A 72,089-nucleotide genomic window follows, 5' to 3' on the forward strand; every position below is an offset into this window, starting at 1 on the left:
AAACGGTGGCACTAGAATTTGCAATACTTAATGTGCTTGTTTAATTTGCAATACTCACTGTGCTTCTTTAATTTGCAATACTCAATGTGCTTCTTTAGGGTTTAGGGCTGGGAAGCTCTAAAACCTACATAGGCATTGGATCGGTCTATTGACCGATCCAGTGATACTTTGGTTTATCTGATCGATCTGGTGACCGATCAGTAACCAAAGCTGCATTGGATCGGTCTGTTGACCGATCCAGTCATACTTTGATTTATCTGATCGGTCTGGTGACCGATCAGTAACCAAACAGAAGCTTTCTGTGGGTTATCTGATCGGTCTGTAGACCGATCAGGAAGCGATGGAATTCAGAGGCGATAGGAGGGGATCGGTCTGTGGACCGATCCACCTATAGTCTGATCGGTCCACAGACCGATCAGGCTTTGGAACCGATGGAATTCAGAGGCGATAGGAGGGGATCGGTCTGTGGACCGATCCACCTATAGTCTGATCGGTCCACAGACCGATCAGGCTTTGGAACCAACTCAGAGTTGGAGATCGGTCTGGAGACCGATCAGCCTTGGGCCTGATCGGTCTATAGACCGATCAGATGTCTTGTGGACCGATCAGGTCAAAGAATAATGTAAATGATACTGTTGTGAAATTTTCTGAAAGTGTATGCTTGATAGCTAAACTTTAGGATGTTATACTGCTAAAAGGTATTTTCGTGGTTGCCTTGCTGGTAATGTTTTTTGATGTATTACAATATAATTAAGTGCACTAACAATCCATTTTCTATCTCCTGTCGTAAAAAGTTAAATGAGGTCTCTAGCTAGGTGGTGAATAGTGAATAAAAAATGAAAACACAAACAAACTAAACACCTGGATTTAACATGATTCGACAGCCTCATCTTCTACACTACTTATCGATTATTCAGTTGGATCACCTCCAAAATAGCTAATCACTTTGGAGTTTACAATGTAGCACAAAGAAAGTTAAAGAAAATTACAATGAAGTTCTGGAATGCTTGAAAAGTTTCTTCTGATTCAATTTTCTAAATTTTGAAAGCTCTTCTGCCAACTCTTTTGTCGTAAGCCTTTCTCTAAGTCCAGCATGCGATCCACTTCCAGTCATTCTTTTGTCGTGAGCTTCCACTAGGGATGAACTCTAAGACCAGCATTGGTGGTCCACTTCCAGACAACAGTCCAAAAGCTTTACTATGATCATAGGTTTCTTTATTTCCACAGTCCAATTATCGTTCAAGATTCCTTTGCATACCGTTCAACGACCACCAGCCTCAATAATTTGATTCTTGTTGAACTTGTTTGTTGCCACCACATATAAAAATGAAATTACTTCTGATGAAATGTAAACGACGATGATGATAAACTTCAGCTGTTCGAGATCAGAAGTGAGAAGATTTGCATTGCTAGAACGGAATAGTCATATATAGATATTAAGGATTAGAGTTGATCTCTATCACAATTGTAACACCAATATTATGCAACAATGTTTAATGTTTCCAACACCAACTAACAAATTAATTTTGGTCCAGAATTACAAACATTTAGCCAGTTACATTACAACATGAACATTACTTAACACTAACTAACAAGATGAACTAACAACACAATCAAGATTATGGCTAAGAGAATCAAGTTGACCATCACTGATATCCAAATGAATTTCGGTACTTGGATTATTCTTGGGTTATGTCCATGAAAAGCATTGTGTTCACTTTCAATATTACTAGATGAACTAGTATCGGGCGTCACCCACTTTTGCCATCCATGTTGCCTACAACTGTAATACTGTCTTCCAGGATTCTTGGTTGATCTAGAAACACACACCAATGTTCTTTGTCCGCAGTCCCTGCATGTTACAGGTTGAAGTCTTGTATTTTCTATGCTGCTAAAACTTGATGATGTCATGAAATAGCAACCTAATAATCAATTTTTCATTACTTAAATTAAAATAAATATTATAACATTATGCAGAAGAAATATTGAAGATAATTTGTTATGGAACTAACACTATAGATTATGTTTAGTTAAAAAGAAGACAAGTTGGAGCCCTGTGCTTAACCATACAGAAAGATGATTAGTGTAAAACAACTTCATGGAAACTTATCATATGAGAAGACATCAAAATCAACCAACCACAAGAGGATTTAGGTTAACTAAAGTAAAACCTTAAACTATTTATCTAGGATTCATGGTAACTTATCTCTTGAAGTAAAACCTTAAACTATTTATCTAGGTTAACTAATAACAATAATAGAAGATGCAGGAGCATAGTGAAAGGATTTCCGAAATAACAATAGGTTGTGATTTTACTAGTAACCTTAAACTATCAATAAGACAGTTACAAATGCAATCAAAATGTTGGAAAAGAAATATGTTGGTGCTTGACACCGTGTTGCTAGAAATATGTTGGTGCTTGACAAATGCGAGCAAAATTTTTAGGGCAAACTCACAGGAGCTTGTCTTGCGTCTCGGTGAAGTTGTTCCTACGGCGGCGAGAGAGGGAGGAGAGACTGCGAAACGGCAAGCTTCAACGATAGAGGGAGGCAGCAAGCTTCTCGGCGAGAGAGGGAGGAGCGACGGTAGAGGGAGGCGGCAAGCTTCTCGACGAGAGAGGGAGGCGGCAAGCTTCTCGGCGAGAGAGGGAGGAGCGATGGTAGAGAAGCTTATCGGCGAGAGAGGGAGGAGCGACGGTAGAGAAGCTTATCGACGAGAGAGGGAGGAGCGACGGTAGAGAAGCTTATCGACGAGAGAGGGAGGAGCGACGGTAGAGAAGCTTCTCGGCGAGAGAGGGAGGAGCGACTTCGCGGTGAGAGATGGGAACGACGCACGAAACCTCCTTCGCGGCGAGAGATGGGAAAAAAAACCCTAGCCTGCGACTTTGATATTTTGCTTTCCTTGTAATTTTTTTAGTTTGGATTTTAACTAAGGTGACGTGGCTTGCCAACTCACTGTTGCCGCACCAAACCGTAGGAGACAAACCGCAGGGGAGCACCGCCGATATATATATATATATATATATATATATATATATATATATATATATATATATATATATATATATATATATATATATACTTGCCACGGCAAAACGGTGTGAACCTGTGTAGTGGTAGATTTTTTTAGCTTGGGGTTATGTCATATAAGATTTTACATTAGAGTTTAGATGTTAAGTTATAGTATTAAGAATAAAAAAATTTCAAATCGAAAAAAAATTTAGATGTGTATGAGGTGTGCGGCGTAAGGTCCACAACATTTCAAACATACACACACAACAACGTTATGTCCCGCACCACACGATGCACAACTGTATGCGACTATGTAATGCACAACTTTTTTTTGTCTATTTTTTTAACTTACGATTAAGTCATTTAGGGTTTAAGAGTAGAATTATAATATTAAGTGCCAAAAAAATTAAAATAAAAAAAATTCGGTGCACATGAGGTGTCCGGTGTAAAATGGGCGGCATATTAAAACTATATATAGATATAAACATGGTGTCCCAGTTTCATTAGTAGTTTAATCGTCATAGGTAAATCTTAAAATTAAACCCGGATTGCTTGAGAAATATATTCGATATCCACACCAAATCCTAACGGGCTAATGTGATGAAATATTGGAGCAAGTTAGGATGGTGATAGAAGAGGTAAATAAATCATGGGTGGGTAGTCTTCTTTGAAAGTGAAGTTTTTTTTGGGGGGTAATCTAATGGAGGATTTAGGGTTTAGAATAAATTTAAAATATAACTTATATGTATTTAAAAATCAATCTTTAAAACATCCATTTTATTTAAAATTTAAACACAATTCTCTTTTATTATTATTATTATTATTATTATTAAAATTTTACCATTATATAAGGACTATTATCTTTTAATGTATGCGAAGGACTATCAAGTTTAGGGCTATAAATGAATCAAGTATTTATGAACAAGTTTGGTGTTCGGTTTGATAAAAGTTTATTTATGTTCATTCAATATACACAAGATTAATTAAATAAATAAATTTGAATAACTCGTTAAACTAAACAATGAAACTTGAACACATATATGTTCAACTCGTTAACGTTCGTGAACCATATTCATTAATAAAACTCTTTTCAATATGCTAAATAAATAATAAAATAAAGTAAATAAATTTAAATTATCAAGCTAAATAATCAATCAAATAACTAAAAGTTTCAAACAATTAAATAAACTTGAATTGAAAGTTTGATAACATCTAAACGAGCCAAGCTCAAACCAAGCTTGAATTAAGAGCTCGATAACATCTAAACAAACCAAACTCAAGTCAAACTTCAAACAAGCTCAAGCTCATAAAAAATAAAGCAAACCAAGTTGAATAATCATTTTAAAAACTTGGTTCATTTTAAGCTCGGCTCGGCTCAACTCGGTTACCTTATCAAATAAGTTTGAACACACCAAAGCTCGGCTCGGCATGACTTGTTTACAACCCTAATCAAGTTAATGTGATGAAGCATTGATGTGAGTGAGAGGGAAATGTTATGCCTTTGGGGCAATGGTGCAATGGCAGAACACCTTCTCAATTTTTCAAACATCCAAGGATCAAGTTCCACTTCCAACGAATTAATGGATAATTTTTTTTTAATAGACAGTTGACCTAAGAACATTGATTGATGAGCCACTCACTACAAACGCTTCCCAATTTATCCTGATAGCCGATGAAAAACTTTGTAGGATCGGACCGATCATTCCAAGATTAGTCAATTTGGATACCTAGCGCCAACTAAAAAACAAAGAAAAATATTACGTGGAGAAATGGGCATGTTTCACAAGAGAGTTAAGGGCTATGGGGGATGGACAAGCAACTACATGTCTACATGCAAGGTCATAGAGGTTTGCAAATGAGATAGAGCTCATGTCATTTTAAAAATAACTAGCATTTCTAAGACGTGTGTATACAATTTAAGCAGATGAATCAATTATCATCTGAGTCAAAGCTCCTTGGTTTCAAAAATGAGACGATAAGTCTGTAGGCGTTGTGTGTCCATGTGCAACCAAGGTGCCATGAAGCTTATTCATACCAGCAACATTATTTAGATTTATCATGTACCTTCTTATAGAGAAGTCCGATTTATTCTCACTGTTTTTGCAGAATGGCCAGTGTAGTGAGAGAGCTATGACCACTGTATTCAGAGTAGCAATTCAGGATTGAACATGAATATCTTATTCAATGAGGAACATAGAAGTTACCGTCGATAACTTACACAAACTGACTTTCTTGATCAAGTTATCTTCTGTTGCCCGGCAACCCTAATTCTTCTATGGTGCTACAGGCACTCTAAAGCAAAAGCATTTGCAGTCATTCACCATAGGCAAGTTTTGGTTTTGTTATTGCAAACTCAGCATACTTGTTGCATAAACTCACTATGGCCTGGTGTAACTCATCGCATTGAGACAATGATTATGAGGCTACTTCCATTATCTGCATCAAATGTCGTGGGTCTATCATGCCAACCTTCTTTTTTTTCCAAAAACAAAAATGTCAAGAATAATCAATAAGGATTCTTTCATTTTTCCTGCACGATTTTAACTTTCATAATGCATGGAAGGATTGCATCTTCATTCTAAATATACTGCTGTCAAAATTTCTAAGTAAAAAAAAAAACAAGAGGCACAGAGAAGTAAGGCGAGTTAGTAAAACTCATGTAGCTCTTGTAAATCAAGAATGACTTCTGTTCATGGACATGAAAGTTTTGTAGCTCTTTTCTATCTGATATTGATGAAGATACCATTAATGAGAAATAATAGACAGTTGAAATGACAGGCAACTCCTGATGTTTTATATGTTTGTTATGTGTCTCTTGGACTAAAGAAAAAGTTTGATACGTTGACTCACCATACTTTATAGATAAGACTATTGAAATGATATATAATAATAAGATAGGTATAGTGAATAATAGGAAAGATCACATAGAAAAAATATTGCTAGCAAGAAGCAATTAAGATAGAATCTGCTTATCAGATGTTTTTTTGCCACTAACTTTTCTCTCCTTATAAGAATTTTGTTTGGAATTCCTTTTGTCCAAAAGTGAAACTCACAGTATGGCTTATCCTGAATGACAAAGTAAACACCAATGAGAGACAAATGCAGAAGAGAATTCTAACTAACTCCTAAGATTGTGCATTATGTGGTAGATTTATGGCCACTAGAGATCATCTATTTAAGCATTGTATTGCAAAAAAAAAGGGTTGGAACTTAATCAGCTATGTATGTCATTGTTTGAGGAAATATTAGTTATGAAGATTAATTTTCAGCAGTCCCCACATAAATAAAAATTACAAGTTTTAAAAAATCGAGTTCCAGCAGAAACTATTGTATCTGGAGAGTTTAGTTGTAGCTTTAAGTCTTTCGTTGTGTAATATGATCAAGTTTATTTAGTTTTGAACTATTGTTGTTAGTATATGACAAGACAATCATACTTGCACTATAGCCCCTAAGCTTTTCTACCTGATCTCCATCGTGTTCGTTTTGGTCCTAGACAATACTTGGAAATTCACAAGTGCTTTTTATTTGAAGCGGCTTTTATTTTGCACTTATTTAGGTTATCTCTTATATAGAATATTCTTCAATACGTAATCTTACCATCAATAATACAATATATGAATCATAGTATTTGCTCAATTCTACCCATTTATAGGTTGCACATTAACTGTCATGGAACGAGTTAAAGTAATACCCATAGATGCCTTCAATCTTCTAATACAGATGTCCCTTTTGAACCATAATCTTGAAATCTCTAGTCAAAATAGTAGATTATCATTACTTAATTCATATATTAGGTTTTAGATCTATTCCCTTAAACATGCAGTATGCCTTTAGTACCTAGATCAATTTTACATAGTCAATGGAAATAACACCACAAAGATAGTTAATAGTATTATGTCTTCAACGAATATGCTGAGAGTTACCATTATATATATATATATGCATTTGGACTCAATAATAGACCAAGCTATACAAGTTTGTTTCGAGGACTTCAAGAGTGTTGCTCCTCATTTGATGGTAAGTGCATAACTAGTTGTGAATTTATACTCTTTTGTATTAAATATTCAATTAACATTATTGTATCCCCCTAGTATAACCGAATATGTAATCATATCCTTAAGATATCTCAGCTCTCTCATTAGTATTTTTTTCAATTATCGCTACTTGGATTCTTGATTGTGTGTGCTATGTTATGGCAAGTGCAATTTATCATATACATGAAACTATTTATCATCCTAAAATATTCTAGTTGTGACATGATTTTCCCCCAAATGTGGATTCAGATCTGTAAGGGATTTTAGTCCAAACAATCAAAAGCATTCTACTTATTTAGCGTAGGTTTAATGTAGTGTGATTATGATAATATTAGTACTTTGATGGCTTAGAAATTTTAATCATTGATAGCACTTCTTTCTTTGGTCATCTTTGTTATATCACCACTTCCGATGATTAGCATGTTATTGGCATACATGCATACTATTATGTGTTAATGCAATCATGCGTTAAGTGGACATGTTGGACTGTATAGTTTGCTGTGTTTAACAAAGGGTATAAGCTAGCCTATGTTTTTAATATGTGCATTGAATTGTGTAGGGGATTCACACAAAGGTTAGATCGATGGCTCAAAGTCCGTTGGAGATTGGAGAAGAATGGAATGCGTCATCCAAGGGATCGCATGATGAGGAGCATCGAGGTTGCAATGTTGACAACAGCTGGAAGGAGACGAACTACGCAAGTGAAGCGTAAAGGATGGCATGAGAGGTAGTGAGCTTGGTGCACCTGTACTTTAGTAAAAGACAGTCCGGTAGTGAAGTCAAACTGCATATGGTAATTCTTAAATGAGTTGTGAAAGTCAAGTGACCTATACTTTAGGGTTCAGGTAGATTCTTATTTAAACGTAAGATTTGACAAAAAAACGTGTTTCGGGGTTGTAGTCAAGATTTAAGTTGATTGATGGGCTGAGTCGACTAAGTTGTTGAATAAGACTTGATTTGATGCTAACAAACTGTTTTTGTTTGTTTTCTAATTGGGATTGGATTGCCAAAGAGCTGACTAGATGAAAAAGCTGGCAATATTAATCCATGATCTCAGTTAGTATTAATGCAAAATATCTATTGAAGCTTAAAACAATACAATAAGGCTATCATTCTCTGAGATTCCACAGCTATGCTACATCAAGTTTTATCAAGCATACGGTGGATTGAATTTGCGCTAGGAAACAAAATATTAGCTGAAAAAGAAAGTTGATTTATTGGCGTATAAATATGGGGCAAAAGAGTAACAAGAAGACAACTGAAAGTGCTCATGTTCTCTCTTTGGGTTAGTAATCTTGTGTTTTATTTTATTCTATCTTGTAATTCACTGTGCTTAAGTTTTATCTTGTAAAGAAGATTGTAAGAGGTTTCTCCACCTCCGAAAGATGTGTGAGAAGGAGAAAGGATAGTGGATTTTGAAGAGTGACTTACCAAAATCGTAGTTGTCGAGTTAGAGACGAAGGTTCTAAACCACATTAAACCTTTGTATTTATATTGTTTATTTGTGTCTTTTCTTTATATATTAATGTTTTTTGTTGTATAATGTCTTGATTGTATACATAAAAGAGTAAAGTAAAAGTGATAGGCTTTCCATTCCCCTTCTAGCCTCAACTCTTGATCCAACACAATGGACTTCAATGGATGCTTATTTGATGTCAAGGAACCGAGAAGTGGGCACATTGGAAGATCCTTTTCAGCAATAGAATTGAATGAAGTCACGTACATAGATGTTGAAAAGCAAGAAAAGTAACCAAAAGAAAGGGGTTGCATTTATAGCTCTAAAAGAAGAAAAACTCAGTCATCATCATCACCACCACCAAAAAGTGATGAGTAATCATAAGTACTCACGTTGTGAAGAAGACATTCAAAAAGAATAAGAACTTGATTAGAAGTGAGATCAAAACGATAAGGGAAAAAGAAAGTAAGAAAAAAGAGGTGCTTAAATGCTTTCAATATGACCAACAAGGGTACAATAAAGGAAATTGCCTAAAATTGAAGAAAGCTAAAGAAAAGAGAGAGAAGAAGTACTATTGGAGAAGAAGAAGAAACACCTTTCTTTGCGACCAATATAGCATCATACATCAACATCTAAAGAAAAACATAAGCAAAAACCAAGAAGCAAATATGTAGGCACTACAGATGATATCTCTTCAAGTGACAAAGGTGGTTCTAGCACAAACTAAGGTGGAGCATCGCACAACACCAATAAAGAGGTTAACTTTCCTCTTGTTGATAAATTATTAAACACAAAACCTTTAGAAAAGGCTAAGTGAAAAATAAGCATTTAAAGAAATTAGTTAAAAATATCCAATCAACTAAATTGGTCCAATCAATTGGGGAGCCGACTGCATCATTCAATTAAGTGTTTGGTCAACTCAACATGAGGCGAATAAACCAAAGTTCCTAATGATATACTTACATAGAAATTTTCTTTTTTTCATGTAATTAATTTTTCGATCATTTGAGGGTCTTCTTCACATGCATTAGAGGCATGTAACTACTCAACAAGGTATAATGTCTTCATGTAGAACATCTTCTGATACCACCACTTGAAGTTAATTACAGAGAATTTCTTTAGTTTCCCTTTAAATAAGAATAGAACCTACAATAGTATCATCTTAAAATTATTAGAGGGAATTTGTAAAAATAGATTGAAGTGGTTTGGGTCCAATCAATCACCTTGTCGAAAAGACGGCAGTTTGAATGGTGGGGCACTGGTATGGATGTGTGAATTGTGTCCCCTTAAAATTCTCAACACATTCCTTCTAATTATCAAGAACGTTGGATTCACTCACCCCTTTTCGATAGTTGTCACCAATTCTATTGTCAATCTTCGAAATACCCCTTTAAGTATGGTAGACTTACATCTTTTGACATCGTCATCAACAACTTAATATTGTAGATCATCGAACCACCCCTTTGGATGACAACACACACATTTCAGGTAGGTTTATGCCTTCTGATAACAGGCTTATGGTTAAGGCAAGGGTTGGACCCTTCTCTTTTTGACGATATTATTTGTCCATGTGCTTAACTATTTCTTGACTAGCATCTCCCAATATATAACGACCTTAGACTCAAAATAGAAGCACTCAATTTTGAGTCCTGAAAAACTTTCAAAGCTTTGAAACTCTTTTGAAGAAAAGACAAGAAAAGCTCAAGAGAAGAGAATCTAACTTCATCTGAAATGATCTAAGGCAAAGGAGTGACGATTTACTTTTAAGGATGAAGAGAGGCCCCATAATGGTGGAAAAGCATTTTTAGTCCTTTTTGTATAAAAAATAAATCGTCATTAATAGGGATGCATAAGACCTAAGGTATTGTTCTACTTTGGTTGACATATACACACAAGTTCAGATTGATAAACACGTGAACAATGTCCATTATTCTAATTCTCTTGTGGAACTGATTTCCATTGGCTCGAGATAACATACCCTGTCTGATGGGGACATGGATCACAAGTGCAAGTGCACAATTCAAGAGGTTGCCTGCATATCATTGCTTTTGAAACACAAGTATAATATGGAGGATGTGGTATGCATGGGGAGCACATAGTTGTCAAGGTTTATGCAATGTCGATTGAGTGTGTGCATGCAATGCTAAAACCAAGGCATGCCTTTATGTGCAGCCTTGACTCGCCTATAGGATGATAAATCCTGTTTGCATCAAATTTCCGCATTTTTGCATTACGTTGGCATGCTAAAAAAGGGTTGAAACGTTAGCTTCAATTAATCATTAATTAAAATTTCAATTGAGATTAAATTTGATCTATTGTTTCATCGCCATTTATCGCCCATTTTTAAGGATTTGGTCTCATGAGAATTAAAACTTACGCATACTCGAGTTAGTATTCATATCTATGGACCACACTTTTCAACCTAATGCTTTTGCCCGATCAAATCGGATCAACCTTTATCACTCGAATAGCCTTAGGCATTAATTTTTCATTCACTAGAAAAATTGATTTACAATAGTGCACTCCCAAAATAGTCTGTCCATGTCCCTATTTGAACAAGTTATTTCTCAATTACTTAACCATCGGACGACTACACAAATGAAGTGTATAATTTGCATGCTTCCTTGTTATTTACATCCTATATTGCTGCAGTTTTGTAATCAGTATGGATTAACTTTCAACCAGTCTGATTCTAGCTATATCTCCTAGATAGTTTCTTCTCAGTTTCTTGGCACTCATGTTCTAGACTCTCTAAGTTATTTACAAAAACCTAAAGTGTCAATCCTCAACCATTTTTGCCAGTCAAGAGAACAATAATGCGTGCACCCACTAATAGTATAGACGCTGCTATACACGATTTCTTCTTGATTCAACATTGACATTGACATTGGGTGCACCCATAAATAGGGCCTTAAGAATTTATGGGAACGGGACAAGACAGCAGACAAAACTTATGCATCCTAACCATTTTTTTCCCATAGAGAGATAGTTGCCATGAAAAGCCAATGTGGCAACGTCCACCTAATTCAGATAGTCCCAAAGCCACAGCCCCAACTTGAATTTGCAAATGTCTAATGCAACACAAAGATAGAGTTGATTGTGTAAATACTAGCCAGGTCAAAATAAAGGAATTTAATAGACGGCAATAGCATTGTGTAACAAGATAGAGAACTGGCATGAAGAAGTTTGATGCCAAGAGACTCAGGATCAGGATTAGAAAACTTCACCAACATACCGTTATTTGTGTTCCTGGATGCTTGAGGAAAATGTTCCATAAAGATTGAACATGTGAAACCATCTTTATTATTAACAAAATACATATTGCCATTTCACACTATTAACTAAGTTTCCCAGGTTAAACTTTCAATGTGCCTACCATACTAAGCTTGGTTTACTCATTAGACCTGAATTTGATGTGTTAGAATGGACCTAATAGGCACAGGGACCATACACAAGAAACAAAAGTGTGGCCATCATTTTGATTCCCAATACAGTCCCCACAAAATTCTTTCAAGTCAACCAATCATAGAGAAAGATAATGAATGAGATCGAAGAATGGAAGAAATGAAAGAGTAATTATTATCAACATTCCAATCAAGCACCTGGCCCTGTTTACCGGCGGAGAAAATTGAATCTAAGAAGAAGCAAAACAATGCTCTGCCGGAGGAGATGAGTTGTCTAGATTGCGCACCTGCTTTGTTCAAAGGAGTTGGTGTTATCCTGTCTGTTCGACTGAAGTCCCCGCCCCCGCCGCGCGCAGCCTCCTCAACCTGTCGACCACAGGGCGAAATCCCGCGCGGAGAGGCGCGACCGACGCCACTCGCAGGTGCTCCGCATTGCCCCTCCTCGACGGGTTCAGCGTCATCCGCAGCATCTCCCCTCGTAGAAGCTCACCGGCCAGCTCCCTCGCTGAAGGTTGCGCCCCCAAGAAGGCAGCCCACTCGTCGGCGGAGCAGCCCATGAGCACCCTAGCGGCCCGGTCGAAGAACACGACCACTAAAACCCTGTCGACAGTGCCGACGGAGACGAGGATACGATACAGGCGCTTGGAACCGGGGTTAGGAGTCCGGCGGCTGCAGAAGCGGCACTCGGTGTCGGAATCGAGGAGGGTTCGCTCGCAGACGGAGCAAACTCGGTAGAAGAAGGAGCAAGTGTCGACGGCCACGACCGAGCAATAGGGAGGAGTCCACGGCTTATCCGCCGCCGGCGCCGCTGCATAAGAGGATGCCATGGGAGCTTCGTGCCTAGTGCCTGTCCGGAATTTGTCGGCTTTTGTCCGATAAAAATAGCAGAAATTTTGAGTCGGCAAGAAGGTCTTTTATACAAATAATGATCAAATAAGTGTCTTTTTCTGGGGCAAAAATAGAAACGGCGTCCAAATTAAAAGAATTATTAAAGGGGTATTTTATTTTAAAATAAAATTAAAAGTCATCTATGAGGATTATTGATTTGGATGGAATCTACTTTTAAGTTGGTAGGGTCCATTCAAATCAAGGGTCTATAATAGTGGACCATCTCTTGATCCGTAAATTACGGACCAAAGGATTTGTCCTCCAGCAAAAGGGTAGAAGTTGTCATCTAGATATTTACAGTTAGATCTCTATTAACAATATATTTATAAGAAAATGGATAATGACATGATAGTCCTCTTTACACGTACATCTTTTGCCCCTCCTTCCCCCAATATAAAATTTATGACTCCGTCCTTGCTGATCAAGGCGAGGTCCGAGTCTAAACTCTCCGAGTTATGTTCAAACTGGGTTAGACTTACGTCCTATACAACTCTTGTACTATTCGGCACCCAATTCTCTACTTCGAGACCAAGGCTACTGGACTCCTAACTCTCGACATCCAACTCTGGGCTCCGGGACCAACGGTACTTGGCATAGAAGACATGGTTAAATAGAAAAATGGAGAATGTGGGGCCATGATTATAGCGTGGTCCCCCTCGACTCCAACATGGGAGGTTGAGAGATGACGTGACCTCTCTCGGCTTGCACGTGGGAAAGTTAAGGGACGTGGCTTCTTCCCCCTCTGTGTCCGGGACCAAGGAATAAAAGAAAGTCTGCTCCTGCGAGTGAGGTATGCACACATATTTCTAACTACTTCTTTTCTACTTCATCACATTGTCTTTTTCATGTCTAGTGATCCTCAAAGTTGACTTGAACGTCGGAGTGATTGCATCAAGATCCGCTTTAGCCCTCATTTTAATTCTCTTTGACTGTTGCATAGTGGAGTCTTGAAGATCTTCCTTCTAATCCATCGCTAGCTTCCTCATTGGTGATTCCCTCCTTATCAAGGATCATATTTAGTAGGTTTCACGGGTTAACACAGTTGGTTCATGTAAAAATATTACTATCAATAGATCTGGATCGATTCTCAATGGGTACGAATACCCCACTGATTATTTCAACCCTTCTTTACATATGTTATTTTTGTTGGATAAAATTCTTCATGATTTATCTTCCTTCCAAATGCTAGAGAATTATCCTGAAGACAATTTCACCTTTTACTATCAAAAGATAGGATTTAATAGCATACGTGGACAACCGAGTGACTTAGTTAAGGAATTATATGTCAAAATGGACAGGGTGTGCTATAAAAGGAAATAATTTGATTATGGAACTTGAAAACCCTTTCTCTTATTGTTTTTCATTTTCTTTAATAATTTAAGTGTCCATCCGACTAATTCAAAAGATAGACGACCTTCTCCTAATTATCTAGAGCATAATTTATGCATATTTAAAAATCAACCCCTAAATATTCATCTTAAAATTTAAAATTTAATTTCTCATATTTTTATTTATTTTTCTAAATATTTTACCACTACATCACAACCCTCACAAAAAAAAAAATATTAGAATAAAAATTTAAATTGCTTTCTAAAAATAAATCGGACTTTGTTGAAATAGTTTAAAATTAGAAGGGGTTATTGAGAAAAAGATCAAAGTCAACTAAAAGAGGGTGAGGGTGAAGGCACGCGTATTAAATAAAGTGCCAAGTTTGGGCCTTTCTCGTGTTGCTTTCGATGAAAGGAAGAAGCTCGGTCGTCGTCGGAATCGGATGGTGGAGAAGAGATGAAGTTCTGCAAGCGATACGAGGAGTACATGCGGGGGAGGGAGGAGGGGCTGCCCTCCGTCGGACTCAAGAAGTTGAAGAAGATCCTCAAGAGATGCAGCATAGAATTCCACTCCCGGCAAGACGGCCAAGGAGGCGCCGCATGCCCTAATAATTGTGCAGGTACTTATCTTCCTCCAATCAATCCCTTTCTAGATAAGATAAACGCCTAGCTTGTTGTTATCTTTTGAAAATTTGATTTTGTGCTATCGTGTTGTAGTTTGTGATGGCTCCTTCTTCTCCTCCCTATTGAATGAGATGTCGGCTGTTGTCGGTTGTTTCAATCAACGAGCACAAAAGTTGCTTGAATTGCGTTTGGCATCAGGCTTCAAGAAGTATATATTGTGGTTTAGAGGTAAGTCTCTTCTGAGCCATGGAGAAATGATGCAAGAAGGGAAGGACCTAGTTGCTTATGGTATCATAAACTCCATTGCCATGAGGAAGATATTAAAAAAGTATGACAAGGTATTTTTTTTGTTTGTCCACAATCTATCTATTAGAGTGCTTCTGACTTTCTCATCTGCAATTGAAATATTCACTTGCAATTTTAGATTCATTTCTCGAGGCAAGGACAGGCATTCAGATCTAAAGCTACAAGTATGCATATTGAAATTCTTCAATCGCCATGGCTCTGTGATCTGATGGCCTTTTACATTAACTTGAGGCGAAGTTCAGATGAGAACAAGTCTACGGTTGAATTATTTGATGACTGCTTTCTTACTTTTGATGATGAGGGTAAACCGACACTGTCTTGTGGTCTCTTCGACTCTTTGAAGATTGAAATTGATTTGACATGCTCAATTTGTTTGGTGAGTTGGTTGCTCTGTATGAGTTAGTGTGTTCATCAGTTCAATTTTAGAAATTGCTCGATTATTATTTCCTGATATAACTTGTCTTTTATAGGAGACTGTCTTTGACCCAGTTTCTCTCACATGTGGTCATCTTCTATGTTACATGTGTTGTTGTTCTGCTGCATCGGTGACAATAGTTGATGGCTTAAAGGCTGCAAGCCATAAAGCAAAATGTCCTCTTTGTAGACAGGTACACATTACTCCCGATTCTTGTCTTGTTTATATGTATAGTAGAAAATCGAATTACTTGATGGATGTTGTTCGACTGATAAATTTCAGGAAGGAGTATATGAAGATGCAATGCACTTAAATGAGTTGAATATCTTGTTGAGCCACAGGTATGTTTCAGAAACATGGCCTGCCTTTCTGCAATTGCTTTGCTGATGGAGATTTTCCCCTAATTTGTATGTCAAACAGTTGCCGTGACTACTGGCAAAAGCGGCTTGTGAGTGAAAGAGTTGAGCGAGTTCGTCTGACGAAGAAACACTGGGAATCAGTGAGACAGGATTTCCTTGGTTTCCGATGATCAAAGCATTGTTTGTCAGTCAGTAATCAAATTGCTTTGGTGGAATTACTCTTGTACAAACCCTTCTTACCTTCTTGTTTACAGTTGTAAGTTTTCGGAACCAGATGATTCGCGTGAAGTCTGTAAATGATGCTGTTGTGAAATTTTCCAAAAGTGTGAGCTTGATAGCTAAACTTTAGGATGCTGTACTGCTGAAAGGTATTCTCGTGATTGCCTTGCTAGTAATGTTTTTTTATGTATTACAATATAGTTAAGTGCACTAACAATCCATTTTCTATCTCCTGTGGCAAAAAGTTAAATGAGGTTTCTAGCTAGGTAGTGAACAGTGAATGTACATGTTTTTTTTATAACTTCACAAACTCGTTCCGAGATGAGTTCAATTGGTTAAAAACAAAATGCAGTGGGAAAAAAAAAATGAAAACACAAACTAAACAGTTGGATTTAACATGATTCGGCAGCTGCATCTTCTTCTACACTACCTATTGATTATTCAGTTGGATCACCTCCAAAATAGCTAATCACTTTGGAGTTTACAATGGAGCACAAAGAAAGTTAAGAAAATTACAATAAAGTACTGGAATGCTTGAAAATTTTCAGATAACATTATCGTTCAATCTCACTTCATCTTCCTCTTTTATAGTTGCTAATCTCGATTTGTTACCATTGTTGCCCGATGCTCGACAATCAACTGCCTAGTTGCCTCCAGTCGACATTGCTGCTCGATTAAATCCTGTAGACGTTCTATTTGAATTCCAGTTACTGCACCAATCAACTCATATTTTCATATCAATTGGCTAGACACATTAAGCCTGATACAAAAACTCTTGGTTCATACAGATGTTCGAATTTTCAATTCTCTTGGTTCATACAAATGTTCTAATTTTGAATCCTCACCTGTCAAAATCTATATTGAATGAATGCTGAAATTGACAAGACAACTAAGATACAGACGTTGAATTTAAAATCTGAAAATTATAGACAAGACTGCCTTCAATATACATCAATAAATAGAAACTTCTCTTCCTAAAGATATCTGGCACTATGTGACACGAGAGAGCATTACTGCAAGATATCAGAAATTTATCCCTCACCAGCCATATGAAGAAAACTCGGAAAGTCTGTCATTACTCTCGTTTTCTATTAGTTGTCCAAGTACAAACACGACTTTACCATGAACCTCCAAAGATCAAATGAACCTGTTGCGTTGGATCACATAGCCAATGTGATCTTTACAAAGACAATCAGGAGAATCATGTCATTCATTGATAGACTGCAAATGTAGAGTCCAACAGTTAGTATCTCATTCAAATAGAAATAAGAAGAAAGAAAACATGTACCCACATCGAAGCTACTTGAAGCAATAACCGGCAGAGCCAACATCATCTGTTTCTTTCAGTCAATATGCTTATGCATACCTATGATTTTCTTGATAAACTGCTTCTCGTGCCTAAAACTGTTCCATCGATAATATTATGTATCATTCAATTAATCAAGTAGCACCACAGAAAGATGTGGTTTCTTTCAAGATCCACAGAAGGCATAAAAGGAGAAGGGGAAAACACATACATGACTATAGATGATATGCAGAAACATGTGAAACCAATGGCTAGGTGTGCAGGAAGAGTCTGCCAAAAGTTCTCCTTATCCAAGAGCACTCTCTCAGATACGAGGGTTATTATGCATGAAAGAAGTAAAATTTCCCATCCAGAAGGCAAGCACCGTAAAAGGGAGAATGAAGGCGAAACCTGTTCAATAAGTTACAAACATGCATTTAATTGACAACAAAAATTCTTACAAAAATAATGTCAGGCCAACATTTTAAAAGATCCCACAAACCTGGAAATAGTTGTTGATAAATATTAAAGAGTATATTATCCTTGAAAACATATCTTAGTGATGATTAAGGAAAAAAAATCAATCCAGTTAATCCAAATGCACAAAGCAGTTCAATATTTTTATAGGACTAATTGGAATTAGTTGGATATTTGCTTAACATTTCATGAGTATAATGACTGAATTCCTGCAGATACTTTGCAAATACAAAAAAATGAAAGATAGCATCTTTTAGATAACATCGCTATAATGCTAGAAGCATCTTGTTGCAGATCAGTCTATCCACATGAATTCACCACACTTAATAAGAAACTTATGGCTTAGGCAATATCTGCCTGGTAAAAAGAACTTGCCAGGGGATTCCTGTAGTAATGTACAAGGTTCTCAATAGCTAGTAAACTACAAAACTGAATTTTATAACTGCTACAGAATTAGAGAGGAACCTTTCTCACGCTAAGGCAATGCTGCATTATCAATCCTCTCACATCCCCCATTGGTCAAGCTCCCTACTAAGTAAAACTGCCTCATTTGAGCAGTAAAAGTCTATATTCTTCTGTGCTGTCATGCAGTGCACCAGATTGCAATTTGAGCAGTATTATCTATATATATTTGAATATATTAGTTACTATATATGTATATAATAATTATCATATTATTGGTACAAATTAGTTAATATATATGTATTAATTAGGTTAATTTGTAAATTAGCCTAATTATAGTTTCCTAATATGGTTCCTAGTTTGTATATAAATGTCTTACTTTTCAATAAGAAATATAATCTTTTATCTCTAATTACAAGCAGAATATCCTTTTTCTAAGTCAGAACAAAAGTTTAAAATATTTTGATCTCAGAGGGTATTCCCTCGCTCTTAAAAAACATCAGCGTGGACTACAATTGAAATTTACATGCATCATCTCCTAAATGAAAGGTGGTATAGTACTGTTCAAAAAGGAACATTAACACATAATAGGTAACACTTTTGTCCATTTTACATTTGAATAAAAAAGTAATGCATCCAAGTGAGCAAACTGTCATTGATGGAGGAAATTCATTATGAAGGATACTTAATGAATTAGCAGCAATTAAGCCAATTGCTCCAGCAGATCGAACCATGATGATGTTTAGTGCTACATAGATACCAGAGAATACAAACATTAGATTGTTTGACTTCTGAATTTGTCTCTCATTAGCAATTGCATGAAGAAAAGCTTCCGATGTTCCTACAATAAGAAAACTACAACCGTCAGCAAAATCAAGACTTAAGATATGAGTCTAACAATATCTAAAATATTCATATACAGGTTACAAAATGTTGAAAGGTAAATAAAACCTTAGGTTGTGATGCTAGTACAAACTTTTAATTAACGGTCAAGAAAAAGCACAGAAAAAAAAACTTCTGAAACTTGAGCTGAGGCATCTCTTAATAAATGCTCAATGAAGCTCACTGATGACAAAATTTAAGCAACCTTGTTGTGTACCACTGGTTTAACAAGAATTTGCATGTTTATAGTGCTTATAATTGACTTTCCAGATGTGATGATTCATGTTGAACAAAAGCAATAGTTGTTGAACAATAATTATGGACTGTCTATCCTTGTATGTTAATAAATATATGCCATGTGCAAATGATCATACTTTGTACTACTGGGTTTTAGAAAAAGACAAAAGAAAAGGAGTGAAAGAAATGCAAAACATTAAAGAAATAAGTGCATAGCCACTTTATAATTAAATTAAATTAAAATTTCTATCGAAATTTGTTTATTTCAATAAGTACAATGAAGTATCAAACTAAATAAAGATGTAAATATATAACAGTCAACTCGACAGTGTTAGGACTGTAATACCCCCCAGTAAGTTTTGCATGTTATTATAGAGTTCCATCCAAGTGTTTAAGTTTAAATCCTTAAATATTTGTAATAGTTTCCTGTATGCAGGAGAGGCCTTCATCTTTTATGCTTTTGAGCTGGCAACATTTTTCTTTTCTGTGAAGTTCAATTAAATTAGCTATCTGAGTTATGAAGGGCTTAAGCGCAAGAAGTCAACGACATATAATATCACAGTTATCAGAATGTAGGAAGTGGAAACAATTTCATTTGTGTAATAAATGAATTACCAACCATTCATAGCTAAGGTAACAACATAAAGGAAATAATAACGGAGAGCAGCTGGTGCTTCTCCATCACTCCATTTGCTCCCATAGAGAAGTCTTATCAGAGTATATGAATAGCTTGGACCAAATGCCATCACCAAAAGGCCTGCAACCATTAATAGAAAAACTAAAATGGCAGACAAGCACTACTAAGATCCAACTTAAGCAGCTAAATTTGTAGTGTGGGAAAATTGAAGCACTTAACATGCAATAGATGCCAAGAGTTCATAAAGTATGAGGATTGAGGAAGATTATATTATTGTCCACTCTACTGTACAACAAGTGTTGTACGAAATAGGCATTCTAATTTTCAAAAAGCTTAACTGTTGTCTTTGGAATCACTTTATGGTAAGCATTCATTTGATATTTAGACATGAAAAATGTGGTCCTTAAGCACATGGTAGAGATAAATTCACTTATTTGGATGGTTCGTTTTTACAATTTCTTCTACAAATAAGGTTTCTGATTTTTTTTCTAAGACATTCAGAAAAGTTCATTCAATATCAACATTTTCAACACTAGTATGGATGATGACATCCATCTTAAGCTTACAAGTTGACAAGATTATATGTTCCTACGGTCTTATATTGAATTCCTAATATTCCTTTATTTTACCTGGAAGATGAAAAAAGAATTTGATGCAAATACTAACATCAATCAGGTTAGCCTCGACTCCAGGAAGTGACAAGTTTTCCTCATTCAAAATAAAAACTGCTTTAATTTGAGTTTCTAAGGGGAAGGAAATTATCAACAAAAATTGGTCACAAACAGCATAGCGTTAAACAATTAAATCCGAATACTAATCAGAGAGACTAGAATTCACAAAAAGTAGCTGCAAATGAACTAGACCATACCAATCAACATAACAAGCTTGAGAGCTTCCATCAGGGAATTCCCTAACCTGACAATCCTTTGAGAAGACTGGCCTGTTAGTAAGGAAAGATATCTTACTTATAAAAAACTATAATCTTCTAATACAAAATTTAAATTCCTAAAAGTGCAAAGAGACAATTAGATGATATGTAAATCAATTCTCAAAAAGTAGCACATTTGTAAATAGTGAAGTATGGATATAATCAATAGCATGGTTTGAGATTCCATATCATGTTAGGAAGGGCAGAATTGACAAATTAACAAATTCAAATACAAATCGGCATGGACAATTGCTTTGTGTTGATCATACCCAATGAGTATCATACCATATCCACATTCGGCATGTTTCAGCATGCATCAAAATGCATTCAAGTAATTTCTAGTATTTTTTTTCAGCATGTTTATTCAAAATTGTTTGCATTAAAAATGAATCGTACTAGTGAAAGATGAGGAAATAAAAAAGCCACAGAAGAGCTATTTTTATTAATTTTTTAATGAACGTTTAGGTGACCAACTTAGCTTAGGTAATTTAAGCAGATAAGAGAAGTATTGAAATTTAAATTTTTATCAAAAAAATTTAAACTTCAAAAGTATTACAATTATTATGAGATGCAGAATGAAAAGATGATTGTACCCATTAAAAGAGAATTATCCAATATGATCGTGTCAAGCTGAATTAATATTAAGACATAGTTATTAGAATAGATTTTATAAAATACTCTGCAATACAAACAACTTCATCCCAAAATTTACGCAAAACTGATGCACGACAGAGAAGAACTAAGGCAGTTTCAACTATATATCTATGTTTTCTCTCAACAAAGAGTGTTGAGATAAGAGACTCGATAAACAATTCCATAAATTTATTATTTTCATCTTTCCCACTTTCTGTCCAATTACTTTTCTAACATGGTATCAGAGTCATAGCTCTTCTTCCTTCACTACACGCAACATCACCAGCAATTAATCTCCTCTCTTATTCTTTTCTCAACATCCATCCCCTTTCCTTGCAGCCCTTCATCTCTGCACGGACATCAATCACTGCTCTCAAACTCGAGTGTGATTGTCTTATCTTGGAAAGGCTCAAATTTCGTTGTTGCAGTTTCCTTCACTTCTGAAAACTAGTGTTTATAGTTCTTCCGCCGTAAGCAATGTTCAACAGGTTGGTGGAGTTGGTGCAGTTTTCCTTTTGACTTTTTCTCGCATTACAATAGCTCTCTCTATTTCCAATTTTTTTCCCCTCTTCTTTTTCTTTCTTTTCCAGCAAGCAAAAAGGAAAAAAAAAACTTTAGCCTTTGTTCTTTTTTGCTCTGCCTGGCTCTTCCTTTCTTCTCTCCTTTTCTTTTTGCTTTTATCTTCTCTCCTTTTCTTTTTCCCTTTTTCTTTCATTTTCGATGTCAGATATTTGAAGATGTCAAATCTATCTCTAAATTATTGGGCATATTGATATTCAATGTCCCAAAAGATTCGACACAACTTTCATCGATGATCCTTCAACTTTAAGGCGATCAACTGTTTCATGTACTTATCCTAAAGTACTGTCGTCTAGACCTATTCTTGGTAAACCACTAGAGTTTTTATCTACTAAATGGTATATTGACACTGAAGCCAACTCATCATGTCATATTAGACTATAATATCCTTACAAAAGTACTGTTGTACTATCGTTCAAATATGGTGCAAGTAGGCGATAACTCAGGTTTACAAATTACTAATCTTGGAGGCACATACATTAATTTATCCGATCATACTTTTCACATGCGCAACATCTTTCATGTTCCATCTATTTCATAAAATTTTCTCTCCACAAGTCAATTTTTGTCTTGATAACAAGGTCTCTTTGAATTTCATAATAGCCATTATCTTATAAAAGATAAAAGAATAAATACAACCGTGTTTCATGATGGAATCAAAAATGTCCTTTACTATCTTCAAAATTCTTCAATTAAAGCTTTTACTGGTGAACACAGAAATAAACCAACTTGGCATGCCCGACTTGGTCATCCTTCCCTTCATATTGTTCAGGCGATCATAAATAAGTACGATTTACCTACTTCCTTTACTTTCTCTACATCTCATTCTAGTAAGGTCTGCATGGAATCTAAAAGTCATAAATTACCTTTCTCTTCATCCGACTGTGTTTCTAATTTTCCACTTGAACTAATTCATTCAAATGTTTAGTGCCCTACACCTAGTCTTACTGAAGTTTCCTATATTATATTATCTTCATTGATCATTTTAGTAAATATACTTAGCTCTATTGTCATTTTCAAAAACAAGTTGAACGATATTTTAATTGCAAAATACTTTCTCTTCATTCTGATTTTGGAGGCGAATATCAAGCACTTCATCGTCATCTTGTCTCTTGTTGAATTGTCCATTGAATCTCTTGCGCTCACACTCTAGAGCAAAATGCCTTAGCTCTTCTCTATCATGCATCAGTTCCGCGTAAATTTTGGGATGAAGCCTACCTCATTACTCAATCACAAATGTCCTTTGGAAAAACTACACTTTTCTTCGATTTTTTAATTGTGAATGTTATCCGCAATTACGCCCCTACTCTAAACGCAAACTTGATTCTCGTTCATCATTATGTATTTTTCTTAGTTATAGTAATATGCATATACCAACTGAACGGTTATATATTTCATGACATGTTACTTTTGATGAGTCTCTACCCCCTTTTTCAGCAGATTTTCAATCCTCTAGCTACAGGTGGCACATTCCAGTTACCACCTAATATTGTACCGGATCTAAGACATCTGATTTGTTCAACTTGAAAAGATATTAATATCAGAAGTGATGACATCTCAAGTCCTGCTCTAGAGCTCTATAATAATTCGCTTATATCATCGGAATCACCTCAAGTGGCTACTTCAACAAGAGCAAGATGCAGAAGGGATAATATTCTGAACCCATTCCATGTCCAATCTCGGAAGCCTAACTAGCCAAAGATAATATGTTTTCTATTTCTAGATCCTAAGATAATGCAAGTCCGTTGATCTACTTCATCATCTCCATTAACAAGTGACTTGGATGATGATGTTCCTTGTCGCATGGTTCCCTTAAGTGACATCTATGTACGATGTCCACCAATGGCAACCCAATATCCTCTTCCACGAGCTCTAGTGGCCTCTTCAAAATATGTTGAACCAACTTATTTTTTACAAGCAAACACGGATCCAAATTAGCATAGTGCAATGACTACAAAATTTGATACACTTCTTCGTAATGGAACATGGAGTCTAATTCCTCACACTCCCTATATGAATGTTGTGGGCTCTAAATAGGTCTTCCGTCTTAAGCATCGAGCTGATGGTTCTCTTGAACGGCACAAAGCTCGACTTGTAACTAAAGGATTTAGCAAACAACTTGGTATTGACTTCAATGACACCTTTAGCTCATCAAAATTACATCTGGCAGATTATTGTTATCGATAGTTTAGTTTTAATTGCCCTATACAACAATTAGATGTTTTTAATGCATTTCTTCATAGTCATATTGACGAAACAGTATTTATTGAGCAACCACCTGGGTTTATCCATCCACAATTTTCATCTCATGTTTATCAACTAAAGAAATCTTATATGGTCTTCAATAAGCTCCTCGTGCATGGTTTTATAGGTTATCTAATTGATTACAAACTTAAGTATTTCTGGATTAAAGACAACTCTTCTCTATTCTACAAATATAATGATAGATCTATGATATTTTTTTTCTTATTTAGGTGGAAGATATTTTAATAACTATCAATGATCACAAGGGCAGCCCAACTGGATTAAGTCTTCTCAATTAAAAATTTCCTATTCAAGATTTAGGAATGCTCGTTTCTTCCTTGGTATTAAACTTATCCCACATGATGAAGGACCCACATGATGAAGGATGTCTCCTCTCTCAAAACAAATATATTACTGGCTTATTCAAGGGGCGAAAATGGATGGAGCACGTTTGGTCTCCACACCAATTGCTCTAAACAATTTCTCTACATCTTCATCCTCTCTTGCTATATCTGATCCCCAAATATATCGAAGCATTATTGAAGCTTTACAATATGCCACTATCACACAACCTGATATTACTTTAAATCGTGCTTGTCAGTTCATGCATACTCCTACTCAATAAAATTAGGAAGGTGTGAAGAATACTTCATTATCTCAAAGGTGGATATGCAATATTTCCGAGACGAAACCTTATATCATGGAATTTGAAAAAGTAACCCACAATATCTCGTTCAAGCACCGAGGCTGAATACAAAGTTATAGCTAATACAACGTCTAAAATTATTTGACTTCAATCACTTCTTTTTGAACTTGCGTCCAAAGTTGTATTAAAAATTTAGTATGGCAATATTGGAGTCATATATTTTACAACAAATTCAATCTTTCATGCAGATACAAAACATAAGGAAATTGATTTTTATTTTGTTCAAAAATGTATGACAACTCAACAATTATCTCTCAAATTTGTGCAGAAGATCAAATTATTGATATCTTCACCAAGTCATAGCTCTTTCTAATAGAAGTATAAAATCGTCTAGAGCACCAAGTTATTGAATGACTTACCAAATTATTAAACTTGATATTAAAAACGAAAAAAATGTCAGATTAGCAAAGGATAAGAACTTTAGTCCCCTATATAAAGACAAAGGAGATTTACAAAATTGTATGAATTATAGGATCATTAAGCTAATGAGTTATAAGATAAAATTTTGGGAAAGAGTGATTGAAAACAAATTAAAGAAGAAGACCAAGGAGACAAACAATCAATTTAGATTCAAGCATGAAAGGCCAACGATAAAAGTTATATATTCCAGGCCACTAATAGAAAAGTATAAAAAAAAAGCAATTGGAAGTATCGAGCAAATAAACAAAACATACATATTATATTTATTGATTTAGAAAAAACTTATGACAGAGTTTCGAGAAAATAATGCAGAGAACTATAAAAAAGAAAGATTTTAGTATAACATATATTGAAAATGAGGATGCAATGACAAAAGTCAAGACTCCAGACACATCAACCGAAGCATTTTTATAAAGATAAGGTTTCACCAAAGATCAACTCTAAATTTATATAGTTTTATAGATTATAAACTCATTAGATTCATCCAAGATAAATTACCAAGGTACATATTGTTTGCGGTTGAAATTGTTTTGTTTGGTGAGCCACGTCAAGTAAATGTTAAGCTTGAATCATAACAAAAAAACACTAGAAGTAAAAGAGGCTTAGTAGAGTAAAGAGTGAATATATAAAATTTAAATTTAATAATATTAGACGTAGCAAGGAAATGGTAGGATAAGAAATGACGAGTTATATAAAATTGAGAACTTTAAGTATCTAGGATTGCTTTACAAAAGGATGGAGTAGTCGACATGAAGTTTAACATTAAATACAAGCAAGATGGTTGAAATGGAGAAGGATGTTAGGTGTTCTTTGTGATCATAAGACACCTCCAAAACTTAATAGTTAAAAAAAACAACGATTATGTAATATGAAGTTTAATGTTATACTATCAAGCGAGCACATTAGCAGATGATGAGAGTCGCAAAAATGAGGATGTTAAAGTGGATGTGCGAATATACGAAATGGATAAAATAAAAAATGAGAACATTAGATGAGAAAATTGTGATATAAACATATACATAGGCAATCAATAAATGCTCAAATTAGGTGATATACGACCATAATAAATACAGACATTAATCAAGAAAGAGAAAAACCATGAAGACTTGCTTAGCAACAATAAAATTGGGTAAAATTCTTTTAAATATAAATGAGGATATAGTAGAGGATAGAATCTAATGGCGTAGGAAGTTTTATATTGCTGACACCAATTAGTGGGATAAAGGTTTAATGGTTGTTATGTATTCAAAATTGTTAAAGGCATATTTGATAGTAAACAAGAATGGATGAGGAATATAGGATTAAAACTTCTTAGAGTTTAGTTTTGGAATCATGCCCAAGTGGTAACACAACACAATATACAAATTATATTATTATAGTCATAAAGTAGCTCCAACACAGTGAGATTTTAAACTTTGGTCAATAGCGACTAAAATACTATAGAAGCAGCAAAAAAAAAACCTTGAGAATTGTCTATGTGACAGGAAGAAACCTATGGAAGCCAAGGTTGGCAACAAGGCCACCTAAAATTTTCTTCATCTTACCGCAAAAAACTAACAAGCTAGCGGGATAGAAACAATTATGGGAGCAAACTAAGTTATTTGTAAAAATCATTAACGTAATAGTGATAAATTATAGTTGTGCAACAAACCAATATGTGCTCCAGACCTTTAGCACATCTTCATTATCAATGATATAAAATTGAAACTGATACTTTTATCAATCGTATGCAGTTCATGCATTTCTGAGTTGTCTTGCTGGCAGAGGCAAGGATAATGGATAATGTCATCAACTCTACTGCCCAATATAAGTGAATGAAAACAAAAAAAGAATGAAAACTTGGAGGTATCAAATTATATGATCTTATACCATCTTTGGTTAGAGTAGCAAATAGTAGTGCTACAGTACTATTAAATTAAATCCAAAGGACTGAACATGCACAATATGGAACTCCCATCAAAATGGGTACTAAGCATCAAATATATGTAATTTCCTAAGGTTATTTCCAGAACACAAGGCCCTAAGAACCAAGGATCCATTCCAGTAGAGAACTCTCAACTGGAAAAATTGATGAGGCACCAAGGAACCAACGGACAGTGAATAATATGATTTTTTGTTATATAAATCTAGATCATAGATAATCGCAATATAATGGGAAAAAATGGTCATTGATGAGGTACTCAAGAAAAAAAATACAGTGACAATTTCAGTTTTGAAAATGCTGACCTGATGCCATCTTGGCAAATGTAGAAAAGGAGCTCTCCTCAAAAGGTAAAAATATCATTCTCACAACTAGACTTCCTGCATTATAGCTATGTTTAAAGGCAGCTTATATACCGATCTCAAATATTCAATAAAACTACAATGGGTACTAGACCTGCTTGTCAAGGAACTTAGTTTTTTTTATCAAGTAGATGAGTACCTAATTTATCAACTAGCCCATAAACAGCTTGGTTATATGGTGTATCCAACCATACTAGTACCATCTTTTCCCCTTCTTGTAGAATCAACTTTTGAAAAGATTGACCAGTGAACAATAAGCACATCTTCAGAAGATATTTGTCAAAGTAAAAGTTTGAAATTCTGACAACATTTCATGTTAAGATTCAACAATTATTATATTTGAACAGACAATAATTATCAATAATAGAACTTGCAAATGAAAATGTCAAACCTAAAGGGAAAAAGATCAGAATATCTAACAGTGCGGGAGAGCAGAAAATAAGCCCAGTAGCCCAACACCAAGCAGGAACCATAGGAAGCTTGAGATAAAGCAAATACAATCCCCTTTTCCTGCAAGCATTAGCAAGAGTTTCTTAGAAAGTAAGGTGCAACAATGAGAAATAGCTATAAGGTACTTATCCTAAAATTGGTGCCAAGTCAACAATGAAAAATACCATTTGAATATGATAACTTCAAAGAAGAGGAAGAGAAACAAAAAAAGTAGAAACATACAATGGAAAATAATGTAGGACCAAATCAGTTAAAAGGGGGTTAATAGATGGTTAACTTTTCTCAAGATTTTTTGCAAGGCTCAAAACTTAAATATAATAGTCAAATTCAAGTATGCATGTGTCATCAAAATATGAAAATCAATATAAATGTAGCTGAAATAAATAAGAAATAGACATAATGCTAACACAATAACAAAATGAGATTTTGAGACCCTGCTTCTACTCAGTCAATAATGCGCCAAGTGTGTAACTGTCAATTTTTTACAAACTTCTATAAATAAGGTCTCTTGCAAAAAGCAGGGTAAGGCTGCGTACAATGGATCCTTCCCCAGGACCCTGCATGGCGGGAGCTTCGTGCACCGGGCTGTCCTTTTTTTTCCTATAAATAAGGCAATGTAGTAAGCCTCTACAAATCGAGTATGACACCTCACAAACTAAAAACAGCTTGACCAAATCAATGGGACTTCACTCAAAGATAAGACCTCAAAAGCTAGAGAACTCTTTAAATGCACAAACCAACATGGAAATGAAATAGAAGACTCAACAAGAATCACAAGATAAGCATGAGAGCTTAAACAACTCCTCACAATCTCCCTAAGAGATGAAATGAAGCAAGCGAAAAGGAACACAGTTATTGATAGAGCTTGAAAAAATGAATTGAAGCATTGATCTTGATGTAAGCTCTCAGATATAATTTGAGCACTTGATAGCAAGAAGCACAACCAGAACCACTCTTCAAATAGTAACATTTTATTCCACAACTAGCCTTCTAGGCAACTAGCACTCCAATGCAGTCTAGGCAGGCCCTTCGGTTAGTTTATAGCCTCATAAGCTATCCTACAGTCTGAAAATAAAAATTGTCGACAAAAGTAAGGCCAGGAAACACAGTTAAGTCACAAGGCTTCAATAGAAATCAATCTCTAAGTAATTTAATATCTGCTTAGGCTATCAAAACATCAATCCATCAATCCACCCAAAAACAAACCCAAGGTTACAACAATACATTACATGGGTCTTGGGTTCTATCTTCAAGCTTCATCCATGAGTTCAAAGCTCCTCACAGTACCACACTGGATCTATGAAATCCATCATTTCAATTTCTAAAATCTAATAATAACCCTGCAAACTCAATTTAAATCATACAAAAAAAATGTTATGCATCATTTTGTCAATCCATCAAACATCACAGCTAGATCTAAACATCATTTTGTCTTAACAAATAAATCTTATCATATATACCAGCATACTTTATATAGTTAATTATGTTTACTGCATATGTTATTGCATCATTATCTTCTAAGAAATCATCTAGAAGGAACTTCTCAAGACGTATTTTTTGAATTAAAAAATTATCAAACCTTGCATTCTAAGGTCTAAGGTATCATTTCTGGAGTTATAATATCAAAACATAGTATTTACTAATATCATGATTGTTTAAGCATTTAAAAACATTGCCAAAGATATAATTTGTGTAGGAAAAATCTTTTAAAGATCCTAGGAACACAAGTAAGACAAGCAGTAACATCGTGAGTAATACTCAAATGTCTTGTTGAGATCTATATGTATCATAGTTTCAAGTTCGGGATGGTCAAAATATACAATTCCATTAAATATGAAAACCCAATAGTGATCAACATGAATAATCTCTCATCCTGCTTACGCCATCATACCGACACTCGGCAAGCCTTGGCATATTTCGGCTAGGGTTGTAAATGAACCCGATGTTTGTCAACAAGCTTGAAGCTTGATGTTTGATTCAATAAAGCTTGTTTATGTTCATCCAATAATAAACAAATATACAAAATAATCAAGCTTGAACACTAGTAAGCTTGGTTCATTAACGTTTATGAACAATTTATAAATAAACTTATTTTTAACTTGTATAAAATTAAATTATGAATTTATTTCTTATTTTTTTTATTTAAATACATAAAAAAATAAAATTATCTATAAATTTTTATAATCTTAAATTATTCATAATATGTTAATAATAATAATAATAATAATAATAAGTGCTTCTTGTATTAGATAAACGTTTAACCTAATTTATAAGCACAAATATATTGTAAGTTGAGTTTGATAAAAAGCTCGAGCAGCTTAAGCTCGATAAGATTCTTAATAAACAAGTTTAAACATAGCCAAGCTCGGCTCGGCTACTTCACACCCCTAATTTCAGCATGCGGGAAGATGAATAAATGTAATTATTATTAATTTTAGCATATTTCTCCAAAATTCAAATTTAATTTAATTAATTATTTAATTTATATAATTTCAATTTTATAAGTAAACAAGTGTAAAATTACAAGAGTGAGCTTATATGAATTAATCTTAACAAAGATTGAAATAAAATTGAGTAAAGTCATTTTCTATTTCAATTAAAAATTGATACAAACTTATTCGAAGTACAAAATCTAAATGAAAGAGAATTAAAAACTAATCTTAAAACATGTTTAATACAATAAGATTTAATTAACCAAGTGTTAATTTTATTTTAACAAGTAAATAAACTAAATGAAGGGGAGCATTGATTTGATGGTAAAATTGTTATATGACCTTATGGTCACGGGTTTGAGTTGTGAAAACCACCTCTTGCAATGCAGAATAAGATTGCGTATAATAAATCCAATGTGGTTCGACCCTTCCCCGAGACAGCGGGAGCTTCAAGCACCAAGCTGCTCTTTAAGTAAATAAACTAAATAAAAGACTGTTACAATAATAAAAATGATCAAAATTCATCTAGGCATACTTTAATGTATGTCCCAAGTGCATTGAATATCAACACAACATAGTGTTAAGCTATACAATTCTAGCCCGTGACCAAAGGTGAGAAATAGAATGATACTTTAAACGCATGAGGCTATACAATTTTGCAGGTCTCATTTCAATTGAACATAAAACTTCAATGTTGAAGAAGATTTTAAAACTTGATATATGCATATATTAATGGTCTTAATGTTAGGACCTTTAGGAAATTGCTAGAGGGGTGAATACTAATTGAGTTGCAAATTAAAACTTTCTGCTCTTGCAAATAACTTGATGACTTAGCCAAGTCACACAAATACAATTTGCAGTGGAAATGACAACATAAGGCAAGTCAATGTATCCGAATGCTAACAAGAAGATGTACATGATTCAAAACCTTTGTTCTTACTCCACGACCTATGACTCATCGGTGAGTCACACTCGAATGTCTACTATCTTTCTCCTTCTCAAATACCCCTTCTGGAGGTAGTGGTGAATTTTTAAGAGCAAAAATCAAAAGGTCACCCCTTTCATTGGTGTCGTCAAAAGGGTGCCTTTCCAAAAACAATAAAACAAAATAACGCCACATCTAATATTTTATCTCGAGAATACCCTTATTCCAACATTATTGCAGCAACTACAGGGCATAGCTGCTACTACATAGACTTGATCAAAATCACCCATTTAATCAAAATCGCTTAATATATCGTAGCAGCTACATATCATAGCTACTACAATGGGTAGCGACTATGAACCATAATTGCTACCACAGTATTTAAGTGATTTTGATTGAATTGAAGAAATTTTGATCAAGTTTGAGCAATTTTAAGTGAGTTAGTAAATAATATTTTGATATAAAACTATTTTATGGGTAACAATTTTGATCAAGCTGGAGCAATTTGACCACAGCTTAATTTAACCAAAGTTGACTACCACACGTAACAGCTGCAAGTCAGAATTGTTACAACTTGTAGAAGTTATGTCTCACGGTTGCTACAAGAGTATTTTCAAGATAACATATTGGATGGGGTGGGCTTTTGATGATTAATGAAAAAGAGGTCTCTTTTGACAATTTCAATAAAAAGGAGCACCTTTTTGATTTTTGCCTCACTGAATGTAATTTTCTCGTGAGATGGTATTAATTTAGTCAGAATTTTCTCGTGAGGTCTCTTTTGAAAGAAGAGTTTACTAAAAATAGAAGGGAGACTCTCCTTTCTTAATTTATTTTAGAAAGGAGATATAATGAAAATGGGAAATTGTGACATGGCTCAACAACGATTTTTTTCCCTCAGAGGTAAAGGCACCCTTAGACAATATCACTAATTCACAAGAAAATTAATCCACTAAGAAGTCACATGATTAGAATCTTTGCCTCTCATGTAGAAGCAATTCACTACTCACATATACAAGTACAAGTCACAACCTCGAACAAAGGGCAATAAGCACAAAAAAAAGGTTTGTCTAAAGCTTACATCTATGGAGAATTCATGTACAAACAACAACAACAACAAGCCTTATCCCACTAGGTGGAGTCGACTGTATGAATCATTTTACGCCATTGAGCTCTATCTCCTGCTATATTATCATCTATATTTAAATAAATTTTATCTTGTTTTATTGTTGCTAACCAAATCTTTTTTAGTCTTCCTCTTCCTCGTTTGATATGCATATTTATCATAGTTTCACATCGCCTAACTGGAATATTTATTGGTCGTCTAAGTACATGTCTGTACCATCTTAAACGTGTCTCTCGGAGTTTTTCCTCAATAGATGCAACTCCGACTTTCTCTCTAATATTCTCATTTCTTATTTTGTTCATCCTCGTATGTCCACACATCCACCTTAACATCCTCATCTCTGCAACTCTCATCTTCTGGTCATGTGCTCGAGTCATAACCCAACATGCAGCTCCATATAATATAGCAGGTCTAACCAAAGTTTAAAATTTTGACCCATGTCGATGTTTCGGTCTTGGACCAGAACGACACGATCTTGGTACTGTATCGTGCCGTGACGATATAGTTTCGGTATTTTTTAAATATAAGATATATTAATTAAAAGTAAAATATTTGACATAAATATTTAAAAAAATAAACAATATAAAAAATAATATTTTAAAAAAGGAAAAGATATGAAAATAGATAAATAAATAAATAAATAAATTATTATAATTTTTAAATTAAAATAAATGAAATATAAAATTAATTAGATAATTGTATTAGAGTTTAATAAAGTCTCTTTAGATTATCTTCATCATAGCTAGGAGTTGATTAAAATAATTAATCTAAATTTAATTAAAAAAAATCTGAAATCCGACACCACTCGCGAGCTTACACGACTTCGGTGCTATCGCGGGTTGCGCGACCTCTCAGCCATGGCCGCGGAGATTGCGTGACTACTCTGGCGCTACCGCGGTGGTGCGACCCCTCTGCAGCGGCTTCAAGGCAATACATTGTTTCCCTAGGCACGTTCATACCTCTATCGAAATATCATCTGGTCAAACGGCTTTTTCATTGTGCATCTCATTTAAAGTTTGTTCTAGTTCTGAAGTTTGAATTCTAGATAAAAATTAAAATTTCTATGCTCATTTGACCTACTTAAAATACCTAAGTTAAGTTGGTCATCTAAACATTTATTAAAAAGTTGATGAAAATACCTCTTCCACCGCTCTTTTATTTCTTCATCGTTTACTAATACCCTATTACATTCATCTTTAATAAATTTTATTTGGATAAGATCTCGTGTTCTTTTCTCTCACTTTAGCCATTCTATAAATGTCTCTTTCCTCTTCTTTTGTATCTAATTTTTTATATAATCGTTCAAAAGTTTCATTCTTTGCTTCACTCATTACTTTCTTAACTTCTTTCTTGGCTATTATATATTTTTTTTAAGTTTTCCTCATTCTTACAAATATATAATTCCTTATAAGCTATTCATTTTTCCTTCACTTTCTCTTGTCCAAACATGAAGTTAAAAAATTGAATACAACAATGTATATAACAAAGACTTCTCTTTTAAAACTAATGGAGAAAGCAAGTTGGCTCACTTCAAGCTGCCAAACATATAAAGATATACCCAAAGTAAAAACTCTCCTCTCCCTCTAATGCATAGCCTACAATAGTTGTTGGCTCACCAGCTACCAATATTTGATGCAAAATAAAGTGAAAGCTAGATTTTATTGAAGGCGCAATATTGCATATATCGAACTGTAGGAAGCAAAAGTTAGTGCATGGCTCTAGTTAGTCATGCCTATGTAAAGCTAGGTTACAATAGGGATGCAGCTCCTAAACATGTTTGGACACACTCACACTTGTGAAATGGAATGTGTGCTTAGGCCAACATGGCACCCCAATGAACTCATCAAGCCCACAAAAGAAAAGGGCTAAAAGAAAAATAGATAGGTGACTATAAGAGAAGACGATACAAAGAAATGAGAATGAGTAAAAACAATCGGGGAAAAAGGAAACAAATGAGTTTAATGTATTCTTCTCCATCTAAGTGAAAAGAAGCTTCACTTTGAATCAGATAAATCAGATAGAAAATAAAAAAACCCAAAAGAAATGGATATAAATTTCATTTTAGGTGCACCTCTGATAATGAAGTGAAAAGATTGAAGATGAGACAACTATCAGAAAAATTCTCTACAAAAAACAGCATGTTTGAAAGAGATACACACACATATAAATAAGATTAAGTTCACATAATGTGTTTTCTAATTTCTACATCTATAAATATTGTATAGGACAAGAGGAAAGTTATGACCTTACCAGATTAGGTTTTCTAAAAATCAGGATGTAGGTAGTCATACACCGTAGGAGAGTGGCTGCAGTTTCAACTATCAATCGTAGCTTAAGAAGAAGAAAATTTTGTGAAAGTATATATACAGGTTCCGACAATAACTCCAGAATACAGGCAAGTCCTGCCATATGGAAGATGTTCTTGTTAAAAACACCAGAAATAAGAAATAGACAGAAAATCCATCCATCAAATGAATTTGATAAATTATGGAAGCTTGAAAAGATTGGATATGCACCTCTTCTATGTTAATAGAAATTGTTAAAAGATGTTTACCATAATAATCATTGCCAGTTGGTCCACGAAAACCATACTTAAAAAAATAGAAACAATCTGAAATAAATTCTGAATAATTTACTGTTTCTATTTTAGTGGTCAATTTGAGGATATATGTTAAATAAGTTTTTTTTGTTGTGTCATTCTGTATCCTGTTCCTCCAAAAACCAAAGGCAAGAGAAATTAACACCATGAAGTATCTAATATCAAGAAAATCCATGCAATTTGATTGCCTTACCACTCACCCCAAAACTTAAGTGAATGAAAGATATGTAATTTAAAGGTTGATTTAGCAGCCACTCATGATCGAACTGGATGCTTGAATATGGCCCAAACAGATGGGGGATTGTGTTCTGATAGCTTGTCACTTACCTAATAAGCATAAACATACCAAACTATCAAAAATCAAGATAAGGATCATGCCCATGAGCAAAGGCATGATGCTCACAGGAAGATAAAAGGATCGTGATGGGGAATTATTCTCAATGAACAACCTTAGTTGATCTTTCACTACATTATATAAATGTTATTTATAGAGTACAAAGTATTGCAAACACACCCTCATCAATTATATATTTATATATGGATCCCAAGACTCTAGCTTGTTACAAATGCATTGATTCCTAAACCCTCTTCATGATTTGGTCAGCAAATTTGCAATCTGCAACCTGCTAGCAAACTGATTGATGATCATTAGAGCTGACAATCTCATTATATTGCGCTTTTTCTTTAATTAAATAAGAATCAATCTTTATATGTTTTCTCCTTCCATAAAATTCAGGCTTCGAAATGATGTGCATAGAGGTTTAACTATCACAGAAAAGTTTCATGGCTTTATAGGAGTAAATTCTACTTGATCATAAGATGTTTTACCTAATAAATTTGTATATTACTAGGGTGATTTGTATATTCAAACTACACACACAATCTTGATGCTACAGTTGCCCGATGCTTATTTTTCCAATAACCAGATACAGAACATCACTATGGGAGAGTCTTGACGAGTCTACATCTAATAGCCTACAATCTAGACATAACCTTGATCGCTAACAATAAGCATTTCCCTAGAGCACTCTTAAAGTACCATAGGATTTTTCTCTAATTTTCAATAATCATGACAGATTATCTAGAAACTAATCACACTAATACCTAATAAGATGTTAGATATGGTGACTAAGATATTTTATCAAGTCAATGTATTTCCCTAGATCACTCAATGACTCCCCTCCTATTCCTAATCTCATGTTAGAATCTGATAAGCTCGTCAAGCATATCTAGTAGCTGCTTATGTTGTTAAATGTAAATATCTCCCTGTAAATGAGTAATTTTTAAACCCAAAAAGTAGATGAGTAACATCTAAATCTTTAGTTTCAAATTGCTAATAAAAAAAAAATCAATTGTGTAATTCCACCATATCACCAATACTAATAATGTCATTCACGTACACAATAAAAAGGATACACTTCCTTGAATTAGAGACAAGGTAGAAGAGTGAATGGTTTGTAACAATCGTATTTATGTCATACTAATGGAGAGTTGAACTAAACTTCCCAAACACTCCTGAAAATTGCCACAATCTGTATAATGATTTCTTTAGTTTACACAAGGTCAATCTCCCCTCATCATCAAGAGGTTGCTCTATATAAACTTTTTTCAAATATTAAAGAAAGGTATTTTTAAATGTCAACCTGATGAAGCAATCAGTAACAAGTTGCGGTCAGGGAGAGGAATAAACGAACTCAAATAATCTTGGCGGCTGAAGAAAAAGTATCTAGATCATCAACTCCATAGATGTGTGTACCCTTTCACAACTAAACGAGCTTTGCGGTGATCTCTAGAACTATTAGATAACATTTAACTATAAAGACTCAGTGAAACCCATAATTGATTTCCGTATAGTGCTAACATTCAAATGTAGGTGTAATTGGAGGTCGAAATAGGAAGGAAATGAAAAAGATAAAAGAAGAAGATAACGCAATTATATAATCATATGGTTAAATTCAAATTTTATTTTTCAAATAGAATATACAATTTTGACATTATCTTATATGAAGATAGCTAAAAAATAATAACATTATCCCAATTCATTTTATCTTGTATTGAGCATACCAAGACGGGTCTGAGTGTTGGTATGAAAAAATACTCATAGACATGATTGACATAGTGGCATATGAGATATTATTTATGTTGAGTAATATCGAATTTTGGTATACTATCAATATGATATATTTCAACCATTTTGCTCAGCACGATATGAGATTCTAAGCCATGGAGAAAAGTATTCCTTAACATCACCACTACGTAAAACTTTGATAAAAGTTCTAATCTAGTTATATCATTAGAATAAGTGAGAAAAGTATTCATTAGCATCCTCACAACATATAACTTAGATAAAAGTTCTAAACTTGTTAAAAACTTTAGCATAGAAAGTGGAAAATATAGAAAACAATTCAAATCAATCTTTTATTATGAAAGACCATACCATTTGACAATAGTCATTGATAAACAGGTAACAAAATAATTAAAAGCAAAAGTTGAATTGACATAGATGGTGCAGAAACATATTTATGAACACTCTTAGAAAAAGGATGACCTAACATGTTTACCTAATTGACAACACTCACAATCAGGGATGAAAGACTATAAATCATGAGCTTCAAGTGGTGGAGATTAAGGTGACCAATACAATTAGAGATCTAGAGAGGGGCGGTGCTGTTAAAAGACTTAATGAACGTGCAAACACATCCAACTAATAAAGTTCATAACGAAAATGCAAGCTTTCCAACTAATAGATGAGCCTTATATTATTCTATGTCAATCACTTGGTCGATCCTCAAATCTTAAATAGTAACAAATGTGAGATAAAATATGGTAGAACAATTTAGTAAGCTTGCTAATAGATAACCAGTCCAATGAGAATTCAAGACTATAAAATCCTGTATGCAAATGAAACATAGGTGAAAGGGTAGCATCATCAATGTATATGCTTAACTGATGAGTGAGACCCATTAGCTATTATGACACACATAGGGAACTGCATTGTTGTAAAATTAGAGAAGATGGATGCATTACCACAAATATACTTAGAAACAACCGAGTTGAAGTTGGAGAAATCTAGAATATTCTTCAATGACTTGACTGTGATGGTTAAAGCCATCTGAGTTAGTTGAGGATTACCAAGTTGAGCAGCATGGGTACTATAAATCGAGTGACCAGGATAGAAATCATGCATGAGTAACTTATATCCTTCTAATGCACAAACTTTCCACAATAGGTAGAAACGACCTAGGTGTAATTAGAATAGAATACCAATGACATCATAGCCTTGAGAAATTTCACCCATATAAAGAATTCTCACTTGTATCCATATCTGGTATCTCGAAAGATAACCATGGAAGATGCTCATAAGACTAGGATCAACTGACTACCATAGAAGAGCCAATAGTTGGGCATCCATCTACTCCCATAAAAGGTGAATGGACTCAAGGATCTCTGCAGCTTGAGTAGTGAGGTGCTTTATCTGACCTTAACCCATAATGTACACATGACAGTCATAGTCTAAATCGTATAATTACTACCATTGAACTTTTCTTATGTGCGAAAGGAATTCCACACTCAGGCGGTAGGTTGACTAAATTAGAGCTCTTGTGTGATGGTCAATTTTGTTATCAAATAGAAGCAGTAGTAGTAGGATACATGGCAGCAACAATGCGAGTAGATGTAAGGAGAGGAGTCGCTCATGAGGAGAGAAGTCACTCACTAGAGAGACATCAACGATGCAATGGGTCATTTGTGACACGAGGAACCACTTGTGAAAGCAAGTGCACAAGTGGAGGGGTGTGAAGGATGTGCGTTCTCACAGCTGTGTGAAGGTGAAGTGAAGACAATGGGCTTGCAAAGGCATTATGGTGAAACGATCGAAATGTATCATTCCAGTAAATTATTGAACCTCGATACAACAATGCCTCCTAATACTTCATCTCCTTCCTCCTTCAACCGTCAATTTATCACTGGCACCATGCATTAGAACATTGGCACAATACCAAAACAATATCATTCCAGCACGCTCGAGATTTTGTTGAGCATAAACAAATACTCATGTAGTGGATGTTCAATGAGAAGGGATTAGTGATAGCTCTGATACCATGTAATAAGGGAATTATTCTCAATGAAACCATTTTATATAGATATTGATATAGAGTATTACAATCACACCATAATGATTTATGTATTTTTTCCAACCATAGCATTAAACATTTTGTGTCGGTCAACATGGGTAAAACATCTCATTCTACCCACTAATCAACATGTGGAATCGTTGGAGACTGAAACATTCTTGAGAACCTATTCGCAACGACCTTTGTTCATAACGAATGCCTTGATTCTTCTTTTTTTGCAACAAAGACTCGATTATCCCTTGTTCATGCCTCATTCTCATCATCCACCTTCACCGGCGACGGCCTTCAATTGCAAGCCTTGATTCTTGCACGTTTGCAACAAATGCCTCATCTGCAACACACACCTCTCCTCTTTCTTGACCACAATGAACAAAGCCTCAATTCTTCCTCTGCCTTGATTCTTCTTTGCCTGCGACAAATGCCTCTTCCATGTCTATGGCGAAGCTTAAATCATTCCTCATTTGCAATTCCTCTTTCTCATCTATAACAAACGCCTCTTACTCATTTATGACAAAGCCTCGATTCTTCCATGACTACATCCACCTTATTCATTTGCCTATATTCTCTTCCTCCACCTCGCCCCCCTCAACTCTCCTCTTCTTCCACTTCCTTCGCCAAGGTTTGTGCTCAACATAGTCACCGACATCGGCATAACTGGCACGTCTCATTCTAGCTAGGGGTCAATACCCCAACTCATAATAAGATTTCAAACTTTAGTTCCAACAAAGGCAATTTTGTAGCTAAATATATGTTTGCAAGGTTTGAAATACCGATATATACCATTTCGACATATGAAATACTTCAAAAGATGGCTCTACTTCAGAATATCACCAAACATCGTCATGGTAGGTTAGCAAAAGAGTCTTTGTCATAAGTATGATGGGATAAAACTAATTGATTTACGATGTTAGAGTATGTCCTCTTAGAAAAAAAAAAAAAAAAAAACATTTCAATGCCTCTTTCTAACTAACTGACCTACAATAGCAAAAAAGTGTACCTGCCAAGGCAGCAAGGAGCACTAAGCCTTGGTGAGGGATATGAGCTAGCATGAGACAACAGTTGGCATTTGTTTCAAAGACAAAAAATGAGCTGACCTTAAACTTTCCACTGGTTTTAAGCTGGCTATGCTAACACCCTTTACTACTCCCCTTAAATAGTGTCACAATACCAACTCATACTACCACAACTCATGGAGTCATTCCAGGCAGCCATCAATACTAAGCACCATAATGGCATTTGGAATGCATATGTTTTGCCACATGCACATGGGCAGGCATCATCATTACTAAGTAACATAAATTATACTTCTAGTACCAGATTATCTAATAAGGGACACAGAAACAAGATGATTAATGTTGTGTATTTGATGAATCAATTATCAGAATATAGAATACTTTTACACTCCACTAGCCAAAGATTTATAATGAACCATTATGTACAACCTTACTGAAGAAAATAAATCAACAGAAACTGCAAAGTTTGCAATAAAATCACTCAAAATAATGCCAATTTTACAGTAATAGAGTTGGTTCATAAAATCAGTCAACATCATCCAGGTACAAAAACAGTCAGTAGTTCAATGTTTTAAATGACAAGAAATACCATGGATCAATATAGCTTGTGCATATGCATCTGAAAAAGTGAGCTTCTGAAACCAAAACACAAAGAGACAGGCTGCAGAAGTAAACAAGATGCCAATTGGGAATGTGAGCCAAGCTACTTTCAATAATCTTGCAGCATCTTCTTCCATCGATGAATTATTGCTGTAATTTGGCAGAGCTTTTATTTTAGGTGAACAAAAATTTAATTAGAGAGAGAGAGAGAGAGAATAAAAGGTAGGAGCATTACATAACAATTCAAGATTTAGATATTTTTCTTTCCAAAAACTTCATTAGCTAGAGATTTTGGTATTCAATGAAGTATCATGAAAAACCTGACAAAAATAATGTAAATACACAATTTACTCTTAGATCTATACAAGTGACTCTAACAGGCCCAACTAAGCAGGGCACCTAGTTGGTTCACTATGGACCAACTTTAGCAGATGAAGATCAATAAGTGCATAGTTTCACTTGTTAGTCAACTGAAGCAAAACACTACATACCAGTTTCGAAAAACCTTAATCTTACATGACATGAATACTATCTAGCATTACCATCCTTTTATATAAAGAAACAAAATAAACTTAAAGCTAATGCAAATATGGTTAGCTGAGATAATATGGCATGGGGAAATTTAACAAGTTAAATATAGTTACATTTAATTGCAATAGTAAGTGGTCTCTTTGTAACATCCAACAAAATTGGAATTCTTCAATCATCAGTAAATTCCAAATTGTACCAGTACATGAAAGAGATTGAGAAGGAAAGGATTCTAAATTAAGGATAATTGTAGACGAAGACAGCAGCAATTAAGGATAAGTAGTTCAAGGCATTATCTCTACAATAAAGGAAACATGTTCACAGAATGGCCTGATGGAAGGAAAGGCAATCCATGAAATGATATTATATTTGTTAATTAATTATATGATGGCATCTTAACAACAGACACCGATAATTTCATCTTGACAAGGTCCAAGCAGAGTGCCTTAAGTTTTAGAATAATGACAGTAGCAGCATCCCATTCTCCTCTATCTTCAAATTTTGTGGCTTGATAACATCCGCCTTTTCTTGAACTAAATGCATATCTTTAAGATTATCGAAAAGTTAATAAATCGTGTCTTTATTGATACAGAATCAATAATTTATTAATATAAAATTAAATAATACTAGATATTAATATATTATCTACTAATTTATTAATATAAGTTATTAATAATAGTAGATATCAATATATCGTATATAAAATAGAGTAGTAATCATAATATTGGGTTTAATCGAGAAGAGGTTTTTAGACAGTATTGATCAGTATTGTATTCACTCTCAATCAATAGTAGCAGCTTCTGATTAACACTGAATGAAGAAAGCATGGATGTGTATTTGGTCTACTTACCGGTAGACCAAATGCACAACAGGATTACTTTTTTAATCTCACGACAAATCTTTGGCAATGAGGAGCTAAGATATTTAAGTACATAAGAACAACAAGCACTATCTTCCTCTCCTATATGTTTTTGCAAGTATTCAAGATAAAATGTAGAAAGAGTTGGGTAGAGTGGTTGAGTTTGTCAAAATCAACTTAGTTTGATAGAACCTCACCATATTTTCACCCTATTTGATCTATTTCATTCATTATTTGACAAGTTTAAATCAATTTAATCTATTTTCAAATGCAGTTAGCTTATTTCTAAGTAATTTCTTAGAAATTCTACTTTCTTCACCAATGATAGATGATTGAATTCTCGGGAAAAATTGAATTAATCTATGCCGATACCAATCCAACTTAAGCAATCCATATATGTATTAGGCCACTTTTGATGACCATGTTCAAAACTATAAATGGGAGCAGATCCACCTCTCCAAGAGGGTGGAGTGAGGTCATGACCAAGTGACAAACAAATATACACCATCACCTTCAGCAGTTCAATGATGTTCTCTCAATTAACAAATTGACATTTTGAACAATTTTATGAGGCTAAAATGGCAACTTTGACTGCCATTGCGTTTTACAAAGGAAAATATCAACTATTAGTTTTATCAACCTTTCTCTGCAACCTTATATGTTTTATCAATACTTATAAATATTTCTTAATTAAATAAAAAACCAATTAGATTGTTTCTGCTTTGCTTGGTGATTGCACTTAAATAATTTTACAGAATGAGACATATTAAAAAAATGACTCCAAATTTATTTTTAGAAAAACTTTGTTCTTTCATGAATACGATGGATTTGGTCAAGATAGATTTTAAAGAAGAAACAAGAACCTTCCAACACCAGTGCGCATGCATGCCCGTCGAAAACCTTCCCGACTTAGAAACAATATGGAGGTAACAAAAAGATGGAATTGTACTGCATAAAGCTGTAAAAAAGATCATTGAGAAAAATTGAGCAAAAGAAAAGGACTAGATGAATAGGCAATAAAAACAAAAACTGGAACAATGGAGTAAGGTTGTTAACCATCGTACACATTCCTTGAACTAGACTATTATCCAATCAAGACAAAATAAAGGAACATGACAACATTAAAACTTTTCAACATTTTATTATGTTAAGTGTTATTTTGTCATATACACAGGACATACATGTTTCTAATTGTAAAATTACATTAAAACACATAAATAAATGCTTGAAACTGGATATCTGAAAACTGTGCTAATGAACAGACTGTGCTAATGAAAATGCACTATTATGCTTGCACCTTTTTTATTCCTTCTTGATGCAGTGGTCGTCTAAGCTATAGTACTAGAGTCAATTTTCATCCATAGATTAAACTAAGCTTAAAAATCTGTTAAATAAGTCCCCATGATTCAAAAGAACCAACTACATGAATGCCAAATTCCTCACAACATTGACTTTCTTATGCGGACATTTTAGTTAGTGTTTCTTAGCTCATCTGAAAAGACGATATTGGCTAACATAAGGAGAATATACAGTGCAGTCGTCAGATCGAGTTGCTTATGCCCATGTTAATCTAAATAATAGTAATAAAAATAAATTAAATAAGAGAACTTGCATTAGGATGAGGAAAATTACAGCATAGTCCGCAGCAGTAAGGTGTCTCACGATCAATGAATTGAATATAAACGGGATTCCCCTCGATAAGAACTGCGTTGCTGAAACCAGGGGGGAACAGAATTTAAAAAAAAAAAATACGACATAGAATGAGAAAGGAGAGGATTAGGTGACGAACCCATTAGATATTTGAAGGTGCGAGCTAAGTTATGACGGGTGGGGAGCGTGGTGGGGGCGGTAGCGCTTCCAGGCGCGGCCTCCGCCGGAGATCCAGAGACGTCCTTCCCCATGGACCAGAGGAGGATAGAAGGAGCGTGGAGGGGAGGCAAGCGACAGAGGCGACTTCGCTAGGGAGGCGATCCGGGTTTAGGGTTCGCTCTGGGCTGCGCATCTCATTTCGACGGAGTTGTGCTGGTCTGCTAGACGGACTCCAAACGGATTCATCAAAATATTATTATTGACAAAAAATTAAATAAATCATCAAAACAACACTTTTGATATATATATATCGATATTTTATCTCGATAACATCCTTACGCTATAAATTATAGAAACTATTGGTAGTTAAGAAAATGCGTAAAAACTACAAAATAAGTCATTTTAATTCATTTAAAATAATTTTGATAAAAATTGTATTTGAGTTGGTAAAAACTATTTTAATATAATAATTTTTATAATTTTTAATTTAGGATTTAAATTATTAGTGAAATAGTTAATTTTTGATATTGTAACAGCTACTAAAGTAAAAAAAAAATTAATTAATCAAGTTGGATAACGTCGAGCCTAGAATGATCGATCTGATCCATAAAAATTTTCTACCGACCAATAAGATAAATTGGGAAGGGCTCACGATAGCAGAAGTTCAGTACCCTTTAGTTGTGTGTCCCATTTGGAGAAAAAATCTTACAAATTCGTCATATCTAGAGCTCGAACCGTAAATACCTGGGTAACAACTTGAATATCATACCATTGCACTATAACCCGGGGGCATAACCACTACTAAAGTAGCTTCTGTAGTAAATACCAAGTAATTTATGCACGTGACTAAACTCAAATCATAAACTTTGAACATAGGAATAATATTAAAGTCTAAATTTTAAACTCGGAATAATATTGTAACATATTTAAATTTCATCAAAATTATTTTAAATTAATTAAAATTATTTTATAATAATTATTAATTAATTTTTACACATTATAATGGTTACTATACGTTATACAACTACTCATAATTGCTACAATAACTTTAAAAATAAGGAATAATATTGTATCATATACTCAATAGTTACTAAATATATACTTACCGAGTAACTATTAAAATACTACAAAATAAAAGATTTTTAGGAATCAAATATTTGATAGAACATTTTTTTGTTGACTTTTTTTTATATATGAATTTCTATAATTTAAAACGTCCTTTTCTTTTAATTTCTGCTCAATATTATTTGACCTCCTTGTGACGGAAATAAATGAATTTTTATCCCTCTAATAATGTACATAATATATATATACATGAATAAATTTTCAAGAAAAATATTTATAATCTATTTCAAGAACCACACATATTTCTAACACCATCATATCCTTATCCTTATATATTGTAAATATGTAGGTCATAACAATAAAAAAAAAACATTATATATTTCTTTCTTTAAGTATTGTAATAGTTGTATCAGTCACACCTACAAATGAAAAATATGAAGAAATACTTCTTGGTGAATATCAAACTAACAATAAAAAAAAAGTAATCAATTATATAAATAAAATTAATCAAATTAATTAATAAATCTGTTAATAAATTTAATTAATTTATCAAAAGAAAAAATTCAGATAATATGAAAATAAACCTACAATGATGGTCACATGAATATTACGTGCTATTCGAGAGAAAGGATATCGCGGTTATACTCGTCGAGTTACTATCGAATGTCTGTACAGTATATGAATATGAAATATCAAGTAAATGATAATACAAAGATCTTCAAGAAATTAAGAGATTACACCGTTGAGAAAGGAGTTCGAAGGGAATTCATTCCAAAGACGAACAAATTTGTTCAAACCCAATGATGGAAAAAGACAAAGAGATCAAAATCAAAATCTTTTGCATCTGCGCTTCCGCGATTGCGAGGAAGAACAAGAAAGGTAGCAGCACCTATTGTTCATGTAGCGTGACAAATAGAACGATGTGTGAAATTGTAGAGATAAAGGGTCTTGCATAATTTTTTATTTAATTAAAAGTCTTAATAAAGTAATGTGTACTTGGAGCTTTAATTAAATCAAATCAAAAAATTTGATTTAATAAACCACATGGACAAGCAATAAGGGAAAAAAAAAAAGTGGAACTTGGTTAGAAAATTTTTTTGGTTTTATTTTTTATTTTTTTTTGTAAGATGGGTGGCGTTGGAGCCCACCTTAGTCCTAGGATGGCTCCGTCTATGCTAATGGCTAACATATAAAGTGTTATTAACTTTAGGTTTGGGATTTAAATTTCAATTTACCCGAGAAAAATATGTTCCTCGTGTATTAATTACTATTTTAAAGACGAATAGTCATTCGTTATTTATCTTTTTCGTATTAATCCTAGAATGAATTGACGGAGGCGCGAGGGATGAGCACAGTTGCCTTACCAATAAGTAAAATTTGAATAAAATTCATTTCAAAATAAAATAAAAATGGTGCTTATTTATTTCATTTGGATGGGATGAGAAAAAAAAAATGATAATCTCAGTTAGTTTCATTGACTATCTCTGGGGTGATCGGTTCGGTCCCACGGAAGTTTCCCATCGGTGACCAGGATAAATCGGGAAGCGCACGTGGCGGGCAGCCCAAAAGTCCAGCATCCTTTGATTACACTCCCCATTTGAAGAAAAAATTCCTGCAAATATGTCATAGCTAGGGTTCAAACCATGGTTACCTGGGAAATAACCTGCTTGTCCTATCGCGACACCATGAGGGACCATTTGGATGGGATGAGAGGCCCTTGAGAAAGTCATTTTGATGCTTACTACGAACTGTAATTAATTTGGAGTGCATTTCATTTCTCGTGGTCATGTGAAATCTCCTCTCTTGGCGAAGTGGCAACATGCGCCATGACATTTGCCACTTGCAAGATGGCACCCCTCATGGAGTTTTTCAAAAAAAAAAAAAAATCTATGAAAATATGCATGATATCGGTAAGCTCAAAATTACATAATTTGTTAAATTTTAAAAAATAATGAAAATAGTTAAATCGAACTTGGTGTTATAGTTACATACTTAAATTTTAAATGCTCTTACGGATTTACATAGTTGATATTTTATGAATAGTTATTTCAATAAATTTTGTGGTGATCCTTTCAGGATCGTTAAAATAATAAATTTTAAAAATTAAAATATATATATATATATATAAAAGAATAGCATGCTAATTATCCATGGCTAAAATATAAAAAAAAAATATATTTTTTTTAGACATTTTAAAAGGCATTTCTAAAAAATGATTGACTTATTTTCAAAAATCAATTTTAACTTTAACTTGAGAAAGAGGTTAAATGGATTTATTTTTGAAAAATTGTTAACTCTAAGTCATTAGATCTCCATTTTTGATGTTGTCGAGGGAGAAGAAAAGAGAAACAAGTTTAAGTCAATCGTAGCGGAGAAAAGCAATAAGTCTTTAACCTAAACAGATTAAATTTAGGGATAGATTAGATGGCAAAACCTAAGATTAAACTATTTAATTTTTATACTACGTTAATCTATATTCCAAGAAGACAAATAGAGTTGTGGCCACCTTCTGCAACTCTGGTTGTTCCAATTGCATCTAGTTGAGTGCCTTCTTGAAAAGGACATGTATAGAATTGTCCAAGCCAATGAGCACTTAGCGACGTAATAGTTGGCCACGGTCGCTTGAATGACCAAAGTGGTGGCAAAAGATTAATGACCAAAGTGGCATTATGGGTGGGTGGTCACTCCCTTGTGGTCACAGGGCCTGGCCTATTGTTGGGCATGTCTCGGTCTTTGGAAGACCAGCTAACTTCCAAGCTTTCAATGTGATCGTGCGTCTTGCAAGCCCTATTTAAATCCCCATTTGTAGCTCCCTTGACTTCACATTAATCAGAGTCGGTTCAAGGCATAAGTCATTAAAGTCTATGTCTATGATCCTATTATATTAGGGTCATCAAATTATATATATATAATATTAATTGGCTAAACTGATAATTTTAAGTTTTTAGTTAAATTATGTTTGCTCAATAATTTTCAATTTTTAGATTTAACTAATAATTTTTTATTTTTTATAGATTAAAGTTAAATTTGATCGTTTTTATTTTTATGTTTACTCGTATTAGATTTGATTGATAATTTAAATTTTTTAATATTAAAGTTAGATTTGGTTGGTAATTTATTTTTATTTTTAAATTAAAATTTGACTCGTAATTTTTAATTTTTTACTGATAAAAATTTAATTTAATAATTAAAATTAAGTTTGATTAATAAATTAAAAATATTTATTGGTTATACTTAATTAATATTTTTTTATTAAAATACTATTGGAAATCTTTCAAAAGCATATTTAATATTATACTATTATTTCTTTCCAAATTTTATTTTTCTTTCTTTATGCTCCTTTATTATCATTTTTTTACCATTATTAGTGTGTCCTTACTCTTCAACGAGTTATTATGCACATTTTTTTTTAATAATTTGTCGTCAATATTTACTAGCTAAATATTTTTAACTAAATAAATTTAATTGATGATTTATCAAAGTTAAAATTGATAAAAGATAACTTAGTTTATGAATGTCCTACCAACGTGGGATCCTAAGGAAGAGTCTATTGTACGCAGTGCCTATATCTACTAGACTATTACTCGAACCTATTACATCTAGATCACACAATAATAATTTTTACCATTGTGTCAAGACTTACCTTCATCAAAGTTAAAATTAATTGATAATTTTTTTTAAAAATAGCAATTAAAATGTATATTAATAGTATTATAATAATTTATTACTTATTGTTAAATTAGTTAACATAAAATATTTTTTATTTTTTATTATAAATTTTACTAATAAAAAAGTTAGGTTTGCCACAAAATAAAGTTATTGCTACATGACCTAGTTGGTCACTCCTTCCTATTACATAACTATTACATAAATAATCATTGGCAAAGTATAAAACTGTCCTTTTAAATTTTACTATATAATTGAATGTCTCTAATAATACTTTTAATATTTATTTTTTAAAAAAATAGTAAGATCTTAATTTTTTTCAACCTAAGGCCTCAAGAATAGTTGAGACGACCCTGACATTAATCATGCTTCCTAGTTGGGTAATTTACATTTGACTCACTCATTCGAGATTTCTTCTGCGTTGAGAAGAAAGCTCTTGACCTTTATCTAACTCCCATAATTTTGTTAGTCTATTGTTAGGGACCTCAAATGATGGGGCACTAGCCCCCACTCATGGGTTGCTTCCCCTAGACCAAGAGCGACCTAATTTGCAGGCTAACGACAATCACTCGCTCGATTACCCGATCTAGCATTTGGCAATCCAAAATGGTTATGCCTATATTTTAATGGAAATAGATGAAACTATTGGATTGTAGATTCTTGGATCTTGTTGTGTACTCTTGAGGATGTTGCTGTTGGAAAAATATGAATGGAAAAGTGGTGGACGCCTGGACGGAATGAGACTTCATCATGAATGGAACAATATGACATCGAAAAGTGTAGGAGAAATAGAAGGTAATATAAGACACTCTCAATTGTCACCACTATAGGAAATCCATCAAAGAGTTTAGAGAGATAAAAAAAAAAAGATAAATCTTCTAACAAGTTTAAAAGCATATAATATATTTTAATCTCAAAAACATCCTCTCTCCAACTATATAAAAAGATAGTCTTTTATAAATGAGACTTGGAACAACCCTCCAAGATGAGTTAAATCCATTAAATGTGATTTATATTTTCTAAGTCTTCATTAAACTAAATTTATATATTGGGTATTTTACCAGAGGTTTTTATCAATCTACCCTTGTGTGATTCCTCTTGAATCATATACTCGGGGGGTGGGTGCGGGGCGGACGATTTCTAAACGGACTCCTCATTCATTAGATGGAGAAGATCGCCAAAATTTCGTGATCCCCTGCCGAACCTATTCCAATAGCTCGGACTCGGATCGTGGGGATTGCCGGAATACTTCGTATCAACAGATCGGTATATCAATATTGATTAGATCCGAAATCTGTTATTGAATTGCTCATTGAATGAGCATTCTCAATATTATGCCTTGAAGAGGACTCGAACCTCCACGCTCTTTAGCACGAGATTTTCAGTCGGTTGGCAAGAGGGGATGAATTACCTTGAAAAAGCAAACAAAACTTTCTTAAATTACAGCTTGATTAAGACAACCACTTTATTAGAATAAAATAAAATGCATAAATTAAAAAAGACTACCGATTTTTTACTTGATTACAATCAGGAATGTTGTTAAACTAAGATGTTCAAAGCACTAATCAAATTCTTCTTTTGTCGTAGGCGGAGAAGTCTCTTACAAGTGTTGGAAGCACAGAACTTGAATACAGATGTGTTGTTCGAAGTACAGAGTGTTGTGTTAAACTACTGAGACCAGAGCTCTATTTATAGCCTGTTGGTTGAATCTGACTGTTTGCTGACGTGCCAGCTCAGGGCGACTGGAAGGACTCCAAGTGCCTGTGTGTAGATAAAACTTTATCCACGTCGTAATAGTTTGTGTTGATAAAACTTATCTGGTTCGGGCGCCTGGAATAACTCTGGGCACCTGGACCGCCTTCAACAAGGGCGAGTCGAGGAGGTGTGGGCCCGGACAGTCAACTTCTTGTTGAATGTTCGATTTCTCTTCCGTTCGCTTGGGTGTTTTCGGTCATCAGGAATATGACTCATTCGAACTTATTTTTCGCCCTTCTCCTCGAGTAAGCTTCCGCTCAGGCTTCTCATCCCTCAAAAACGTCACACGCCTCCTTCTTGTTCGCTAGCATACTCTTCCGTAGTAGGGCTGCAAACGAATCGAGCCGGCTCGAAAAATATTCGATTCGTATTCGAATTTATCGAATTTGAGTCGAACTCGAACATGTTCGAACTTTTTTTCGAGACGAACTCGAGCCCAAATTATATCATTCGAGCCGCTCACGAGCCTTAATATTTATTAATATAAATTAAATATATATTAAATAAATAAATTTCGAGCCTTTCGAACCTATTTTCAAGCAATAATTCGAATAGTTCGCGAACATATTCAAATATTTCGAGCCGAACTCGAACCCGAGTCCTAATTCAAACCGAACTCGAACCAAACATTTTAATTTTTTCGAGTTTCGAATTGAGCTTGAACTCGAATATACCTATTTCGAACCGAATTCGAGCCTTAAATTTTTCTGCATATTCGGCTCGATTCGATTCATTTACACTCTTATTCCACAGCACCTCTTATCTCTCAGACGCACTGAGTCCGTCGACTCTCTCTTGTGCTGTCCTTCTCACTAACTGCATATTTCACTTTCCTTATCCTGAAATGAAATCAAGAAAAAAATAATTAATTTTGCTTTTTCTTTTTCCTTATCCTCCACTTTCCCACTCACCCATTAACTCCACTAACACAAGAAATGAACTCCACGTTTTTTCTTTTCTTTTTGAGAAGAACGAATGGAGATTTGCTTTTTTTTTACCGTAGTGGAGGGTGGTGAGTGAAGCTTTTGAATTAATTCGTCTCTTGTAAAGAAAAGAGATACGGCAGAAACAATTTGTTGAGTGTTTGCAAAATTCGGACAGCAAGCATTCTTCGTCTACTTAGAGTTTGGGCAGCCACATTTTCTCTTCTCCTTGAGAATTTCCTAAGCCACTCCTATAAAAAAAAAAGAAGGTAGAGATCTTCTCCCTTTCTTCCATCGAAAAGTCTTATCTCTTTATTGCTACTTCTCCTCTTCGAGAAGCATTGTTGCCTCTGACCTTCTTGTAAAATTTTGGAAGGCATAGCCCCTTGTTGAGGGCTATTAGACAATCCCTTGTGAAGGGGTAATTAGGAAGCCCCCTCCTTATCTTCGAGGAAGTCATTTTGATCGTCTCGACGAAAAATGACATTTGATCTCTAGTGCGATCAAGTGTTGGAAAGAGGATCTCCGATCATGGATCGGATTAGACGAAGGAAGTACCAGCTCATGACAACAACGAGGAATTATTTCGCTACAACTGGAATAGTTGGAGTCATTCCCAAACACAGGTTATTTGGAAGGTATGTTTATGCTTGTATATTGATTCATATGTTTATTAATGCATGTGTTAATAATTTTATTTAGGTTATGCTTAAATGATCTAATATGTTTATTTTAGATAATTTTAGATAATTTAGCATGTCTAAATAAAATGATTAAATAAGCATTAGATGAATCAATCACATGATAGTTTATCTTTGTTATATTTTTAGGATCTTACTTATATGGTTAGATTGTAATCCATGTTTAGATAAAGATCATGTTTATATTTGTTTTAAAAATCATAAGAACACTCCTTTGATTTAATTGTTAAATCACAAATAAAATTTTAATTTTTCACTATGCATAGCAGTGTAGAAATATGATCATCGAATTTTTCGAATTCGCTTCCAACAACATACTCCCACCATAAGCTCAAAGCATTGTTAGAGGGGACTAATCTATTTTAAGAAAACTGCGTTAATCGCATGTCTTGACTTCTCTTTTTCCTAACTAGATGACCCATTCAACACTTGACCAAGTCGACAACTTCGACACTCAGACCTAATTGCTCAATAGTCGGTACTCAATCGACTCAACGGCTCGGACACTTAGACTCAACAGCTCGAGCCTTGGACTTGGCAACTCGGTCAACTCAGTGACTCGATACTCAACCGACTCAGTAGCTTGACACTTGGCCAACTTAGACTCGACACTAAATCGACTTGGCAAGAGCATTCGACATCCCGACTCAGCAACCTAGTCGAACAACACTCGACTGGCCACTTGGACTCAAGAAGAACTCAAGCCGCTCATATCTCATGGCACTCAGAATCACTTTGGAGCATTCGACCAATGATCATCCTACTCGAACTCTAGAAGTCCAGATTAGCCTGATCAACCCAAGCTGATAGCTTGAGATTATAGCTCAAGTCATATCGATAGATAAGTCTTGTTGTTTTTCCTATAATTTCAATTTAGAAAATTCATATTGTAAGTACCCCGGGTAAGTTTTGATATGATTAATATGTTAAGTTAGGCCCTGTTGTATATGATCCTTGTGTTTAAGTGTGCAAGAACTTAGGAACACAAGAAGTCGAGCGGAAGACGTAGCTAGCGAGAAGGATAGCATGGGAAGCGAGTCGACAGGCTCGGTCCATCCGAGAGACGAGGTGTTGTGGAAGAGTACACCAGCAAACGAGAAGGATGCGTGCAACACTTTCGAGGGACGAGAAGCTAGAGCGAAAGATTGCTCTAGGAAAATACCAGAGTTGGGTTCGGGTAAGCTCGATTCTAGACAGTCGAAAGATCACCCAAGCGTGCGAAAGCAGATGGTCAACAAGGATATTGGCCATCAGACTAGTTGCCTAAAACATGAGGCACGAAGGAGCCTCAAATAGAACCAAGGCGCCTCTATGCCTCACTATGGAACGTTGAGGGTTGTAAACGAGCCGAGTCGAGCTTTGGGGTGTTCAAACTTGTTTGATAAGGTAATCAAGCCGAGCTGAGCTTAAAATGAATCAAGTTTTTAAAATGATTGTTCAAGCTAGACTTGGTCATCCTTCCCTTCATATTGTTCAGTCGATCATAAATAAGTACGATTTACCTACTTCCTTTACTTTCTCTACATCTCATTCTAGTAAGGTCTGCATGGAATCTAAAAGTCATAAATTACCTTTCTCTTCATCCGACTGTGTTTCTAATTTTCCACTTGAACTAATTCATTCAAATGTTTAGTGCCCTACACCTTGTCTCACTGAAGTTTCCTATATTTTATTACCTTCATTGATCATTTTAGTAAATATACTTAGCTCTATTGTCATTTTCAAAAACAAGTTGAACGATATTTTAATTGTAAAATACTTTCTCTTCATTCTGATTTTGGAGGCAAATATCAAGCACTTCATCATCTTGTCTCTTGTTGAATTGTCCATTGAATCTCTTGCGCTCACACTCTAGAGCAAAATGCCTTAGCTCTTCTCTATCATGCATCAGTCCCGCGTAAATTTTGGGATGAAGCCTACCTCATTACTCATCACAAATGTCCTTTGGAAAAACTACACTTTTCTTCGATTTTTTAATTGTGCATGTTATCCGCAATTACGCCCCTACTCTAAACGCAAACTTGATTCTCGTTCATCATTATGTACTCTTCTTGGTTATAGTAATATGCATATACCAACTGAACGGTTATATATTTCATGACATGTTACTTTTGATGAGTCTCTATCCCCTTTTTCAGCAGATTTTTCAATCCTCTAGCTACAGGTGGCACATTCGTGTTACCACCTAATATTGTACCGGATCTAAGACATCTGATTTGTTCAACTTGAAAAGATATTAATATCAGAAGTGATGACATCTTAAGTCCTGCTCTAGAGCTCTATAATAATTCCCTTATACCATCGGAATCACCTCAAGTGGCTACTTCAACAAGAGCAAGATGCAGAAGGGATAATATTCTGAACCCATTCCATGTCCAATCTCGGAAGCCTAACTAGCCAAAGATAATATGTTTTCTATTTCTAGATCCTAAGATAATGCAAGTCCGTTGATCTACTTCATCATCTCCATTAACAAGTGACTTGGATGATGATGTTCCTTGTCGCATGGTTCCCTTAAGTGACATCTATGTACGATGTCCACCAATGGCAACCCAATATCCTCTTCCACGAGCTCTAGTGGCCTCTTCAAAATATGTTGAACCAACTTATTTTTTACAAGCAAACACGGATCCAAATTAGCATAGTGCAATGACTACAAAATTTGATACACTTCTTCGTAATGGAACATGGAGTCTAATTCCTCACACTCCCTCTATGAATGTTATGGGCTCTAAATAGGTCTTCCGTCTTAAGCATCGAGCTGATGGTTCTCTTGAATGGCACAAAGCTTGACTTGTAACTAAAGGATTTAGCAAACAACTTGGTATTGACTTCAATGACACCTTTAGCTCATCAAAATTACATTTGGCAGATTATTGTTATCGATAGTTTAGTTCTAATTGGCCTATACAACAATTAGATGTTTTTAATGCATTTCTTCATAGTCATATTGACGAAACTGTATTTATTGAGCAACCACCTGGGTTTATCCATCCACAATTTTCATCTCATGTTTATCAACTAAAGAAATCTTATATGGTCTTCAATAAGCTTCTCGTGCATGGTTTTATAGGTTATCTAATTGATTACAAACTTAAGTATTTTCTGGATTAAAGACAACTCTTCTCTATTCTACAAATATAATGATGGATCTATGATATTTTTTTTCTTATTTAGGTGGAAGATATTTTAATAACTATCAATGATCACAAGGGGAGTCTTCTCAATTAAAAATTTCCTATTCAAGATTTAGGAATGCTCGTTTCTTCCTTGGTATTAAACTTATCCCACATGATGAAGGACCCACATGATGAAGGATGTCTCCTCTCTCAAAACAAATATATTACTGGTTTATTCAAAGGGTGAAAATGGATGGAGCACGTTTGGTCTCCACACCAATTGCTCTAAACAATTTCTCTACATCTTCATCCTCTCTTGCTATGTCTGATCCCCAAATATATCGAAGCATTACTGAAGCTTTATAATATGTCACTATCACACAACCTGATATTACTTTAAATCGTGCTTGTCAGTTCATGCATACTCCTACTCAATAAAATTAGGAAGGTGTGAAGAATACTTCATTATCTCAAAGGTGGATATGCAATATTTCCGAGACGAAACCTTATATCATGGAATTCGAAAAAGTAACCTACAATATCTTGTTCAAGCACCGAGGCTGAATACAAAGTTATAGCTAATACAACGTCAAATTATTTGACTTCAATCACTTCTTTCTGAACTTGCGTCCAAAGTTGTATTAAAAATTTAGTATGACAATATTGGAGTCATATATTTTACAACAAATTCAATCTTTCATGCAGATACAAAACATATGGAAATTGATTTTTATTTTGTTCAAAAATGTATGACAACTCAACAATTATCTCTCAGATTTGTGCAGAAGATCAAATTATTGATATCTTCACCAAGTCATAGCTCTTTCTAATAGAAGTATAAAATCGTCTAGAGCAACAAGGTATTGAATGACTTACCAAATTATTAAACTTAATATTAAAAACGAAAAAAATGTCAGATTAGCAAAGGATAAGAACTTTAGTCCCCTATATAAAGACAAAGGAGATTTACAAAATTGTATGAATTATAGGATCATTAAGCTAATGAGTTATAAGATAAAATTTTGGGAAAGAGTGATTGAAAACAAATTAAAGAAGAAGACCAAGGAGACAAACAATCAATTTAGATTCAAGCATGAAAGGCCAACGATAAAAGTTATATATTCCCAGGCCACTAATAGAAAAGTATAAAAAAAAACAATTGGAAGTATCGAGCAAATAAACAAAACATACATATTATATTTATTGATTTAGAAAAAACTTATGGCAGAGTTTCGAGAAAATAATGCAGAGAACTATAAAAAAGAAAGATTTTAGTATAACATATATTGAAAATGAGGATGCAATGACAAAAGTCAAGACTCCAGACACATCAACCGAAGCATTTTTATAAAGATAAGGTTTCACCAAAGATCAACTCTAAATTTATATATTTTTATAGATTATAAACTCATTAGATTCATCCAAGATAAATTACCAAGGTGCATATTGTTTGCGGTTGAAATTGTTTTGTTTGGTGAGCCACGTGGAGTAAATGTTAAGCTTGAATCATAACAAAAAAACACTAGAAGTAAAAGAGGCTTAGTAGAGTAAAGAGTGAATATATAAAATTTAAATTTAATAATATTAGACGTAGCAAGGAAATGGTAGGATAAGAAAGAACAAGTTATATAAAATTGAGAACTTTAAGTATCTAGGATTGCTTTACAAAAGGATGGAGTAGTCGACATGAAGTTTAACATTAAATACAAGCAAGATGGTTGAAATGGAGAAGGGTGTTAGGTGTTCTTTGTGATCATAAGACACCTCCAAAACTTAATAGTTAAAAAAAAACAACGATTATGTAATATGAAGTTTAATGTTATACTATCAAGCAAGCACATTAGCATATGATGAGAGTCGCAAAAATGAGGATGTTAAAGTGGATGTGCGAATATACGAAATGGATAAAATAAAAAATGAGAACATTAGATGAGAAAATTGTGATATAAACATATACATAGGCAATCAATAAATGCTCAGATTAGGTGATATATGACCATAATAAATACAGACATTAATCAAGAAAGAGAAAAACTATGAAGACTTGCTTAGCAACAATAAAATTGGGTAAAATTCTTTTAAATATAAATGAGGATATAGTAGGGGATAGAATCTAATGACGTAGGAAGTTTTATATAGCTGACACCACTTAGTGGGATAAAGGTTTGATAGTTGTTGTGTATTCAAAATTGTTAAAGGCATATTTGATAGTAAACAAGAATGGATGAGGAATATAGGATTAAAACCTATTAGAGTTTAGTTTTGGAATCATGCCAAAGTGTTAACACAACACAATATACAAATTATATTATTATAGTCATAAAGTAGCTCCAACACGGTATGAGATTTTAAACTTTGGTCAATAGCGACTAAAATACTATAGAAGCAGTAAAAAAAAAAAACCTTGAGAATTGTCTATGTGACAGGAAGAAACCTATGGAAGCCAAGGTTGGCAACAAGGCCACCTAAAATTTTCTTCATCTTACCGCAAAAAACTAACAAGCTAGCGGGATAGAAATAATTATGGGAGCAAACTAAGTTATTTGTAAAAATCATTAACATAATAGTGATAAATTATAGTTGTGCAACAAACCAATATGTGCTCCAGACCTTTAGCACATCTTCATTATCAATGATATAAAATTGAAACTGATACTTTTATCAATCGTATGCAGTTCATGCATTTCTGAGTTGTCTTGCTGGCAGAGGCAAGGATAATGGATAATGTCATCAACTCTACTGCCCAATATAAGTGAATGAAAACAAAAAAAGAATGAAAACTTGGAGGTATCAAATTATATGATCTTATACCATCTTTGGTTAGAGTAGCAAATAGTAGTGCTACAGTAGTATTAAATTAAATCCAAAGGACTGAACATGCACAATATGGAACTCCCATCAAAATGGGTACTAAGGATCAAATATATGTAATTTCCTAAGGTTATTTCCAGAACACAAGGCCCTAAGAACCAAGGATCCATTCCAGTAGAGAACTCTCAACTGGAAAAATTGATGAGGCACCAAGGAACCAACGGACAGTGAATAATATGATTTTTTGTTATATAAATCTAGATCATAGATAATCGCAATATAATGGGAAAAAATGGTCATTGATGAGGTACTCAAGAAAAAAAATACAGTGACAATTTCAGTTTTGAAAATGCTGACCTGATGCCATCTTGGCAAATGTAGAAAAGGAGCTCTCCTCAAAAGGTAAAAATATCATTCTCACAACTAGACTTCCTGCATTATAGCTATGTTTAAAGGCAGCTTATATACTGATCTCAAATATTCAATAAAACTACAATGGGTACTAGACCTGCTTGTCAAGGAACTTAGTTTTTTTTATCAAGTAGATGAGTACCTAATTTATCAACTAGCCCATAAACAGCTTGGTTATATGGTGTATCCAACCATACTAGTACCATCTTTTCCCCTTCTTGTAGAATCAACTTTTGAAAAGATTGCCCAGTGAACAATAAGCACATCTTCAGAAGATATTTGTCAAAGTAAAAGTTTGAAATTCTGACAGCATTTCAGGTTAAGATTCAACAATTATTATATTTAAAGAGACAATAATTATCAATAATAGAACTTGCAAATGAAAATGTCAAACCTAAAGGGAAAAAGATCAGAATATCTAACAGTTCGGGAGAGCAGAAAATAAGTCCAGTAGCCCAACAACAAGCAGGAACCATAGGAAGCTTGAGATAAAGCAAATACAATCCCCTTTTCCTGCAAGCATTAGCAAGAGTTTTCTTAGAAAGTAAGGTGCATCAATGAGAAATAGCTATAAGGTACTTATCCTAAAATTGGTGCCAAGTCAACAATGAAAAATATCATTTGAATATGATAACTTCAAAGAAGAGGAAGAGAAACAAAAAAAGTAGAAACATACAATAAGTACTGACTAAGTATAAAGGGAAGGATGACTAAGTCCATTAATAAGATTATGCCCCTTCCGTTGGGGAAGATCACACACTCTTAATTAACTTTCTATAGTCATCCAAAAATGGAAGTCTGTTCTAGTGATCCGCAAACAAGCTCATCTGTTATGGAGGAAGGCACTCAGAGCCAACGCGCAAGCTTGTTTGCATCACCTACAAACCAGTAATGGAGACCATGAGATTTACTTAAAAATCCCTCTCCCACTTAGTTATTTATAAATGAGGAATTTTAACTATGCTAGCCTACTAAACTTGTAAACTAACATGCACACACAGCACAATATAAAAGCAATAAATAGAAAATCTAATTTTCAACTATTATGGCTTTTGTCTCTAGTTGTCCTCCGTGTGCTGTCATCCCAAGCTGCTGCCATATTTGGCCACCGCCACCGGGTCTAGCTGTCGCATCCATCTTGCTCCTAGTTCCGCTGCGCCTCTGGTCCTTAGAAGGTTCCACGCGTTGCAAGATTCGATCCGCAACATAAATAGAATTTTACATTTTGATCCTATATTCCATAAAAGGAATGTACATGTATCTAGATAAAAAATAAAATCCTAATAAAACTAAATACAGCTCCTGCTGTATTTAAATACAATCATGCACACACATATAAATGCCCTTGACATGTCAAGGGTCCAATCACACACATAATAACTAAAAGCCATAATAGTTGGATCCTGCATCCACAAAGTTAGCACATCCTACTATTAACCTGCCTAAATTATGTATGACATGTGCATAATTAACCTAATACCAAATACACAGAGGCAAAACCCTAGCTCTGATACCAATTGTTGGTTGCTACTCGGAAAACCTATAGGTTCCACTGTACAAAAATTTTGTACAAAGGTCTGAACCTTTTCCTAGCTACCATGTGTTCTTTTAAATTAAATTTTGGATCAGGAGCTTAACACATTTGATCCAAAACTTAATCTATTTGTTCTTTTAGGTTTTGACTTGGATCTCCTGCGGAACTTAACACGTTCGACCCAAATCTCCTTAAGTTATTAATTCCATTAAATATTAATTTCCATAATTGGTTCCCAGTACTGACGTGGCGAGGCACATGACCTTCTTGGATATGGGAACAACCACCACCGACTAGACAAAACCTTTTATAGAAAGCTAATATTTAATTTCCTAAAATAACTTTAGGTTAACCGAAAAGAACAATCAAATCACAAGGAAAAATAAAACAAAAGAACACATCATCGAAAACCATATTCGAAATACTAGAATCGTAAGCCTCTTGTATTTGGTATTATTTCCATAAATAACTAGTATGATGCGGAAAGAAAAATTACTAGTTATACCTTGTAGAAAAACCTCTCGATCTTCTACCGTATTCCTCTTCTAACCTCGGACGTTGTGTGGGCAACGATCTTCCGAGATGAGAAACCACCAACCACCTTCTTCTCCTCCTAGCTAGGTTCGGCCACAAAAAATAAAGCTTCACCAAGGAAGAAGAAAAACACCAACCAAGCTCCAAGAGATGCAAGCTTTCTCTCCTTCTTCTTCTTCTTCTCCAAGTAGTATCCGGCCTCCACAAGAGCTCCAAGCAATAGAGAGTTTCGGCCACCACAAAGAGGAAGAAAGGGAGAAGATGTTGGCCAGCCACACCAAAGAATAAGAGAGGGAGAATAATAGAGGTTGTATCTCATGAAGGCACCCTCACCCCTTCTTTTATATTCCTTGGCCTAGGCAAATTAGGAAATTTAATTACAATAAAATTTCCTTAATTTCCTTGACATGATTTAATTGAGAAAAATAAAATAAAATTTCCCAATTTAATCAATATTGGCCGGCCACATCAAGGGGAAACAATTTAGACAAGTTTTAATCAACAAATTAAAACTTCCTAATTTGTTTCCGGAAATTTTAAAAAATAAAATTTCTCTTCAAAAATCTCTTCATGGTTGATAAAAGGAAATTTCTATAATTTTAATTTTACAACATGTGAATAATTTTTAAAGAGAAAATAAAATATCTCACCAATCTACAAATAAGGAAAGAGATCTAATCTCTTTCTTTAATCTTTTGTAGATCTTTTATAAGAGAGATATTTTAATTTTAATTCTCTTTAATAAATTATTTCTTCCACATAATAAAAATTAAAATTAAAATTCCTTTTTAATTTAATTTGGCCGGCCCCCACTAGCTTGGGTTCAAGCTAGGGGCCGGCCACCTAATACCGGCCCTTGCTTGGTTCCCAAGCTAGCTTGGCCGGCCCCTTATTGGTGGGTATAGAAGGTAGGTATAGGTGGGTATAGTACTCTATAAATAAGAGGCTATGATAGGGACCGAGAGGAGGAATTGGTTTTGGTCTCCCGATAAAATTAAGCATCCCGTGTTCGCCCCGAACACACAACTTAATTTTATCAATAATAATTCATTCCACTAGAGAACTATTATTGAACTACCGCACCAATCCCAAATTACATTTTTGGGCTCCTTCTTATTATGAGTGTGTTAGTCTCCCTGTGTTTAAGATATCGAATGTCCACTAATTAAGTGAGTTACTGACAACTCATTTAATTAATATCTAAATCCAAGAGTAGTACCACTCAACCTAATTGTCATGTCGGACTAGGTCCACCTGCAGGGTTTAACATGACAATCCTTATGAGCTCCTCTTGAGGACATTATCAACCTAGTATCTCTAGGACACAGTTTCCTTCTATATCAACAACACACACTATAAGTGATATCATTTCCCAACTTATCGGGCTTATTGATTCATCGAACTAAATCTCACCCATTGATAAATTAAAGAAATAAATATCAAATATATATGCTTGTTATTATATTAGGATTAAGAGTACACACTTCCATAATAACCGAGGTCTTTGTTCCTTTATAAAGTCAGTATAAAAGAAACGACCTCAAATGGTCCTACTCAATACACTCTAAGTGTACTAGTGTAATTATATAGTCAAGATAAACTAATAACTAATTATACTACAACCTTCTAATGGTTTGTTCCTTTCCATTTTGGTCGTGAGCTACTGTTTATAATTTATAAGGTACTGATAACATCATCTTCTGCATGTGACACCACATACTATGTTATCTACAATATAAATTAAATGAACAACTACAAATAAATGTAGACAATTTGACCAAATGTGATTCTTTATACATAATGAATGTTTACAAAGCTTAGGCTTTCAGTATACACTCCAACAGAAAGATCACCCAGGCATGCGAAAGCAGATGGTCAACAAGGATATTGGCCATCGGACTAGTTGCCTAAAATATGAGGCACGAAGGAGCCTCAAATAGAACCAAGGTGCCTCTATGCCTCACTATGGAACGTTGAGGGCTGTAAACGAGCCGAGTCGAGCTTTGGGGTGTTCAAACTTGTTTGATAAGGTAATCAAGCCGAGCCGAGCTTAAAATGAATCAAGTTTTTAAAATGATTGTTCAAGCTTAGCTTGGTTTATTTTTTACTAGCTTGAGCTTGTTTGAAGCATGACTTGAGCTTGGTTCATTTAGATATTATCGAGCTCTCAATATAAGTTTGGCTTGAGCTTGGTTCGAGCTTGGTTCGTTTAGATGTTATTGAGTTTTTAATTCAATCATATTTGATTGTTTGAAACTTTTAGTTGTTTGATTGGTTATTAAACTTGATAATTTAAACTTATTTATTTATTTATTTTATTATTTATTTAATATATTAAAAAGAGCTTTATTAATGAATAATGTTCTTGAACATTGTTCACAGATGCTGTTCACGAATATTATTCACGAATGTTAATGAGTTGTACACATATGTATTCAAGCTTGTTTGTTTAGTTTAACGAGTTATTTAAGCTTATTTATTTAATTAATCTTGTATATATTGAACGAACATAAACAAGATCTTATCAAGCTAAACACCAAGCTTGTCCACGAATGCTTGGTTCATTTACAGTCCTAGGAACATTGCAGCGCTAGGAGTGGAGGTGTCTCAGTGCTAATGAAGTCGCCTCCCCACCAGAAGACCTGTTGCGACAAAGCACCGTTCGAGGCATTACACTAGATAGGATTTGTTGACATGGAGGCGCCTTTATGCTAACTAAGGCGCCTCGGTTGCCACATCAGCCAATGGTAAAAAGTGTTATGAGCACTATAAATAAAGGGTCTATCCTCTAGCTCAAACACAACTTGAACAACAACTTTTGTAATTCACTCAGTCTTTTTCTGAGTTTTAAAGAGTGTAACAGGCTTCTCCGCCTTTAAAGAAGGAAATATTTTAGAGTTTTTTTATCTGTCTTAGATTAACAATCACCTAGGTTGTAACCAATTAAATTCTGTACCTCTTTCCTTTTATATTGTTGTTTATTTTAATTATTTGTGCTTAATTAATTGTGCATCCTTGCTAAAGAAAAAGTAAGAGATAATTTTTTAATTACAAGCTATCCCCCCTCCTCCTCCTCCTCCTCCTCCTCCTCCTCCAGCCGACCTCTCCAGACCAACATATATATCTCCGACGATATATCCAAGAGTTTTAATAGTTGTGTTTCTCCACACAAATCTATAAAGCCCTCTCCTTTAATACATTGAGTGGTGTGTAAGGTAATAAAGGCTTCAAGAGATCGGCTCAGAATGGCAGGTGATATTGTGCCTGCCTTTCACTCATCTTGATTGTGTGGACAACACCTTCTATTATTGCCATAATCATTGTGTCTCCTCTAGGTTAATAGTTTCTCTGCTCGATTGAGGAGCTCATTATAATTGCACAGAGGTCTCTTCACTACGAACTGAAAGAAATCCTCTCCTCTAAGGCCTATAAGAAGACACTAGTTAATACCTCCTAAGTTGGCGAGGGGGACCTTGAATTCACTTGATTGAACTGTTGAATATACTTCTAGAGAATCTCCTGTTGGTTGCTACTCGGAATACCGTCTTAGTTCCCCTGTACAAAAATTTGTACAAGCATAGAACTATCCTAACTACCCATGTGTTCTACTGAAGTTAAATTTGGATTGCAAACGATGCTTAACATTATTAATTCAAATTGTCCTTCAGAAGTTAAACTTGGATTGGAAACAATACTTAACATTTTTACTCCAAGTTTAACCGATGTGATCTTCCTAAGTTAAATCATATTACAAAAGTTATCAAATATCTATTTCAAAGATCGGCTTCCAGGTTAAACATGGCGAGGCACTAGGCCTTCTTGGGTATGAGATCATCCACCACTTCCTAGACAGCCTCACAAAGAAATCGGATATTTAACTTCTTGTAGTAAACTAGGTTTAACTATAGAGACCTCAATAGAAACACAATATCGAAACATGAAATCGAACAATAAAATCGATAACAAAAACGATAACTTACAACCGTTAACCTCTTATGTTTGAGTTTTCAAGATTTATACAAAAGATGAACTAGTCATGATGCGGAAAACTAATAACTAGTTATACCTTTTGTAACTTATAGACCTCTTGATCTTCTATTGTATTCCTCTTCTTCTCTTGGATGTCGTGTGGGCGACGATCTTCCAAGATGAAATACACTCAAGCTTCTTCCAAAGCTTCCAAGATCCGGCCACCAACTAACTTCCAAGGGATGCTAGACAAGAGAGCTTCATTCTCTTCTTCTTCTCCTTCAAGCAACAGGCCACCAAGAGATCTCCACACAAGATGTCGTCGGCCACCAAGAGAGAAAGCAAAAGGAGAAGAGAAAAGGACAAGGGTCGGCCACCAAGGATTGGAAGAGAGAAATAGAAGATGTGTTATTCTCATGAGGCACCCCTCCATCTCTTTTATAATCCTTGGTCTTGGTAAAAAAGTAAAGTTTTAAACATAATTAAAACTTCCTTATATTCCTTGCCAATGACTAAAAAGGAAAGTTTTAAAACAAAAAATTAAAACTTCCCTTTCTTCTTGTCATGGTCAACCACCTCCTTGTGCTCCAAACAAGGAAAGTTTTAAACACAAAATTAAAACTTTCTTATTTGTTTCCGGTAAGAAATTTTAATTAAAAAATATCTCTTTTAAATCCCTTGTTGATTGTAAAAGGAAAATTTTATAAATTAAAATATCTCTTTTAAAAAAGCATGTGGATGGTTACCAAAAAGGAAAGTTTTATCAAAAATTAAAAATTTTCTTGTAACTACAAATAAGGAAAGATATCAAACCTTTCTCTTAATCCTTTGTAGAAAGCTATAAAAGGAAAGATTTAAAATTTTAAAAACTCTCTTTTAAAACTATGACTTCCACAAAAGGAAAGATTTAAAAAAAATTAAAATACCCTTTTAATGTGATGTGGCCGGCCACCTAGCTTGGGCTCCAAGCTTGGCCGACCATATAACATGGCTCCAATTCTTGGCTTGGTCGGCCCTAGCTTGGGCTCCAAGCTTGGCTTGGCCGGCCACCATAAGGTGGGTAAGAAGCTTGGCTCTAAGTGGATATAAGGCTTTATAAATAAGAAGCTACAATAGGGACCGAGAGGAGAAATTGATTTTGGTCTCCCGATGAGCTTGACCTTCCCATGTTCACCCCGAACACTCAACTCAAGTTCATCCATAATATCTCATTCCACTAAAGAGTTATTATCGCACTACCGCACCAATCCCATATTACAATATGAACTCCTTCTTATCATGAGTGTGTTAGTCTCCCTGTGTTTAAGATATCGAATGTCCATTAATTAAACGAGTTACTGACAACTCACTTAATTAATATCTTGCTCCAAGAGTAGTACCACTCAACCTTATTGTCATGTCAGACTAAATCCACCTGCAGGGTTTATATGACAATCCTTATGAGCTCCTCAAGGGGACATCGTCAACCTAGATTCCTAGGGCACAATTTCATTCTATAATCAACAACACACCATATAAATAATATCATTTTCCAACTTATCAGACCTATTGATTTAACGAACTAAATCGCACCCTCTGATAAATTAAAGAAATAAATATTAAGTATACGTGCTTGTTATTATATCATGATTAAGAGTACATACTCCATAATAACAGAGGTCTTGTTCTTTTTAACAGTCAGTATAAAAAGAACAACCTCAAATGGTCCTGCTCAATACACTCAGAGTGTACTGGTGTAACTTTATAGTCAAGATAAACTCATACCAAATTACATTACAACTATTCCAATGGTTTGCCTCATTCCATCTTGGTTGTGAGCAACTATTTATAATTTATAAGGAACTGATAACATGATCTTCTGTGTCTCCTCACACCATGTTATGTACAATATAAATTAAATGGACAACTACACTTAGCATAATTATAGACATTTGATCAATGTGATTTTTATTTTAAAATAAATGTTTATACAAAAAGCTAGACTTTTAGTATACACTCTAACATCTCCTGCTCTTACTACTTCGAGTTGAAAAAAACTAAAGGTAGTTTATTAATATTATTTGCAACGGGCAAAATAACCCCCTAATGCTTAAGACACCAAGAGTGGTTTGAGAAGAAAAATATCGATGTGTAGAAAATTGAGAGTTCCAAGTAGCCTTATTCTCTGCGTACCTCCCATTTCATAAGAAATATGCATAAAAAGATTGTGCCTACGCTTCTCTAAAATCTGTAACCACTTATCTATTGTGGTCTCACTTCTCGATTTAACCGCCCTTCCCATAAGGTATAAATTACTTTGTCACTATAGGTTGTGAATCAATACATACAGCCCAGCATGGCCAATTCAACAAGGGATCAGGGTGATGGTTGAGTCAGGGTAGATGAGTCCAACCTATTTTAAAGAGCTCAAGTGTCATATTGCACGGAGACCCGAGTGGCTGAATCACACAAGAGATTTGGTTTACCGAGTTAGCAAGGGAGTTTGAGCCATTAGAGTTGATGAGGCGACAAGGTGCTAAATGCTAATGCAACTAAATGTCTAAGCATTCGAGCTAAGGTGCTCGACCAAGAATTGAGGTGCTCAAGTTGTTGAGTACCTTACATGCTTAGATTTATTGACGCGGTTAAAGATTATTCTCTCCGTATCATACCTAAAATAAAAATCCCAAAATTATGCATTTTTACATAGAAGCTCCTATTTTGATAATCACCGCTTAAAATCGAACTGACTAGGCCAAATAGATCAAAAATCGAACAAATAATTTTTTTTTGAATCAACCAATTTTTTCTACGAAAATTGAACTAATCGAACCGATAAAATATAGATTAATTCAATTTTTTTTTTGACCGAATTAACCAAAATTTTAAAACCTGATTCGATTTCAATTGAAAAAATCAATATTTTATTTAATTAATAATATTCCTATTAATTTTAAAATAAAAATAATTAAATTAATATTCTTATTCAGTTTATTTGGTTTAATTGAATTATAAAATTTAAAAAATCAAAATCAAACTAAATTTTTTAAAAAATTGAAAATCGAATTAACCAAACCGAATTTCTAAATTCGGTTGGTTTAGTTCGGTTCGATTAATTCGATTTTATTAAATTTTTGCTCACTCCTACATTTACTCTCCTATCCTTCAAATATTGTTCCAATTATTATCTCTCAGTTAAATTTTTCATATAAACTATGAATTGGTCGGACATGCTACAACAGTTATGAAATCGTAATTATTATAATAATGATTTCATAGTTAGTAGATAAACAGAGTTATATGCCATTTTAATAATTACGAAATCATAAATCTGAAAATATATGTTATAGCAGCTGTTAAATTGAAACTGTTACAATGTGTCTAACCAAATTTAGAATTTAAACAATAAATACTAATGGAAAAAAATACTATAGCGTTTGAATTTTTTTATGCTTTTTTATTTAAAAATAAAATAGGACGACCTTTGATAATTTGGAAAAAAAATGTTGGGCAGACTTTGACTTTTGCCTAAATCTAAAATGGATGATTAGAATTTGATGAATTAGAATATTTTTTTAAAATTTTTAGGATTATTTTTAAAGATGTTTAAATAATATTATATTTTATGAGTCAATTATATATATTTTTTATTTATTATCATATATAATTATAAAAAAAATACCTAATTAATTTTTATTAATAATATTTAATTACTTTTTTAGTTAAATAAATTTATTTTCCGGTCCGTCAGATTCTGGCCAGCCTAGAAATTGCGTTAAAAGATGTTGTTCTCTCGTTTGAAACATTCAAAAAAGGCACAATTTATTTATTTGGAGAATAGAAATTCATCATTACTAAAATAATAGAGACGACATAATTGAACGAGTCAAAGGCATTTGGATAAAGTAATTAATAAATATGAAAGAGGACATGAAAAATAATCGAACAAATCTCGCTTCTTCAGCTTCTTCCGGCGAGAGACGCGGTCGTTCAAACACGTATACGACCGCTGCGCAAGTTCACGGAAAGCCGGTCGGTCATGGAGGCGATGAGGCACGCCTCCACTTTCCTTCGCTTTCCTGCGCCGCCCGACATCAGCTTGCCTTCCTACGCGCTCGTCGTTCTAAACCAGCGCCTCCCTCGATTCGCGCCCGTACTTTGGAGCCACGGTGACCTCCTCGCCCCTTTGCTTCCTCTTTCTTCGCCTTGGGATTCCGTTGGTGTTCGTATTATTATTATTATTATTGTGTGTGTGTGATCAGCAAAGCTCCGTGTTTTTGCCGATGGAGGGGCGAATCGTGTGTATGACGGCATGCCCAATTTATTCCCTGAGATAGATCCGATGGAAGTGCGGCACAGGTTAGGGCTTTATATATCAATCCTTTCGAAATTTTTTGTTTCAGGTTCAAACTTTCTGTTCAATTTATGCCAATTAAATCTTCACTTCCTGAAAATCTGGTCTTATTTAGTCTTAGACCAAGATCTAGCTTGGTAGCTCAAGTGAAAGGCTTGTAGTTTAAAAAGAATTAGTTCGTCGCAGAACTTAGTTGAACTGAATTGTAAAGTACATTATCCTGAATAATTGGGCATAACTCTTTTGAAGTATGGCCATTTATTTGTCTTCTTTCCTTCACAGCCATTTGTCTTTTCTTCTGAATCTTGGCCAAGTCTATAAATCTCGATTCTCAATGTCAATAATAAGGCACCAATGTACTTACTTGATTCTAATGGTGATATAAGCTCAGATAGTTGGAAGAGTGATTTTTCCTCTTTCTATATTATATACTTTTCCATTTTCGCTGCACCTCTACCTTAGCCAAATTTTCTTCAATTTTAACTAAGTTATTGAGATTTTATATTTCATTTTGAAGGTACAAACCAGACATAATTAGGGGTGACATGGACTCAATAAGACCAGAAGTGAAGGAATTCTATGTTAACATGGTAATCTCTTTTAAGGTTGTCATATCATGGTTGTTAACATTTTATCACTACTGAAAGATACTGAACCTTATGTTTATCATAGGAAGCTCTAGTTAAACATTATAATGCACTCATGCTGTTTGGAGTACAATATATCTAAGCATAATGACTATATAAACTACAATGCCCTATAAATTCAAAACAATGCATATGAGTATACAGAGATTCTATTTTGTAATTTCGTTCATGATTCCTCTGTTGCATAGTTTAGCATAAGAACTCCCTGCAGAGCTAATAAATGTTACTCAATGACATTAAAGTGTGTTTGTTTTATAGGGTGTCAAAGTAGAGGATGTATCATATGACCAGGACACCACAGATCTACACAAATGTGTTAATTATGTTTGTGATTCCATGGACGAATTGGCTAAGTCAAATGTGAGTAGCCAGCATGCCTAATTCTTTTCTTATTTCCACATATTTTAGCTGATGATCATAATTGTATCACAAATTACTATGATTAGATGCTTGTTCATTATTATGATTGATAACTTGATGCATCAATTAGTAAATGTCTAGCACATGCTGATGAATTCATGCTTTGAATGCTAACCACATGCCTTCCATAGGCAAGGAATGAAATAATACCTTTTCTCTGAGCAAGTTCACCACATATAAGAAAACAATAAATTGAATACATCACTGGGAAATGTTAGAGATATTAAATTAAAAGTGTTACTGATTCAGTAAGCTTAGTCCCACATCAGTAATTCTATATTTGGTATCTTATCGTGATACTATGTATATCCAACTAACGGTTACCGCATGAATATGGTAAAAAAACATAATATTTAATGCCTCAAATTCTGCCTCATACTAAAGCCATCTTTGAGAATAGTGCCTTCCTAGAGGAGTGGGGTGAATAGTGCTTTTTAATTTTTGAAAATGATTTAACATGGTTCGACCCCCAGGTTTCTATTCCACACCCTATTGTTTCTATTCCATGCCCTATCTCATCAATCGATCATGGCTCAGTTGTCGGATGGAAAATTCCAATCGACTATGTTGTAATGCTAGCATGGCTTGTTTGATGAGATAATGGTTAGATATGTTGATGATAAAAGTGGAGCAGTTGATTGTTGAAGATTCTAGTCAACTGCTGCGGATTGATCAACAACAATAAACAACCAAACCAAAAGCTGTAAAAGAAGTTAGAGCGGGATTGAAGGCTAACATTCCCGGAGACATACTAAGCAAATTCCTAAGATTTGCTGTGTTATCCTTTAGTTTCGCTTATGTAATCATTCTCAAGTGTAAGTCTTTCTTTTGTCCATTTTGGACATTCCTAGACCTATTCCTAGGCACGCGCCTATCTTTCTTGGATTACATACCTAGGCCCTTTTTTCACTTGCCTCTTCCTAGGTAAAGTAGTCCTATCATGAATTCTAGTCCTTGAGATATTGTAAAATTTACTCTAGCCTATCATAATACCTAATGCCAAAATTATGCATGGGTAAATGTATATAAGTATTACCCCATACATAGAAGAATTTGAATTCAAATACAAATTAGGAGAGTATAATTTCTCCTTTACCTTTGTCTCTATCTTAGCATGAGTCCATTCTTCTTTCATCTCCTTGCTTCTTCTTTCCCTCACCTTTCTTTTGGGCACTTTGTATGGTAATGGCCCTCTTCTCCACATGTGAACCAAATGATATGGTTCTTCTTCTTCTTCGAGGCATCTAATTTAGATAGCACAAATGTGCTTATTTGACTTGGTGCCAATGGAGGTACTCAAGACTTGAGCCTCTAAGACTTCTTTACTTTTCATGGACTATCTTTCATTCCTTTAAGAGTTAGATGGTTCCCCACTTGATCCATCTAATATAGAAGGCCTAAAATCCTCATTGGCTACCTCAACTTTTGGAATTCTATCTCTTCCTCTTCTACCTCTCGTGGAGCTTCATATCTCTTTTCACTTTCCTCCACTTCCTCTTTAATTTCATAATCTTGGATTTTTACCTTTTTCCTTTTTCTCGGGTTTCTCATTACTTGTTTCCATAGGTCCCTTACATCTTTTCACACCTCATCTATCTTGTCCAACATCCTCTTGGGCACCTCCGATATTAGGAATCTCAAACCTTCTTATTCCCTTCATATAGCTCAATATGGTGCTCCGGCCAATCATTTCTTCGAATTCTCATTCCGGTTTTATCCAAAGGCCATGTATACTCCTCTTTCGATGTGTACACCATTTCAAAATCCATTTAGAGCCAAACTCCCATCCATCTCTTTCAAAATACAAAGGCTTCATAACATAGTAGAGGATTGTACTCTATCTTGGCCATCTTTTATTGCTTGGTCAGTGGTTAGTCCTTCCGAAGTCAGTCACGTTTTGATACCACTTGTTACATCAGATACTGGAGCCAGAGGTGGTGGAATAGCGATTGTTACCTACAAATGCGATTCTA

At 34.4% G+C, this 72,089-nt stretch overlaps 4 protein-coding genes and 1 long non-coding RNA gene across 9 annotated transcripts in view; 2 read left to right on the forward strand and 3 right to left on the reverse strand.

Moving 5' to 3' along the window:
* Positions 1-1,523: 1,523 nt before the first annotated feature.
* On the reverse strand, positions 1,524-12,791 carry LOC122022260. 3 transcript variants are annotated; one of them, XM_042580211.1, is made up of 2 exons: positions 12,193-12,791; positions 1,524-1,922 (listed from the first exon to the last, which is right to left on the reverse strand). In XM_042580211.1, the coding sequence occupies exon 1, from the start codon at positions 12,730-12,732 to the stop codon at positions 12,217-12,219; it is 516 nt and encodes a 171-aa protein (XP_042436145.1). In that variant the 5' UTR covers positions 12,733-12,791; the 3' UTR covers positions 1,524-1,922; positions 12,193-12,216. The 3 variants fall into 3 exon arrangements, with proteins under 3 accessions (XP_042436145.1, XP_042436146.1, XP_042436144.1); XM_042580212.1 differs by having other exon boundaries at positions 1,526-1,852; XM_042580210.1 differs by lacking the exon at positions 1,524-1,922 and adding an exon at positions 4,916-5,447.
* Positions 12,792-14,508: 1,717 nt separating this feature from the next.
* On the forward strand, positions 14,509-16,237 carry LOC122023854 (probable E3 ubiquitin-protein ligase BAH1-like 1). The gene is made up of 6 exons (XM_042582241.1): positions 14,509-14,741; positions 14,839-15,083; positions 15,170-15,427; positions 15,522-15,659; positions 15,749-15,807; positions 15,887-16,237. Exons 1-6 carry the CDS (start codon positions 14,579-14,581, stop codon positions 15,993-15,995), a joined length of 972 nt encoding a protein of 323 aa, XP_042438175.1. The 5' UTR covers positions 14,509-14,578; the 3' UTR covers positions 15,996-16,237.
* Positions 16,238-16,805: 568 nt separating this feature from the next.
* Positions 16,806-44,506, reverse strand: LOC122024852 (protein RFT1 homolog). 2 transcript variants are annotated; one of them, XM_042583575.1, is made up of 15 exons: positions 44,209-44,506; positions 44,052-44,131; positions 43,283-43,377; positions 41,022-41,182; positions 34,938-35,089; positions 28,149-28,267; positions 27,897-28,057; positions 27,701-27,775; positions 20,833-20,904; positions 19,947-20,084; positions 18,894-19,049; positions 17,832-17,884; positions 17,562-17,740; positions 17,337-17,448; positions 16,806-17,265 (listed from the first exon to the last, which is right to left on the reverse strand). In XM_042583575.1, exons 1-14 carry the CDS (start codon positions 44,318-44,320, stop codon positions 17,388-17,390), a joined length of 1,614 nt encoding a protein of 537 aa, XP_042439509.1. In that variant the 5' UTR covers positions 44,321-44,506; the 3' UTR covers positions 16,806-17,265; positions 17,337-17,387. The 2 variants fall into 2 exon arrangements, with proteins under 2 accessions (XP_042439509.1, XP_042439511.1); XM_042583577.1 differs by lacking the exon at positions 43,283-43,377 and having other exon boundaries at positions 44,209-44,267.
* Positions 44,507-58,337: 13,831 nt separating this feature from the next.
* Positions 58,338-59,193, reverse strand: LOC122024901. Its single transcript, XR_006123524.1, has 3 exons — positions 59,074-59,193; positions 58,822-58,982; positions 58,338-58,700 (listed from the first exon to the last, which is right to left on the reverse strand). It is a non-coding gene; the product is annotated as an uncharacterized LOC122024901 (long non-coding RNA).
* A 9,422-nt stretch (positions 59,194-68,615) lies between these two features.
* Positions 68,616-72,089, forward strand: part of LOC122024531 (thiamine pyrophosphokinase 1-like) — a 5,446-nt gene continuing 1,972 nt past the window's right edge. Inside the window, exons 1-4 of one of the 2 annotated variants that reach the window (XM_042583185.1) lie at positions 68,616-68,864; positions 68,958-69,054; positions 69,567-69,639; positions 69,955-70,056. In XM_042583185.1, coding sequence (XP_042439119.1) covers positions 68,735-68,864; positions 68,958-69,054; positions 69,567-69,639; positions 69,955-70,056 — 402 coding nt within the window. In that variant the 5' untranslated portion in view covers positions 68,616-68,734. The remainder of the gene's footprint in view (positions 68,865-68,957; positions 69,055-69,566; positions 69,640-69,954; positions 70,057-72,089) is intronic. The other variant, XM_042583186.1, reaches the window with a different exon arrangement.

The sequence above is a fragment of the Zingiber officinale genome, chromosome 9B, assembly GCF_018446385.1.
Source record: "Zingiber officinale cultivar Zhangliang chromosome 9B, Zo_v1.1, whole genome shotgun sequence".
NCBI lineage: Eukaryota > Viridiplantae > Streptophyta > Magnoliopsida > Zingiberales > Zingiberaceae > Zingiber > Zingiber officinale.

Coding starts and splice junctions, on each gene's coding strand:
- LOC122024852 (XM_042583575.1), bottom strand. CDS start 44,320: ATGGGGAAGGACGTCTCTGGATCTCCGGCGGAGGCCGCGCCTGGAAGC. Junction 43,378..44,051: donor TTACTGCTGCGGACTATGCT/GTAATTTTCCTC, acceptor TCTTTTTTACAG/CTTTATGCAGTACAATTCCA. Junction 27,776..27,896: donor TGGGCTAGTTGATAAATTAG/GTACTCATCTAC, acceptor GCTATAATGCAG/GAAGTCTAGTTGTGAGAATG.
- LOC122023854 (XM_042582241.1), top strand. CDS start 14,579: ATGAAGTTCTGCAAGCGATACGAGGAGTACATGCGGGGGAGGGAGGAG. Junction 15,084..15,169: donor TATTAAAAAAGTATGACAAG/GTATTTTTTTTG, acceptor TTGCAATTTTAG/ATTCATTTCTCGAGGCAAGG. Junction 15,808..15,886: donor AATATCTTGTTGAGCCACAG/GTATGTTTCAGA, acceptor TATGTCAAACAG/TTGCCGTGACTACTGGCAAA.
- LOC122022260 (XM_042580211.1), bottom strand. CDS start 12,732: ATGGCATCCTCTTATGCAGCGGCGCCGGCGGCGGATAAGCCGTGGACT.